This window comes from Manacus vitellinus, unplaced genomic scaffold (assembly GCF_001715985.3).
Source record: "Manacus vitellinus isolate BGI_N305 unplaced genomic scaffold, ASM171598v3 scaffold_21_pilon, whole genome shotgun sequence".
Taxonomy (NCBI): Eukaryota; Metazoa; Chordata; class Aves; order Passeriformes; family Pipridae; genus Manacus; species Manacus vitellinus.
The window spans coordinates 10,883,608-10,936,734 of NW_021939546.1; the positions used below are offsets into that span (position 1 = coordinate 10,883,608).

General features: G+C 39.3%; 1 protein-coding gene across 1 annotated transcript; it reads left to right on the forward strand.

Annotated features, from left to right (window-relative positions):
• Positions 1-9,243: 9,243 nt before the first annotated feature.
• On the forward strand, positions 9,244-47,627 carry SPATA6 (spermatogenesis associated 6). Its single transcript, XM_018072333.2, is given in 12 exon segments — positions 9,244-9,402; positions 10,918-10,966; positions 11,739-11,780; positions 13,121-13,245; positions 17,783-17,863; positions 19,993-20,271; positions 21,887-21,974; positions 23,639-23,679; positions 25,406-25,581; positions 34,585-34,684; positions 37,821-37,909; positions 41,683-47,627. Coding segments are annotated over 12 exon segments (1,410 nt in total). The 3' UTR covers positions 41,864-47,627.
• Positions 47,628-53,127: the final 5,500 nt, after the last annotated feature.

A 53,127-nucleotide genomic window follows, 5' to 3' on the forward strand; every position in this document is an offset into this window, starting at 1 on the left:
AATTCACTTCAGTCCCCTTAGATCCTATTAGAATCTCTCACATTACAAAATTCTTCCAGCTCTGCTCTATAGTGCTCTGGCATTGTTTAGTCTAAACTTCTGCTGGCTGTTTTCCTTGACTACAATTCTTTGCACAGGGAATGACTTTTGTGAGTTGCACATTTAACCTAGCAGCGAGTCAGAAGATCAAAATAAGTAACACATGTGGGTTACTATGTCCGGTGGGGTCCTGAAAGCACTGCAATTCTGCTTTGAACACTGTTGAATGTATCTTGTGGTAACGAGTTCCACTATCTAAAGTACTTTCTTCTATCAGTCTTGATTGTGTTGTCTTTTAATTTCATTGCCTGTGTCCTTTGAAAGGATAAATAGGCATGGGCAAACAGAAGTACCCATTTCTACATGTCATTCAATCCCTTATGTACCTCCTTTGTATTACATCTTATTTTTCTCCTCTCCAAAGTAAAATGTCTTAATGTTTTGTTTGTTTGCCTTTTTAACGTGGAAATCTTACCATATCTCAATTTATTGCTGTTATTTGAGCAGTTGTCTTCCTGGAATTCTTCACAGTTATTAATATCAAGTCAATCATGCTTGGTGATGATATCTAAAGAATGGTCTCGATGTGCACTAAGACAGACATCTCCTCTAACTGCTCGGTCAACATCAGGGGCTTAAAGTAGGCCGAAATGGATCTCTGACAACACTCCTAAGAACTGCAGTAGAAGGTGGAAAAATGTGGAAAGCTCCTTTATTTCCTTCTTTCTGATTGCCAGAATGATTGTGCAATACCACTTTGCACCCAACGTAATGCTTCCTAAGTTTAAGGAAAAAACGTTCCTGGCTTCTTAGCTTAAAGTGAGCCTCTGACAAAACTGGTGATGTTAGACCTGCTCTCTGATCTCCAGCCTTATCTAATCCAATGCTGTCTAATCCCCAGTATTTTTTAGATTTTGAATTGTGGAATACCCACTGTTTGCAAACTTGACTCTTCCTGTTTTTCCCACTTTACTTATTTTGTAACATATTTCAGTGCACTGAAGCCTGACCATCATGAGCCCTGCAACAATATAGTATAAATCTTATGAGAATTATCTTAAACCAGTGTATCATCACTCTTCTGACAGTTACTCCTAGTTTGTAATAGTAGAAATAAGAGCAAAATTGAACATTTTTGTGACATCACAGTTCTTCCATAGCAGCCATGTTGGAGGGCCTAGAGGACAGGAAAAGATGTTGCTTATAATTGGAGGAGATTACAAAAAAAATTAACACAATGCAGAACTGTCATTCGAGCTCTTTAATACACAGGACTAAGTATAAGCAGCGTTACAAGAAGATTTACTACTGTAAAAGCAAAGGAATTCATGTGCTATCACAGCAGGGGAACTTTACCACAGTTAAAACCTCAGGTCTATTACACTAGCATGCACCTTTTTTGCTGCTTTGGCTATCAGTTTTCCTTATTGGGAATGGATTTTAACTGAAAGTCAGGGTTTTCCCTCATTGTCCCCCAGATTCCTGTGTTATTGTTCCTGTAGTGCAAATGTAAGCCTAAAACATGAATTTAACAAAAACAAGAAGATCCAGATGGGTCTCGCAGTGCTGCAGAAAGGGCTGGACAGGAAAACACTGCAGCAGCTGCCTTTCTTCCCAAGGCCCAGAGAGGTGAAGTAGCAGAAACTCTGCAGAACAGAGGGTTTACCAGGGAAAAGCACTGAAATTCATCACTGCCTTATCACTTCAGAGAAGCTTTTTGTCCTGCCTCGTGCTCCTTTTTCAAGGGCTATAAAGTACTTCTGTTCCAGGGCACTGCACATAGATATTAAATTCTCATCACAAATGTGATGCCATTTTTGATTTCAGCATTTATCTATCTTCTGTTCTTATATGGCCACACTTACCATAATATCTCATACTTCACAATCTTTAACACATTATTTATCCCTCCAAAAAGCATGTATATGAAAGGTAGCTGAAAATAAGCAATAAACCATTTTAATACTGCTACCATCTGAGGCTATGGATCTGTGAGAATTTTCTTCTCATTAACTCTGGAATGCTATTCATAACCTTGAGACTGATAATGCCTAGAAAATGATTTTATCCAAGTGTCAACTCCTCCTTAATATATGTACTAGAAGTCTACAGTTCAAAAATGAGGCTTTTCCAGGCCTTAAATACAAAATCCTTTGCTCAGACAAAAAAACTCAAAACCACATAAAACCCAAAACCAATCAAAAAAAACCAAACCCTCACAGCTGTTACAGAAGTCACATTACTGAAACCATGGCCTGCATTTCCAGTAATTTGTTTACTTTAAAAGGCTGATATCAAGTATTAGTAGTGATATTTAGTCTATCTATAGATTTCATTTTTGTCTGCTCTGGCATATTATGTTCTTTGCAGTTTCCTTAAATAAAAAAAAAATAAAAGAAATCAAAACATTTTGAGAATGCTGTTTCTTTCCAGATCACTTAGCATGATTTTTCTTTGAAATTGTAAAATTAAAATAAAGAAAGCTGAAGGACACATTTGAGCCACTGGTCTCTTTTGGAGGCAATTAAAATTTCCTGCTCTACAACTGTACTTGTGAATTTGGAAAGAATATTTAAAGGCTTAAATCCCTTCACAGTCTGAGGCTGAAACGACTTGCAGTTGCCAAGACATAAAGTCAGACTATTTTGGTGTTGTACGTGATTGTAAATACTCTGAAAACAACTTAGCAGCAAAGACACCAGGGAATATCTTTGATATGATCAAAATGGTGATCAAGATCAGTGGCATAAATTTGAGTTTGTGCAGTAATGAAAGCGGAAAGATGAGCATGAACAGACAGTTTCAGATATGAGCGTGCAGACAAGTCTCTGAACATGGGACCAGTCAGAATATACCACGTGCACCGTGTCTCACCCACAGAGGACATTAAAACAGGATACTCGAGTCAAAAGGGCCCAGATTCCTACAACAGGATGCAGGTGAATTGTGTTACAAGAAGAAAAAATAATAAAAAAAAAAGAAATAAAAAAGAAATAAAGAAAACGTGACAATGTGGCAATTTAGTGCTTTTTAGCTATTCAGCCCTAGAGCTGTACAAAACTTGGTTGTGACCCCTTTGTTGATGGGAAGGCTCTCTTGTCTCCTTTCTGCAGGAGGCCCAAGAAGCTGGATGGATCTGACACATCCCGAGCTTCACACTCCTCCTGGATGCCCCACGGCAGTGCCATCCTCGTCTGTGACCTGTCTGGTGCCCTGCCCCACGCTGGATGCTTCAGCTTTCACACAAGCTCTCCATCACCCAACACAGCACCCATCACTGTCACTGCCTGGCCCTTCAGAAGGCAGAGAAACTGGAAATTATATTTTATCTATTATTTATGCTTTCGATACACCCCAGCAGTTCCCCATCAGCACCACAGTCCCAGCATGGGCCCACCTGCAAGGGGAAGGGATGGAGCAGGCAGGAGCACCCGAGGAGATTGTGGGATGAGTAGGGAAGAGGGACAGGATTAGCGACAGGATGGGAGGATATACTCTTAAACTGCACAAGGGGAGGTTTAGATTGAACATTCGGAGAAATTTCTTCCCAGAAAAGGTGATTAAACATCGGAATGGGCTGCCCAGGGAGGTGGGGGAATCACTCTCCCAGGAGGTGTTTAAGGAAAGACTGGACGCGGCACTGAGTGCCACGGTCTGGTTGACATGGTGGTGCCCGGTCATAGGTTGGACTCGGCGAATTCAAAGAGGTCTTTTCCAAACAAACTGATTCCGTGATTCTTGCGAGGGCAGGAGGCCCTGCCTGTGTACCGAGGGGCTACACGGCTGGGAGGGGACGGGGACAGGACGGAGCCCGGCACTGCGGGCAAGGTGTGTGCAGAGGCGCCTGCCCCACCGCGCCCGGCATGGCGGAAGCGACGGCGGCGGCGAGGGGTCGGGTGCGAGAAGGGAGGGCGTGCGGGAAGGAGGGCGGTCGGAAGAGGCGAAGCCGCCCCCGGGGAGGGCGGAGCGGATCCGGGACGCAGGGCGACGCGGTTGCCGCGGGCCGGACGCGGTCCCCGGTTGCCGTGACAACGGCGTCGCCGAGGCCCAGCGGCCCGGGCCGGCGGGCCCCGCACGCCCGCCCGCCCGCCCATGCGCGGAAAGCTCTTGGCTGTGTTCTGCGGCTGGAGCTGCGCTCCGCGTGAGTGCCTGGGCCGCGCCCCCGCCGCCCTCGCGGGCTCGGCGCGGGAGCGACAAGCCGCCGCTCTTTGCTTCTTCCGGCGCCCGCCTTTCCGCCCCGCTTTCTGTTCCCGGCTGCGCGCCCCGCTCTGCGGCCCGAGGGGGCTTTAAGAGCGGCTGTTCGGGCCGTGCTGGCGAGCGGGGGCCGCCCTCCGTGTGTCACTGCAGCCCTTCGGTGTGTGCATCCCCCGACAGCCGGCCCCTGTGCCCCCCCCCGGTGTTGGCAGCGGCCGTGCCCCCTCCACAGTTCTCATTTTCTTGTGGAAAAGTTGGGTTTTTTTAAGAGACGCTCATTCGTGGGAAGCTGGGCGGTGTGGGAAAAGCACGCTTGAAAAAAAAAAAAACGGAGCAAAAGAAATCCCAGGAAGGAGCATTTGTGCTTTGGAAGTGCACCCCTGCGAGGGGCAGCATGTGGCACTGGGCAGCCCTGGGTGTTACACGGAGGGGGTCAGGTCGGTAGGTGTGAGAGTGGAAGGTTTTCACGTTAATCTTATTAGGACTGTGCCTTCTGCACTTCACAAAGTTTTCTGCTTATATCCGGGTTGGGAGTACAAAATAAGAAGCTCTCATTCTGATAACTTTTAAGAAGTGTGGTACACTGTTACCCTGGAGTTGATGGCTTTGTACGCCCTGGTCACTGTAATCCGGAGGTTTGGCTTCCTCACGGGACAAGTGCTACCAGAATATTGCTGCTGAGAGGAAAACCCAAGGTTCCATCCACAAAATTCAAATGCAGGCCCAGGAAGTATATGCTGGGAACTTGGCCAGGGGGTTCCTGGTTGCTTAGCTGCCTTTTGTTCCCAAACTTGAATGGCTGCTCTGGAGCTGAGCTGTGGTTTCTACTCATGGATAGTGAGAGTGTCACTCTCATGGTGTTGTTCTGCTGTCTCAACAGCTGACATTTGTCTCCATAATGCCAAGGTCTGCTTGGCTCCTGGAAAAGACCAGATGTGCTTTCCTTTTCTGTTCCTACTGCTCTGAACTATTTTTGTGCCAGGAGAGAGTACAGGGGAGACATTTCCTCAGGGTCAGGCTTCTTGACTTGTGGGGTGTTTGTTATTCACCCTGCTCTCAAGGCTGAAAATAAGGGTGGAAAGGGACTACTCTTACACAAATGTCAACACTGGCCCTTCACTTAAATAATTTTTAGTCTTCCATGGTTGCTCTCAGTGTATTCTTTGGGCAGCAATTCTTTCATTTCCCAACAGCTAAGTAGACCTGGTTCTTTCGGTAGTATTTTGTGGGATGGACTCACCAGTCTTCTCACCATCTTAGGGATGGGAACTACTCTTCCACTTTGAATTTGCATAGATCAGGATCAGAATGGAAGTCTGCATTCCAAATGGGGTCTTGCTGTTGCCTTAGGTGAAGTAGGGAAAAAAAGTTCAAGATTCATTGTATATGCCTTAATATTAGTCAGGGTCATTAAAAATGTTAAAAGACATGAATCCGAGTACATAGAGAGGAATTTTTAATAGTAACCTCAGCTTGATGCCTCCCAGTTTTTGCACATTATTGATGCTGTCCTTTGGCCAGTTCTGTACCACCTTTGATACTAAGTCCTATCTTTTGCATCATAAGTAATAATTTCTCATGTGGCATTAGATGATATCCTTTATTCAGAAACTAGACTTTTAAGAAAATGTAGGGTTTTGCTTGATTGATCTGTTTTTATGGAAAGTGCGCTGCTGGGCTTTCTTCTAGTTATGTCTTTATTTTTCCTCCATGTCTTTATTTTTTACTTTTGCACATTTAAATATTCTGGTTGATGGGGTCATAATCTTTCAGATCTCTCTGCCTCATATGGGCCTTGAGTTTATTATTTTTCAGCAGATGGTACCACCCCTGTTTTTATTACATAGGTTTCAGTTATGTATAGATCCAGGAAATAAAATAACATTCTTTCACAACCTGGGCTGAATATGATTCTGCATCTCTGTGGCTTCTGGGCCAGGCCTAGTACGTAGTGGGTGACTTCCGTTTTCATCATTTAATTCTTTAAGTTTTCTTTTTGCTCCTGTGTTAAATATCATTAAAACCAAGGCAAAATATTCCATTGTGTTTGGGACATAGATTTGTTAGTTTTCACATTTTGGTTGATTTACACTACATCCATTGATTTCCTCCATTTTCGCTTTATTTGTGACCTAAGTCTTGTCCAGATTTCTCATTCATTTTCCTGTTCTTTTACAGTGCTCTGCATATTCCTCGATGTTCTTTAAAACCTATCCACTTGTGTCAGAAGTTCTGTCCTCCTTGTTTTTCCCTTGCTTTAGGATACAGATGGGTTGTGCTCCTTTTGACTTAATGAAATTCCAAGACCACCTCTGATCTGAGTCCACCAGCTCTTTGGTTTATCTCACTGCTAGTTTTCTTCTTTTCTGAGAGGCTGCTCTTCTGAAATGGAAAGCCTAACTTAAAAACTAAAGGGGGGGTTTTGTTTGGTTTATCGTGCCATTAATTGAAATTGAATAATTTATCATTGCTCAGAATGAGATTTCATTGTTATTTGTGGTTTTGAGACTAACTTTAGTGTCTACCTTTGCTGCTGGCATTTAGATTGTTCATGTAACAACAGAAAGAAATTCACATTATTCTTTGTGTCATGGCTACATGGAGAATTCACAAATGTGGCAGTGAAGGTAGGTAAATCTTTAAACATAAAGATAAATTAATAGAATTGTGAATTATTGCCAGATAAGAAGACTAAAATGGAATTTCTTCACACTGAGAAGATTATTTTTGCAATTCTTGAGTCCAAAATGCTGTTGTGTCTGGAAGCTTACACTCAGCAGAAGCCAATACTGTCCATTGCCCTTCATAGATAACTCTTCTTGTTTTGATGATAATGGGCAATTAAAGGGATTTTTCCAGGCTTACCTTATTCATTGGTCACATCTGCAGCTACAGTTTTAGGACTGCATATAATAAATGACACAGAGGGTTGTGGATCAATAGAATTCTGTTCCTTTCCATGAGATTAATTCAGTGAGTTCTTTATGGCTGTTTGTGATGTCCCAGCAATAGGGCTGGTACACATTTTCCATCATCCTGGGAACTTCCAGCAGAGAAGTCCAGGATAATGCTGTCCTAGACAGTTCTCATAGTCCTCCGGGTTGCTTGTAAGGTCAGTTAATTGCAGCATTGATATCCCTCTTCCTTAGCTGATCCATGGATAATACTATTACAGTCTTTAAAATAGCCTCTCATCCTGCCTGAATAGTTTGCAGTCAGATAAGAGCTTCAGTTTGTCTCCCAAGAGTTACTCTGCTCCATGCACCGCATATGACAGAATAGGTGTCACCAACTGCAGATATACACGTGTCACTCTTTTTGGAGCTGGTTTAAAGTTACGTGGACATGCAGATTTGGTGCTGTTCCAACCCAGGCAATGAACTGTGCAGTTTATCTCCAGGGCATTAGAATCACAGGTTTCCACATGTGCTATATGGGCCCACATGCTCATTTTTAAGAATTTGTTTTCTTTTACAGGGTAGCAAGGAGAAAATGGCACCTGTTGTTTGCAGCTTTGCCCTCTCCAACATCTTCAAATCTCTCACTTTTCACCTCAACAAATTGGCAAATATTGGTTGCCTTCTCTGAGGTGAAAGGCACAAAACTCCACTAAAAGTGTTTATAAGTTCTACAGAAATGTGGAGGAGAAAAGCGAGAACTAAAGCTACTATGACTTGTAGTATGGAGTTTGGGGGCATCTTGCCTTGTATGAATGAAATCTGTCTCTCTCACTCCTATTCACAGTTGCAACTGCTTGAGTGTCATACAAGCTGTTTAATGCTTGACAGGCTGTTTCAATTGGGTTATGTATTATTCTGGCACTTTTCTTGCAGATTTGAAGCCCTCATTTACACAGAGAGGAAACCTCTTTTTTCCTCCTTGGATATTTATTAGTAGAAACCCAATTCTTTTAGTTAATAATTTATCACACATTATTTTCTATTATTTCTTTTACCTGAGGCTGTTTTTCTGCTGTTCATATGGTGTTCTTTTAAATCCAGTTAGAATTTCTCAAGTAAAACGTTCATTTGGGAGTAGGAGACTGTAACCAAACCACTTATTTTAATTCCTGTCACTCTCCTCCTTTGTCTTCCTACCTGACAATTGAAAGTCTGAACACTTTCTCCAGCAACTTTATGTTGGAAGAGACTACCTCATATTTATAGTACTGAGACAAAAATCGAGCAGGAGACCTGAAGTGAAAGGTGTCAGTTCTTTGGGCTGGGTGATAGAATGAAGCCACACTGCTTGGAGAAAATAGGAAATAGTTTTGCAATGAGTTGTGTACATCCTTGCAATTAGAGCATAAGAAAAAATGTGTGGTGTTCATCAGAGCTTTAGAAACATACCAACTTCTTACTTAAAGAATAAGAATTGTGCAGAGAAAGTTGAGAAATTAGTGGCAATATCTGGCAGATAATGAGAAGCCTTCCTGCCTTGAGTACCCTCCAAGATGGCCAAACTTCCCAGAGAAATCGTATGTCTGGTAGTAATGGAACAACAATTGCTTTTTCTTGTTTACATATTAGAACACAAAGTTATTATAACATTTGCACATAAACTTACTCTTTCTGGTGGCTAGACAGAGTATGGATATCTAAGCATGTACATTTACCAGCTTCATTCTGTAGTTAGGCTAAAGTTTGGATGGGGTTTTGTGTGTTGGCATGACATAGACTTCATTCTACATGACTCTTCATATAGAAGATGATTCTCTCTCACATAGTCAGTGCATGCCTTTAACTGTATTAACCTGGCTATTAGGTTTCAGTTTTGGTTGAAGACAATGGAGTGTGTTTACTTAAGCAAGATGAATTTGGTCGTGGTTATTTTAAAATGGTGACTGTTTTTCCTGATCATTCTGTACAAATCGAATTGCTTTAGAGAAGAAATTTTTTCACTCTAGTCTGTTATAATCTGACTCTTAGATATCAACCATTTCAGTCCTGACTGTTTCATTTTTATCTTGAAAACAGCCATTACTTCTTTATCTGAAGTTCAGTTTGTTTAATGAGTGTGTTACTCTTATAGATAACTTGTCCTGGAGTGCTGCTGAAAGACAAAGAGGAACTTTATCTCAGTGTCTTTGTACTTGGGCAGTGTAAAAAAACTCAGTGTGTCCCTGCGGTGTTTCCACTCTTCTTTCAAGAAAAACTAGTATTTGAAAAGGTAAGATATGTCAAGAGCTAGTACAACTCAAATAAACCCCATCCCAAATTCCACAAAAACCATCTGCAAAACCCATGAACTCAAGCAATCATACTGAGGATGGCACAGTATTTTAACTGCTGCTTCCCTTCAGCACAAAGGAGATGTGTGCCTGTATTATCCACATGCATACTAAAGATTATAATGTATGATGAGACTTCTTAGGTGTTTGTTCCTTCTTTTGTGAACTGTCCTTTCTCAGCATCTATTTTGCTAGTTTGGAAGGAACTGCATGTTGCTGTTCTAAAAATTATGGCAAAGTGAAGAACAAAGACCATATAATATAGGAGACTCAATTTAGTAGAAGGATAGAATAGCAACTCAAGCCTTTTTGGTGACATCTTACTCCCTTTGAGATACTTTTTTCAGGGTTTGTCACCAGAATTCCCAGATTGATACTCTGGCCCTATAATTTATAGTTGTTTATCACATATTTGAGTCCCTACTAGCTTCATTATTAGTACCACAGGAATAATGAAACACAGTATCTCACAGATATGATCTGACTTCTTGACTACCTATGAATAATAATACTTTACCCTCTCTAGTTCTTTTCCTTTAAGCATCCCCCAGCACTTTGAAAACCAGGCTGAGTAAACATCAGTGATGCTCTGGTGAAGTGGGTAAGAAGCAAACAGTGATAATTCCACTGGCTACTGAAGAGTAAGAAAAACCATCATTCTTTAAAGGCAGACATACCACAAACTACTTAAGGGAAATGTACTGAATACTGTTTTCAGTGTAATTTAGGGAACCTCCAAGACACCATCTACTTACGAAAGAAGATGGACAAGAAAGCTGACAGTAATATCTGTCTTCTCACAAATAGCTATTGATTAGGTCTAGATACTTGTGGAGCACCAGTACTTTTTGTTTTTTAATGTTTAGTACCTTGAATAGCAGTGTGATTTACACCACTCTGCTGAGACTTTTATACAGAATTAGGGGGAAATCTATTACCTGCTGAATATCCAGTGCAACATCTTTCCCTATTCCTTGCCATCTATTCATGTGAGATTCAGGTTGAAAAAAAAAACCTGACCGGGAGCTTGTACATGAAGAGTCACTTCCATGAAAATTAAGCTTAAAGCATTACCAATAAATTAAAGAATATATTATTCATCTATCAGAATTGTAGTACTTTAAGCAATTCATCTTTTTCTCTTGAAATTTTCTTAGACAATACTTACCACTACGTCTTCAACTCTTTACAATACCTCATAATTTAAATATGGAGAGGTAACTCCTAATGGTTGGAAAGCATATAACGACAATTGCTGGCTTTCAATGAATTTGATCATGTTCCAAATGATAATTGCAGTATCCTTTATTTTTCCAGTAGGGATAGGGCTCTTGAGAACCATCTTGACAAGGAAGAATATTGATTTTGGGGTTTTTTTTTCCTTCTCTTTCCCCAGAAGTCCATCTAATTATTTTGACTGTGCCATTGTTATTATTTATTAATTTCTTTTTCAGGAATTTGCTAATACAGTTGATCCTGGAGACCTTGTGAAGTTACTGGAATGTAGGTTCTGCTTTTTATGTATACTATGTTATATCCATTAATGTCATGCATGTGTGGGCTCTAAAGGCTTTTGGGAGGTTTAAAGTATGTGGTAGTTTTTCTGTCAGGAGCCTGCTCTCTGAATAGCTAGTGGGTAAGCATTTTGTTGTCTAACAAAATGCCTCTAGAAATGTGTGCTACATGCTTTAGAACAGGGAGAGGGTAAAAAGTCATAATTGATTGGAAATTCAGCTGGTTATCCAAATAGGTAATTCGTTCCTTTTTATAGTTATTTGTTTGATTAGTTTTCAAATTATATAAGCATAAACCTCCAATTTTTGAAAAATTATTCATTTCATTATTCATTCATCAGAAAATTATGTCTTGCCACATGTGGAGTATAATGAATTGTAGTGAGAAAACACTGACCCTGAATTCAAACTCCAGGAATATGCACCTTCATACTGAGAGTTATCTGAAAAGTGGGCAAAGCTTACATAATCTTTAAAAGAGGACAAACCTGGCAGCAGATAGAACTTACCAAGTTCTAAGTCAAGTTAGAGTTGTCATTTGTATGCTGCTAATGCCATTGTGTTCATCTCTGATTTTATCCAAGCTGCTTTTAATTTTCTGTTATTGTTGGTGTGATGGAAGTAGTACAGCAATGTATACAGTGCTGTGAAGCTTAAATCAGGGATCTGGGTTTTTTGGGCTTTGACTATGAGAATTACTTTTCCTTTTAGGTTTGGGTTGGGTTTTTTTTAACTCATGAAAAAACTTTTTTCCCTTCTAGTTGACACAGCAGTACTTGAACTAATACAGCTCGTTCCTCCAGGTATTGTATCAGTCTCTTCATAAATTATGCAGTTTAATAGGTGAATTTCCATGAGGACATTGCCCATTACAGCACAATCACTTTTTCCAACACACAAACAACATAGAAAACTCTTCAACAAGTAGTCCTCTGAATATAAAATGTTAATAGATCAAGAGGATCTCATTCTTGAAAGAGAATAATAACTGCATATTGAAATGTACCATAGTCAGACTTAGGAAAGTGATAATATTTTTAAAACGGAAAATAAACGGAAATCATCCAGTGCATACTTATTAACTACATCACAATTCACTTGCAAAGATGCTTTCTGTGAAATTTCAGAGTGCATAATCTTGTTCTCAGAATGACATTTTTTTTCTTCCATTTTAATGGTGACCATTGGGAAAACTCTTATCCTCACTATAAGTATTACAGGTCTCTTGGGATATCTGAAGATAATAAATAGCGATTTGTCATACTTCTGTTATTGGTTTGTGTGATTATAAAAATCTATTTTAATGAAATTCAAGTGTTCCCATGAATAATGTAAATCTGCATTTTATTGGAAATAAAGTCAAGTTTTAAAGAGGACTCATTTGGAAACTGTGGTATTAAAAGCACTCTCAGTCACTTGTCCTTAGTACTTTCAAGGAAACAATCGCTTCTCTCAGGTGACTCGCCAGACTGTTTACTTGAAGAAATGCACTGAATGGGGATTATTTTTTTTTTATATATGGGAGAGTAAAAGATCTTGCATAAGGAATTTATTTTCAGGGGTCAGAGATAGGTGTGATACACTTCAACAAGATGGCTGCAATAGCACAAGTTAAATTTTTTTATAATATAAATTCAAGGCTTTCCCTCTAAGCAAAATATATTTATTTTTTTAAAGTAGCAAACCAGGATATTGACAAAATCTTGGGGTAGTTATTTTGATGTTGCTTGTGTTACTTTCTTGCCACTACTGTGATGTGGAATGATACAGTATTTCATAAGGGATTGGTTGCCATTAAAAAATACTGGTTTCTTCTGTGGCATGGAAAGGAAAGAAAGAAGAAACTACTGAAGAGTTGCCTAGAGAAAACTTCTCATATATCTCTTATAAAACAGTTAACACAATCTTCTTTAGTTTTTTTTTACAATAACATCAAAACATAGTTTCCTAGTAGATTCTGCATGTTTCTGCTGCTGATTTAACTTGATGAGGTTATTTCCTGGTGTGATAGGAGTTTTGGAACCATGCTGAAAGTTTGTAAAGAGCAAAATTTATCCTGGTTTCAGCGTGACTCTGTGTGTGGTGTCTATGCTATACGGCTTTGTCTATTTTCCAATTAAAGTATATATTATTTTCTTTTCAGTAGGAAGAATTCTAGCTACGTATGAAGAAAATACAAGAGATTTCCTGTTCCCTGACCCTAAGCTTACCCGTGGGCACCGTGGTTTAGAGCGTGAGATTTTAATGAAGAGGTCCTCTTCTTTTACAGTGAGTGAATGTCTGTGGATTGTATTTATGACACAGTCTGTTTCTCTGAAGAAACCCCTTGAACTGCTTCAAATGAAAAGCGATTACTTCTGACAGGTTTTGCCATTTTAGGTGTTGAATGTACAAATCCACGGCTGAACTTTGGTGAAAGTATAATCTTTTCTCAAAATGCTTCAAGGAATTATTTAATGTGAAAAAGTAAGTTTCCACTTGGTTTGCAGTGTGGCACCATGACATGTCTCCATTCAGTTTAATCTGTGGTGCAGCTGGAGTGGTGAAGGGATGCAGGAGAAGAGGGAGATGTCATGTAGACTGCATGATTCTCAACAGATAAACCACATAACCCTCCTCCTCAGTCTCTGTAGCATTTTTCAGACCATTTTGGAACTGTTTTGGACTATGACAGTCACTACAAATTTACAGTGCTATCCCATCTGACCCATGGACCTCCCTGAAGTGCAAGGTTACCAATAAAATAGTAAGTTACTGAAATTTAGCTCAATGCTGCATAATTGCTTTTATGTTCCCAAACCTGTTTGTTGAGGTCTGTTCAGGTCATTCACACTCATTTAGTAACTTGCTTTTTCTACAGTTTCAAAAAAGCTATGATAAACAACAGATAATTGGCAGAATGAGTGCAATGAATTAATGTTAATTTTCTGGAGATAAGGACTCAAGTACCTATTAAATGAAAATGAATTCATCTCACACTGCCCTTTCATAAAGTTTGGCTGTTGAATCTTAAGTGTCAGCAGAATAACTCAGGAAGGCTCATTAATGATGGTGGTGATGGTGTGTTTGGGGATTTGTTTTTGTGTGGTCTCTTTTGGTTAAGTTTTACTAATGGATTGGCAGGACATTTGGATTGGGAAGATAGGGACTCAGTTGTCCTGTCTGTTATGATTAGACTAAAAGCACATGGCAGGAGGGAAATGCTGATTAAAGGTCACTGGTATCTTTTAGCTGGTGTAATCTTTCCCTTGCAAGGGCAGCCTGGAAACTGCCCAGTCACTTGCAATTAAAAGTGCTAATTTGGTGTCTAATGCTGTGTTACATTTGAATGCATTAAAACTGTGATTTTTGTGCTACAAAACGTATGATTCTGCAGCCCCTGCAAAAACAGCCATTATTTTTTGGCCACAGCACCTCCTTGAGATGGCTCATCCTACACATGGTAGTGGTGGCTCGGGAGATGCAGTGGAGCTGTTTTGCTTTGATGCTGCTTATAGAATAGGTACTTTCCCGGTGTTGAGAAATAAGAGGGAGGTAGTGATAAATGAGGTGGTATTAGCTAAATGCTTTTAGATTTTTTGTGAACATGATACAATTAGTCTCTGTAGAAGCAGAGCCACTAGAGAAGTTTGAGGGGTTTTTTGAGAGACTAAGTTCTTTAGCACAAAGGTTATGTATTTTCCAATAAAGAGAAGGTACCATGGTTTGTGAGCTTTGAGAAGATGTGGTCAGAGTGATTTGGATATGTAGCTGAATGATGGCACTGTAGTAGCTTTAAAAGGTTGATGTAAGACACGAATGTACTTCCATGTCCTTGGGAGCAGCATAAATTAAATCCATCTCTGCACTGGAACAGGGACTGCAGAAGCACCTGTTGCTCCATTCCATCTCCATTCCATCTCCATTGCAGTAAGTACAGTTTGAGGAAGGATTTTGGCATAATGACTCCCTTTTTGGGAATAATGCAGAAGGTGTGTTTGATGGCGTTGGAGGGAGGCTCCCAAGAGGAATTTGTTCCTCTCCTTACTTGCTATATGGGATAACTGTGAGAGGAGTTTTACCTCCAGTAGAAATGTAGTCTCCAATGCCTCCATCTTCCAGTGTTCCCTGAGCTTTACTGGCAAGTATCCCCTGCTAACTTTGTCGGCACGAAGCACTGAATGTGAATGATAAGCAAAAGGGAAATGTTAAACAAGGTCGTGAGAACCTTCACATTATTCTTATGCTAGTGAGGCCATGTTCTTCCCACATGAAAAGTTATTTATAGCTAGCTGAGATGCTGAATATTTTTGACTGGCAGCTGTGCTTCAGTGGCACTTTGATTCCCCATAAATTTGTCTTTTATTAGAAAAATAAAGGTAGCAACAGCGAGGTTACGGTTGTGGAGTTCAGATAGGCAGCGACAAGCAGTGTCTGCTTAACACTGCTAATCTGCCAGTTGGAAGGAATCCCAAGTTGAGAGGATCAGAACTCCTCCAGAAATCTGGCACTTGGCTGATAATGTCTCTGGCTAAATGTCTTATGAGGCTTACAAACTCAATACGCACACAAGACGTGCCTCGAGTTATCTCTCCTGGTCCAGTGTTGCCCAGCTGAGGCTCTTGCTGGCTCTTCTGTATTTCTCTGCAACCCTTGCCTTTCAGAATATGTTTATGCCTTGACTGTGGTAGTGACTTCTTACAGATGTTCTTATCTCCATTCCCCACCCTCATGCAGTATTTGCCATGTTACTTAAAGCAGTTTCTTTTTAGTTATGCTATCTCTCATTAGCATGCTAGTATAAGACCTGTTACATTCATACATATTTTTTTAAGCTACAGAGTTGTACTTACACTCCTTACAGTCAAATGCACATATTAAACGTGGGTTTGAACTTTTCTTCTTCTAAATATCTTCAGTTTTTCCATGATCAGATTAGTGTTATGCCCATATCACTTCTGATAAATGACTGGTACAGCAGTACTGGCAAGCCTGCTCAGGCCTGCAGACATCACTAAGCCAGAGGCAGAAGAATAGATCCCAAAAACTTTCTGGCTGGATTTTCATTTCCAGGTGTCTTTGGGGCTATACAAGAGTCTTTACATAATACTTTCAATACATATATTGAATATCCTTCAGCAATCCTGAGTTTGGGAACTGTGGAAATCAGAAGAACTCCTCTGATAGCTTCTGACTTGTAAGTTACTTTCAGCATATCCATGCCTGTGTATGCAAGGGCTGCCATCCTTTATTCCCTCTCCACAAACTATTTCTTCAAAGAAACCATGGATTTGTGCTTTTTTTTTCTTTTTAGCTATGAGCATTTAACAATTTTGTAATCATTTTCAGTCTCTGTAAAAGCAGTAGGTGCTCTATTGTTGCATTTTATAGTAGACTTTCTGATTCTGATGTGTCCTTTCTTACATTGTTGATAGCACTTGACAATTCATTAGTGATAAAAATGAGTTGATTAAAGATGATCAGTTTAAAACCTCTTTTATATGCCATAACTTGACTTGATTGAATCCTGGACTCTGTTAATTGCTATGACTGAGCTTTCTTGGCATTTTTGTCATTTCATTTCCATAATGTAACCTGTGGCTGGACCATATTCCCTGGTGGGAAATCAGTGTGTGCTTAGGCGGGTGGTGGAGGATAGTTTGGTTCAGCAATAGACTTCACTCATGGAGTTCCTGCTAATTCTTAGGAATGTGGGACAGTGTCACAAACAGACCGGCTCCTTTTCACATCTCAGTGATTTCGTGTGTTCATGTGCACAAATGCCATGCACACAGATGCCTCAGGCAGCAAACTCTGTCCATGTTGAAAGAAGACAGAGTGGAAATTTCTAGGGGCACTTGATTCTCTCTTTGCTTCTGCAGAGCAGCATGCACATGTATGATTCCCACTTGTTTATAGCATATGTGTCATTTAGTTCTTTTATGCCTTTTTTAATGCCTCTGTTTTGGGAAATAATGCCCGTGTGTCGTAATCCCTGCCATTCACACCCAGTAAATTTTGTATATGTTGCCCAATTCTATCTAAATTTAACAAGAAATAGAGCCCCTGAGGTATTATGTTCCTAGCCATGGCTGCAGTGAAACAAGGTGAGTGGAACAGAAACTGTTGGCCACATAAAAAGGGAACTGGCCACGTAAATGCTGGCCATGAGTATGTGTGTGCTGTGATTGACCAGGAGGCCCAGTTGGACCCCACTGATTCCAAGCTGGTCAAAGTCGGGCTGCCACATGGGCAAGAGGGGATTGAGAAGAGATGGAACGTGGTTACAGACCAAGGGAGACAATCCACAGAAATCAGACTGCTCTAATGATTACAGAATGAAGGGTATTCTTAGTCCTGCTGTTGCAAATGAATAGTTATTTGCAGCGTGATTGACTAATTAAACAAAATGTTTTTACAGAAAAAAGTGGCACAACTGAGACTATTCATAAATAAGTTTACAAAGTTAGCATTGTTGAAACTCCTAGAGCATGACTGAAATTTTTATTGATGCTATGTAGCATGGCATGAAAAATCTTTAAAAATGCTTTTGATAAAAAAAATGTATTGAAATAAAAGTCAGACCTTAATTGTTGTACGAAAGAAGTATAATCATCTGTAATTGAATTGTCAGAAATGCAAATGTTAGCATCTTGACATTTGCCATTGCTGTTCTGTCTTTTCTAATTATCTTTATTAAAGGCTGAAATTAACAAAGGAAATGTCTGAAAATTAGGAATAGTTTGTTACATTAGGTGACATTTACCTCTTTGATACCATTTATCTTCAGTTGGAGCTTGATGTTCAATTATTGTCTCTCTTCTAGGGAATTGCACCAAAACTGAGATTTTCTACAATCTCCCTTATTGCAGAAAGTCTGTTAAGCTCAGGAAGGAGTCACATACAGGTTAGCATAATTTAATTGTTTGCAATTTAATTTCCAGATTTAATATTGATAGCCTTGCTTCCAATTTTTGCATGTGCTGCTCACTTCAAACTTTTCTCATTCTTCTGTTGTGGTTAAAGCAGTTATCATGGGTGCTTGACAACTTGATTAAATTTTTAATCAAGTATGAGTAAAGAGTGAGTTTGGTGCATGACAGTAAATGCTGAGAGTTCCTTGAATCTGAAACAATTATCAGCTGCTGAGTTCTGTGATCAGCTGAAGTGTCAGTCCCTGGTGTATTTGTAGGTGGGAAGATGGCTTCTCACCATTTGTTACAGACACTTAAAATTAAGGACAATGAAAACGAGGTGAAGTCAGACAAGGTACATTATTAAAACCAAACCAATTAATTTAATTGTTTTCCATAACTATATCATTAATGGTCATGGAAATGAAGATTATTTTTTTTTTGAAAAGGCTATCACGTATTTTAATCTGGAAATGCTGCTTCTGCAACAAGTGAAGTTAAAGGTGAAAAAGCACTCTTCTCTGGTCTCACAGATTGGAATTTTGGTTTGGTTTCCTGGCACAAGCTGTCATGTACAGTTACTCTTACATCCTTCTTTTTTTGCCACATTATTGAAAAATGGTGCAGCATCATTAAAATGGAATGGTTGTCAGGAAGTGTTGCATGCAAAGACACTTAGGTGAGTTTGACCTGTTTGTGGCATTTGTTAATGAGTCCAAATTTAGCAAATGAAATATATTGAGACAGAAAAAGAATTAAAAAAATCAGTGAATATTGTCATTGTCAGAAAACCAGATTCTGTGAAGGTGACTTGAATAAGGGAGTTTGATTTAAAATTTAGAATGTCCCTAAAAGTGTCTAATATGTTATGAATAGCATATCAGATTTGCTTGTGTTGTAGTGAAGATTTAGTTTCACAGCTGTTGTAAGCCAGAAGCAGCACAACCTACTTCTAATGAAACTGAAATTAATCTCAAAGAATTAGGTCCGGTTTGTGTGGACCAGTTCCATCCTCTGTCTCACTGTCAGCTGCACAAATGGTAATTCAGGCTGTGTGATGTCAAATTCAAACGGTGTTGATGCAAAACAAAGACACAACCTCAGCCTCACTCATGGTTGGGTGTAGAGAACTTGAAGGCAAGCTGGACATTTTATTTTTTGGGTTCCTGAAGTAGTACAGGCAACATGCAGATTTAAGACTAATGCCTACTAGCTTGAGCTTGAAAAAGAAGTTCTAACAGGAACAAAAGTCTTGCTATACCATTATTTTTTATCTTTTACAACCTGTGAAATTGGGCCAGATTTCACCAAAAAGCCTGATTATCCATATTGCAGTATTCAAAGTTAAAACGTGCTGCTGATTAAGTAGCCTGGTAAGGGCTGTAAAATCTAGAGGGTTAATGGCCAACAATGGTGGTATTTGTTCTAAGGTTGGACTTGATGATCTTGGATGTCTTTTCCATCTTTAATGATTCTGTTATTTGGGAAGATCTTTGGAGGATGATCTTAAAAGTTTTTGGTGGGGGGAAAGTATTTTTCTTGACTAAACTTTACTTCTTGATTATAATTCTTTAAAGAAACTAGTAAAATTCACCATGGTCCAAGAAAATATGAATTTCAGAGAATGTAATTACACTTTTTTTAGACAACTCTAAATGGATATAATTTAAACTGTTAAATAGGCTTCTATTTTAATTTGTATATGTTATTTTAGATGGTAAGAATTTTAAAAGGTTAAAATAAAAGTTTAAACTGATGGAAATATGCTTCAAATCTGTGTATGTCCAATCCAGGTAAAGTTTGTGTAAAATACACTTGTGACAAAATTCATTTTCATTTTTTACAGTCTTTGTACACTAACTGTGTAAGAAAGCTAATTGAGTAAGTATCACTTAACCTTAACATCTAACGTGTAGTAATGTGTGCTTTAACCTTCTGGTTTCAGAGAAAATGGTAAACACATTGTTTTTTAAATTGCTGTTTGATTATAGTTCTGTGAGGGGAACTTCAGATGACATGGCATCTAGTTCTGTTAAATTATTAGTTCCTTGTTTGCATTATGTTCAGTGATCTTTGTTCTACAACGCTGTCAAATCAGATAATTTCCTCTTCTTCGCTTTAGGCTGGTCTGAATGGGGTACATCGTTCAACCCCAAATGGAAAATTGCACACAAAGGTGCTGAAGAAAAACACTCTCTCACCCGAGAAAAGCAGGCACCGCTTGGCATCAAAGAACTACGAGCAGCCCACGATAGCTTCGAAATCACGCTCTCCGTCCCCGTACACCAAGAGACGGATGTGTGAACTCTCAGAAGAAGCCAGGCAGCGCCTGGCCCATTTAAACCTGGGTCCTCACGAGTTCAGAAGAGAAACCGATAAACCTCCGTTCGTAGTTAGACGGGTTTGTATTCACTCCAAAGTGCTCCCAGCTTAAGCTCAGATCAAATATTGTTCTTTCGCTAAATACCGCTCCAAAAATTCATTCAGCTCTTAGTTTAGATGAATAATTTTTCTCTCCTTAGCAGTCTGTCACATAGTGATTTAAATGTAAAATTAACTAAAATAAAATTTCTTTTATCCGCTTTAGTAACAGACAAAGATCAAATTCTTTCATGAATATCTTGGTTAAATTCTCTGAGGCGCCATTTCTTTTCTTCCAGCGCACTAGACAGGATAATAGGTGTATAAATTCAGCTTGGAAGTAATTGATATTAGTATTAAAAATTCCTGAATAAGACTTTAAAGAAAGAGTGTCTAGTCACATTATGAACAGTTACACTTCCTCTCTTTCAACTTTTTTTTTTAATGTTGGCATCCTGTGATCTTTGAAGCACTTCCCTTGCTCAGAGCTACATCTCGAACACTCTGACTTATAGTTCGTAACATAAGGACTTTTTGCCATACATGAAAAATTGTTCTGATATTAGGTACTTATTTAAAGAAATTGTGTGTAAGAGGTTTACAATGAAGGGGCTACATTTCCCAGCCACTTGGAGGATTATATACTTCTATTTATTCTTTTCCCCTCTTAATTTTTCTTCTGATTGCAACAATCCTTTGGTTTTAGTAAACCACTTTGAACGTGTAGGGGCAGAAATGGGGTTGTTCTTATCCTGTGCTATGACATTATGATTTGTCTACAGTTTTGGACATTGTCCCAGGCAGTGAGATAATCTAGTGTTTAATTTGTTTGCTTCTCACTTAATTTTTTTTTCAGTATCTGTACAAATTAATTAATAATATCTTGTCAAATTTCAGAATTCTTTTCCGAGTTTTATTCTACTTATAGGTACCTTTTAGAAATTCAGAATAGCCTTAATAAGTCATTAGTCATTTATTAATCAACTGTTTCTTTCTCTCAGATATTTTTCTTTCGACTCCTTTTATTCAATTCTTCTGGTTTTTGGTCTGTAGCTGAAGTTCACAGTTTAATTATAGCATCGTTAACACTGATTATTGATTTTCAATGCTTGGCTATGTTTGTATAAAAAATGAAAAAGCTTCTCTGTTAATTTAGCATATCCCGATTGCCATGGCCTTTCTAGACTGAGAATGCTCTTTTTAGGGCATCTTTACTGTTGAAGACTCTTTTGGCCTGGAGACTTTGTGTTACATGAAGATTAAAATTGGATTATGTCAAATGTAACTTTTTTAATTAGGAAGAGATTCAGATCTGTCTTGGTGAGATCTGAGCTGTTTAGAATAAATATGAGACACCAAGAATTGTTTAAAAAGACTGCAGACATTACAGATGAAGGATAAACTATCTGCATTTTCTTTTTTTTTTGGATAATAGGATATTCAGAGTTTTCTAGACCATTCTAGAACTGTTTTGTTTTATGAACAGTAATGCTAATAATACACACTAGCAAAGTGTTATGAAAATAGTTTTAAATAGTACTTAAAGAAGAGTAAAATATTTTAGAAAGTACTAGATGTGATCTTATGAACAAAACCAGAAAAAATAGGAATTGATACATTTGATACTGAGTATTTTAACAGTGTTTTTGCTTCAGGTTGAACAAAGAAGTCCTGGTGTTAAACTTCATACCTGGTGTTCCATGCGAGAAAGCGCAGCGGGATCCTGGGCCAAGGCAGACCATGGTCAGTATTTCCTACTATAGATCTCACTAGTGCTTTTGATTTCTGCAGTAGGTTATTTTGTTTGGGTGGGGTTTGTCATAATGTGGGGATTTTATTTATTATAAAAAAGTCAGTCTGTAATGGACAAAAAGCTGTTAGTTCTTCCTGGGAATAGGAAAAATAGTGAATAAACTACTGCTTCCAAGGGTGCCCTTGAATAATCCTTTACCTCCTGAAACTTGGAACATAGTTCTACATGATGTGAAAACAGGAGTAGAGAATACCAAAGCCAAACAGGCGAGTGCTCTGTTTCACTCCACTTGTTTTGTTGAGTGGATAGTGCAGCAAATCAGCACCACGGTTTATGGGTGTGTTGACCAGGCTTGGAGTGCTGATTATTTTGAAGTTCAAGGGCTCTGTTTCTTCAAAAATGAATACTGGTTATTTCAGCAGTATTTGTGAGTAGTGAGATCAGACTTACCATTATTAATGAGCGTCCAGGATGTGCTCCAATATCTGTTTCAGCATTCTTTGGTAACAGTAAGTGAGGGTTTAATAAAAAGTGTGGGACCAGAAATTTAAGGAAGTGCCTTAAAACTTGATTTTATTGCATGTGTCTGACAATTTGAGAATTTTAATGAGTCTCATCAGTATTTGTTTATGTTTGCTCTGCCTCATTTTTATTGCATTTCCTGACTAATTATAAATTGTTTACATCAAATCATTCTGAACAGGTTATTTTACATTTGTTGTGTGTCATAGCACTGGGTGCTGGATTGTAAAGGTTTCACATTCCCTTTGGGAACAGGCTCACCAGTCTGTGATCTCTGGGTAATGTAACAGACCTATTATCATCTGATACCACTGCATACTTACAAACTGAGTTGGTGGTTTCTGGCCAGTAGTTAGGAGACTAAAATCTACCTCAATATCCAGAGGATTTACTGGTCACCTGCCTGTGTCTTGAGGCTTATCTGTAACTTCTGAAAAAAACCAGATTCCTGGGATTAGAAATCTTAACAGACAGTAGAGTTTGGTCCTTTTTTGTTTTTCCTGGGTCACGGTGTGAGGGTTGTTCAGTACAAACTGATATAGCAGATCAAGAAGGCAGACATAATTTAATGTCAGTCCCCCAGGGTTGAGGTGCACATTGACACTGGTGAAAAATCCTAACCCAGTATGGACCTAAGAGTTTCCCAGTGTAAGTTTCCATGGGCTTCATACTCGTGTCTGTGGGTCAGTGGCGAGGGAAGGAATGCAGAGGTGATAGGAGGAGGGAGAGTTGGTCACAAGGAAACTTGTTCAGAGAGGATTAGTAAGGTAGAGTAATGTACATGAGAATTTTGGGGAATGGTAGAGCTTGATTTGATATTGATTTAGGCAATGAGTAGCATAACAAAATGTGCCACTTCTGTCTAGGCAAAAAATGGTGCATACCCTGATTCATTATTATAAACATTGTATTCCATTAAATGTGAAGTCATGGTTTTCAGCTAAAGAAGGTGATTTCCTGAAAGATACTGAGGAGACTGTTTAGAATTTCACAGGGTATAATAATAATAATAAATTGCTTTAGTTCTGTTTGGGAGGAAAAGTAAGATGCCTTGTAAAAGCTTTTCATAAAATTTAGGACATTCAAATTTCTTTTTGATTTCTTCTGACTGCACCTTTTTTTCTTTCTCCAGATCCTTCTCTTCTCAGCAGCTACAGACCCAAGAAAACTGAAGTGAGTACTGTGAAGTGCTTTTGGTAACACATTGGTTTTTTGTGAAGCTCTGAGCTTCCTAATCCTTCTTGGATTGTCGCGCATATATATTTTTGAAACTTTATCTATTTCAGTATCAAAAGCAAGAAAAAGGACACTTTAAACTGGTCTAACCCAGTTAAGGCCTGCTGATAGGTTATTTACAAACAGTAAAGGGAAACTTAGGACTCTGTAAAGATGCTTATGCCTGCTGGTACAGAACTTGGTTTTCCTTGGCATTAAGGCTTGCAACAAGACCATAGAAGAGTCTTTAAATGCACTTTGCATTTGCCTTCCCAGTCATTCTGAGAGTATTCTTCCTTCTGGAATTGTATGGAAAGGTAGCACTGGTAGAACTGGCAAGCCAGTTGTGTTATTTTTCATCCTTTCTTTTTCAGATTTTAGCTTCTTTGTGTATTAAAAGGATCTGAAGATTAATGCCAAGGTTCTTTTGGGTTTTGGTGGGCTTTATTCCTTACATCCTCATTTAGTTGTTTTTTGCCTGTGTTCCTGTAGAAATTGTGGGTTTAGGCATTTAATTATGTATGCCCTAATAGATTTCCTAATGACTGGGAAAACTGGTGATAACAGGGAGGAGGAAAGAAGGGGAATTATAAGGATAAACCTTGATATATGTTAAATGCACTTTCAGACTCTAAACTTTTATTACCAAGGATTATCAAGTTTTGTGTACCATGTGAGTCTAATATATTGTGCCACTTCTGGATTGTTCCATGGCTGTAAATGAGAAACAGTAAAGAAAATAGAGAATTTCTACTAAATATGCTAAATATCTCTTCCTTTTTTTATTTTAAGGTCACATTATCACCCCCATCCCTCTGCCCCTCCCCACCTCCTTTGCCATCCAGTGGGAAAGTAGATTGTAGGAGCAGTCATTGGAGAATGCAGAAGATAGCTGAGCTACAGGTTAATTCATCATGTTCTTGATGCCACCAATCACTTGTGATTCTCACAAAACCAGGTTTGAAGAGAATGTATCTTTCTCTTGACAGAAATATAATATAGCTTTGTTTTAGAGGAGCTGTTTCCCAAAATTGAGGAAAAAAAGCCCTGCAGCCTGGAAAGAGCTAATGAATAACCTTATTATTTTTGATCTGGTTTTGGTTTTTTCCCTCAGCTTTGGGAAAGTGCTTCTGTAAAAGTCCCCGTGCCAGGGAAAAGGGGGATAATCCATGGCAACATTTTAGTGATGTGTTTCAGGTTAAGAGGAATTATGAAAGGTTTAACTAGTATAGTGAAGAGTGAGTATAAGATGAGTAGATGGGCCTGAGTCTTCCCTCGAGGAACAGCAAATTCTGAGAAAAAAAAAGTCTTAAGAGTGAGAGATCTCAGAGTGAGGAGGAGTCTAAGATTTGAGTTGTTCAGACTCTCAAGCATTATTCTGAATCTGTGATTCTTGGGAAGGGTAAACCTTTAAACTCTGCAGTCAGAAAAGGTGATAAAAGGGCTGTTACAGTAGACTTTGCTGTAAGATGGTATGTTAGTTACCAACAGATTCCTCTGACACTTGTTGATTACTTTAGTCTAGGGCTCTTTGTATGAAATGAGGGTCCTTGTTCTTTCACCAGCAGACAGATATTCCTGAGTGTATGTACAACCTTTAACCTTTTGAGTTGAGAAATAAAACCACAAAAACTGTACATCTTGGTACTCATAATAAATTTTAGCTTGGTGGGGTATTTTTCAGGCAAAATCTGCTCGTAGAAAAGACTTGGACGGTTGTGTTGTTTGCAATGAGGATGAGCTCTCAGGTCCACCCAACAGACAGTCCCATTCTGCTGGTTCATTAGAGCGTTCAGCACCTCCTGCATTTCAGGAGCATTCCCCCAGTTCTGTGCTGCATCGGTCTTCTCTAAGGGAAAGGTAATGACCTGGTTTTATTTATAAAATTCTGGAATTATTAATGTGAACAGATGATAACAGTACTTGCATGTCTATAGTTTGCATGTGTGGAGGTGTGTGGGCTGAAGGGACTGAAAAATCACCTGCAATAATGATGTTGTTTGACTTTTCCTCAGATGCTGTGTTTGCCATCACCTCTCTGCCTAATGATTACAATCCTAATAATGTGGCAGTGAAAATCTCTGTAACAGTGACACCCCAGATTTCATGCTACCAATGTCCATCTGAAACAGAGAATACTCAAATCATCAGTGTTTCAGAGGCAATTAGAATCTCAGGGATGTAAATACAGATACATGTCAAGTAGGTTTTACAGGAGGTACTTGGAAACCTTTTTCCTTTCTGACTTAGGACTAGTGTTTGTAAGCACGTACTCGTTGGCTGTAAAATACTCAGAGTGTGACTAGTGTGCATAACATGCTTGGGCAGCTTTAATCTACTCAGTGTATTATATTCCAATCTTTTTGCTTTATTGACATCCTAAGATTTTGTTTTGTTTGAATTGAAGCGTGGGCCTCTGCAGCAATTGTTTGTACATTAATTGCTATATTTAAATTAGTTTCTTAGTAGTCTCCGCTGACCCCAATGGAGTTGGGTTGGAGACAGTTTCTAATAGCCCTTAGTTCTGTGGATTTCCATCCCTGGATTAATATTTTGGGCACACTTCACAGCTTCAGTGTCTTATGAGGGTGGAATGGAAGAATTATCAAAAAGCAACAGATGGTTTAATGCTTAAGCCCTCCAGTCCTTCAAGGAGAGTATTCCCTACCTCCTGCTGAGTAGAAGGTGTACTTGGTGCTTCTCTTGTAAATTCACTGAGTAAGTTATGGGTTTTGCTTTGTGGGAGCAGAAAAACTGTGTTCAAAGCTGGGCCTGAGTAAGCAAATACATAAAATAATTGGGAGAAACTAAGGATTAAACTGATGTCTTGTCCTAAATGCTGAAGATGTACTTTGGTGGCTGGTTCATTCTCTGTTTGATCCCTGTTACCATTGGTACCCCAGGTAGTCAGTGCTTGCAGGGTGCATTTTACAGCCTACACACAGCCTAATGCTTGTTTTCAAAATAGAAAAACTGTCTCAGTTTTTTCTTTAAAAAGAAAAATGACAGATGGCAGGTGGGGACTGAATTTTTAATACTCACAAAGATCAAGATGGTGTTTTAACATCTTCCTCTGCTTGAAAACTTGTTTGTTAGTTGTTCTGTGTAATAGTGTGTCTTGAGAAGTGTTTTGCGGAGATTAGGATGTATCTGGGGTTTGGAGGAGGTTCCTTTGTCATCTTGTCTGCCTCCCCACTCTCCTCTGACAATGTTTGTGCATTAGTTACCCATATCTGGGGAAGAGATACTGTCATGGTGACTTTTTTATCCTTTTCTTCAGCTGGATTCCTTATGGAGGGGTTGGGGCTAAATTATATACACATTTTATTTAAAGCTGATGGGGCGCCTTCTGTTGATAGCAGGAAAGCCTTGTGTGTTATGAGCTGCTGTTACATGCATAGTAATTTAGTCATCTGCAAGTTAATCTTGAACTTGTCTGAATGTTCTTGCTTTTTCTCTTTATGAGCCCCTTTCCGGAAGAGATTTCTGATCTTGTGAAATTATGTTTTTTCTTCTTATTAGAGCAAATGTTCTCAGCTCTTCTGAGCTGTAACATCTCTTTATGTAAAAGATGTAACTATTTACTTCTGTCATCAGAAAAAAAATCAAAATGAGAAATAAAGGGCATAGTCTAAAAATTTTGATCTCTGTTTCATGCTGCTGAGATAACAGTGGTTTTAGCTGATTGTGTATTGAGAGTTATACTTGGAATGACAAACATGGTTGAGAGGTCAATGTTTGGAAATGCATGCAAACACTGCTGTTCAGATCATAGAAATACAGGAAAAATCAGCAGTACTGAAAGTATATCAGTGTTAGTGTAATTGAAAGAATATGGAGCCTTATCTCACAGCATTTGGTGTTTATTTCCTCAGTTTTATTTTGAATTACAAAGACAAATTGCTTAGCATATCCAGGCTATTTTTTTTTAATGCTAGTCAATCCACAGTCAATATGAAACTTGACTCCCCACCTTGACCTTTAGTTCCCTCTTTTCCCTTTCTTATTCTAAAAAGTAGTGTGAAGTGATGTCTGCCTTAGGAGTACTTCCCAGAGCCCTGCTCTGTAGTTCTTAAGCCACTGCAATACTTTTAGTAGTACAGAAATTGTGGTCTTCCATATGCTCCCCTGAGCCCCTTTGCATCCTTTCTGGCAGTTTCCAGTCCCTTTTCTGTGAGCCTACCGGAGACACCACAAATCAATCCTCTTCCCTTTTCCCCACTGGGTTTGAGACAAAAGCAGAACTGATTTACTACTGAACAAGACAGAAAAGTTTTGCATATTTATTTTTCATGCTTTATTTTTACATTTTTCATTATTTACATCACTTAAGGAAACCATTTGCTGATGCTGAAAGCTGACACTCAACAGAATGATGTGGCCATACAACCAGAGGTCCTTTCCAACCCCAAATATTCTGTGATTCTGTGATTTTTGGGTTGTAGCTCCCGTGCAGACCAGTGGCACATACACACCCTGGAGTTCCTGCCCTCGATGTGTGACCAGCAGTGTGTCAAGGCAGGTGACTTGCCCCCCCAGTCTGGTTGGTTGTGCAGAGATCAGTGGCCTCTTGTGCAGGAGTGAGCATCCTGAATGCCTTGGGAAAGAGCATTAGTACTCTGTTGTCTCAGTGCTGCTTCAGGAAAGCAGCATTCGAGTCCAGTCCTTGCTTTCAATCGTGCACATCCCTCCTCATGCATTCCTAGAAGATAGTGTTTTTCTTGGGGACTTACAAGCTAAGCCTTCCCTGCAGCACTGAAACCTGCAGCAAAGTACCTTTCATAAAGGAAAGGAGAAATAGTGAGATGGATTCTGTAAGGTCAAGAAGTCCTTTGAGCAGAGCTGTGTGCTGGCACAAGAGAAATCCTTTTCTCAAGAGACCACAACAATCATAGGAGTATTTGACTATTTCTGTTATGTGAGAGGCAAAGCTACTTCTCATGCATTTGGGATCAAAGGATTCTTTTTCCTACTCTGGAAAGAGCACGCTTTTGCTTTTGTTTCCAGACTGAAGTACAGCTTGATATCTTTTTTCATGTTCTCCTGGTTATGCTGCTGCTATGTGATCTTACCTACTATAAAATCTAACAAAAACCTAAGTTCTCTTTGAAGTGAGAGAGAGGTTAACTGTCTGGATCAGATGCCCTTCTGTAATATTCCTCTATTGTTTAACTACCATATTTTTATATTATCTTTTTCAAAGTAGTAGGGAAAGAGCAGCATGAAGTTAGATATTGCTAATGATAGATACAATGATAGATAACAGATATTAATGAAATATTAGATCCTACATGAAGTCCTTGAAAATTCCAGTTATCAGAATCAGTGATCTTGAAATGTGTCATGCCAGGATCTTGGGGGTTAGTTTTGTTGCACAGCAAAATCCAAACACAGGTAGTTCACCTTTAGAGGCTGGCATGCATCCTAAGACAGGGTTTGCTTCTGTGAGAGTGTATGTTTTCAGTGCTGAGAACTTTCTACTACAAAGTAGAACACTGAAAAACATTGCAGACTTTTTAGGAAAAAAGCTTGCTCTGGGGAGAGGCTGCAAACTAGGTTTATCAATCTCACCTCTTGGGGAAGTTTACTTATTTTGTATTCTTTAAGTTAGCTTCTGGAATCAGCACTTGAAAATCAGTTATTTCATACTATATTCTGCAAAACTGAGCAGTACCTGAGCCTTGTTTCATATTTTTGACTAACATCTGTACTATTTGTCATCTTCATTGGTTGGTTTTGCTGCAGCAGTAAGTAAATTTAAAATTGATTGCTGTCAAAGCCATTTTGTGTATAAATTAATAAATTCAGAAAAGATAGAAGGTAATGGAAAAGCTTCCAAAGAGCATAAGGAGGTGCAGCCAATTTGTGACATGCTAATGATTTAATACCTGAATGGCTTCAACCTTTTGGGGGCAACTGCTCAGCTGGAGTATTGACTTTCATTGAAATCTTGGAAGCTGTCTGCCATTTAAGTTTCACTTTTTCCGTGAGGATGATGTATAAGGGCTGGATATGAAAAGGAGAGAAAAGAAAGCATTTACTAATTTAAGAACTCAGCACTGAATTTGTCACTAGGCTTCAAGGCCCAGTTGTAAACAGGGCTTTGGAAAGTAAGAAAAACTACATAGAAAACATGGGAAATTTTTACCTTTTTTTTTTCATTTCTTACTGAAGAGGGAGAGCAAATTGGTACACAGCTAAGCTGTCAGCTTCTGCTTCCAAATATTTAGGCTTCTGTGCTTTGATTTAAGGCCTTAGCTGTGTGTAGTTGCTTCTGCTCCATAGTAATATTGTGCCCTTGTGAAGCAGCCTCCCTCCTCCACTGCAAATATTGTGAGAATGTCGGGGGGTTTGTGTTGGTATAACTTCATTACAGTTCAGGCTGGTATATACCAAGATAGTCTCTAAAACACTTCAGAGCTGCATCTGCACTAAGTTGCATAGCCATTGGTCATTTTAAGAAAAAGCAAAACAAAACTGTGTCCTTGACTAAACTGCCCAGAAAAACTCTTTAAATGTAGCCCAGCTTTTCTATTGTGCCTCCATACAGACTAGTATACACTGCAAACTAAGTCCATCGTACTGAATTACCACTTCATGTCCTCTTAAATGAGAATAAAGCAACTTCTTTCCTTACTGTGAATGCTGAATAAATGCCTGCATAGACACAAAATCTGGGAGAGGGTTGTTTTTATTTCAGAGTCAAATATATTTGGCTTTGTTGAGACTCTCTCCTGTTCCATATATAAGTTGTTGCAGATACTTTCAGGAGCTTTAAGAGCTCTTTGTCCCTCTTCCCCCCGATTACAGTAGCGTTGTCTCCATTTGTGAATCTGGTACTACAGGACTTCATTGATTTCTGTCCTCTGATAGTTTGTCCTTGTGTGTGGTTTTGCTCAGCATGAAGTCTGTGTCTTTGAAGCTGATGAATTCTTCGTGGAGGCCACATGCACTGAGTTGTTCACGAGGCGAGGACGTGCCATGGTGGGGGAAGGGGTCACGATAGGCATTGCAAATACTCTGCAGCAGGATTTTGCATTAATTCTGCTGATATGAAATGTATTAGTATCTCCTGCTGAAATGTGATATTAATGTTTTTGCTGTGTGCAAGTGGATGATTGGATTGTCTGACATTTAAAAGTTCCTATTTATTACAGCTCTCGAGTTTGCGAGCTGCTGTTTGAGTAGAGTGCATGGGTGGATGTATCCTGTTTGTATTTCTAATGGAGTATTTCATCCTAATGGATAAAATTATACATGAAAATAATCTTTAGCACAAAATCTACACTGTCTGCCTGGTTTCTTTTCTTTTTTTCATCATGGTAGATGTTGTCTGTATGACCTTAAAAAAAATCCTTATCTCATAAAAGAAAATAAATGCCTTTAGTCACATTACAAGGGAAAATGGTTCTGTTTCCTTGATCAGATTCAACACAACATCTTTGAAATTAATCTTGAAAAGTTCTCTGATTGATCTGGCTTTTTCTAGGTCACTGAGCTATATTTCCAAAGTGTTTATACAATCTATTGGAATCAATAAACAATTTAAACTGATGTAACTGCAGAATGTTTGCAAGTCCCAGGGAAAATTGAAAGTATGACAAAGAATACAGCTGTAGAAGTTTATTTCGTTTATCAGGACAAACAGTCATTGAAATGAAATGACTTTCCTTTCAGCACTGCAATATGGTAGTGACACCTTAATCACATAAATAAGTAGCTAGTCATTTTAAAGAGTCGTTACTGGTGATTTTGGGCAAATGGAATCCCTTTATTTATACTCCAAGAAGCTGTGCTATAAAGCCTGTTTTATAAAGTATTTCCAGTAGGAGAGTTAGAATATCATAAAAAGGTTTCACTTCAGATTATAGTTGTTACATTTTAGGCATGATTTTATTTTAGTTTGCGTTTCGGTTGGTGTAAATATTAACATTATACTTTAAACGTGGATTAGACTCTATAGTTGTTACTAAAATTAGACAATAAAATACTAGAACGGCTAATTAAAAAGAAGCTGATACCGTTTTTAATCACACTTAAGCTTTTGATTTTTTAATTTTTTTTTTTTTTGGTAAATGAAGTTTGGGGTCTGAGTGAGTGGCCAACGTTTGTTATACCACAGCGCACACTAGTGGATTGATCAGTAAAATCACCTGGAGAAAGAAATTTAATAGTTCATGAATTAAGTACTTAAATCTTCTTCTTCTTGCAGACATGGCCGTGTATTTTCTAAGTGAATACAATAGCTAGCTGGGTTTTCTTTTACATTACAGGTAAATACATTTACCTCCAAGGATATTTGTAAATTTAAGGTTAATAACAATGATCTGAAATCTTACATAAGAATTTCATAAAATTTATTTCCCAAAGGCAATATATTCCAGCTTCTCAGAGCCAGCAACCTGAATGTTGGAAGAAGAGCAGCTGCTGTATAAATAAGAGAAAATGCCATGACTTCATGGGTCTATCTTTTATTTGTCAAATGGGAAATGTCTCACTCTTACTGCATATAGGATGCAGATTTTTAAACATGGATTTCAGAAGTCCTTTAATATCAGTAAATGTTGTAAATCCTAATGGGAAGTCATAAGATGATAATACCACTCCTGCCCCTTTCCTTTACCTCTGTTCTTTGAAAAAAAAAAAAAAAAAGAAAGTGGTTTTTTTTACCAAAGCACAGGTGGTGATAGAGCACATGCATTGTAATGCAGTACATCAGACTGGGTTTGACTGCATTGGGGAAATGAATGTTCCTGCCTGCTTAAGGGACTCACACTTCTGTTTCTTTAAAGGCCATGCTTTTCTCCTATTAACAAAATCCACAAACCATTTTACTTTCATTTAGAAAATGTTATGTGAGGTCTTTCAGTGCAACAAATCACTGGATTCTAGTGTGCAAGACAGTTGTGCAGTGTGGATTCTCCATACATGCTCCTGGGCTTGAAATTAATTGTAAATGCTCAGGATGCCAATACGAGTGTTATGACCAGTCTTGTGAAGATTCTTGCCTGTAAGGATCCCTAGATAACTGTTAAAATCATTAGAAATATGGAAATACATCCCCCAATGGATTATATGTTTTGTCCTTTCAATATTGTGTCATTTCTTGGCACCCATTCTTGAAGAAAAATAGAAACATTCACGAATAGGTGATTTGATTTAAAGAAATTCATAGATAAGCTGAAAATACTGGGGCTGTTTAGAAACGAGAGAGATATTTTGGAAAGATAAGCAACAAAAAGTGCATCTAAATAAGTTGATTAGATAGAAGAAGATAGAAGAAAATAGAAGAAAATTACTCAAAAGCAGAGAACTGGTCACTTTCTACTAATATTTCAGTCTATCTCTCTTGTAATAGAAGGGCTGATCCAAAGGATAGCAAAGAGTTCTGTGCCCTTCCTGTAACCTTCAAGGCAGCCTGGCACATCCCATTTTCAGGATCCTGCTTCCATTAATTTTAACACTGCCAGGCTACTGTTTTGTACCGAAGCTTTCTATGTGTATACTTGGCTTGTTCTTTTTGGAAGGAACTGTACAGTTCTTTAGCTGTGTCGAAATTTCTGGAGGTTTGGTGAAGGTGAACTAAGCCAGGCATGATCAGACTGGGGATTTGAGAGTGATAGACTGGATAACACAGGGAATGTGATAAACTGGAGAGAAGAGGGCAGGAGGACTTGCAGTCCCAGCCCCACAAAGCTGCTCAGAGCCCACTGTGGAATCTCAGGGTTCAGGGTCATGATGTTTCTCCACTGCATTAAATTTGTGAAGGCAGCTGTCAAAGTATTGTTGCTGTTCCTGGTGCTGCTGGTCCACTCAGGGTATGGCAACTCTGCCGTGCTGTTGGCTGCTGTTCCATGAGTTGGGATTGCAGTGGCATGGCTTTGCCAGCTCACAGCTTGCCCAGTGACCCCTGTTCATATGATGATACCATATCATGAGTTTTTATTTTCTTGGTGCAAATTGAAGTTCTCAGAGGTTAGGAAACACTGAAATGAAGGTGCACAATCTTCATTTGGCACCCAGTTTCTATTCATTGTGATGAGATTGAGTAAGTAAACATTTAATAACTTTTCCCCAATAATTCTTTCCTTATATTGATGTCCCTTTTTTTTTAAATACATTTTTTTAATGTACTAACACGTGGTTGGTGTGTAGATGATTCTGTTCTTAAAATCTTATTTGCCTCCCTTAACAGACTGAGATTAACTATTGATATGAAATTTCTGACACGTTCTGAACTTCTTGAGAAGGATGAGGGGTTTTTTTTAGTAAATGGCAAAAAAATGTGATCCAAAACATAAAAGGGTAAAATCTAAAAGTAACTGTTAGTTTCAAGTTATCCATACCAAGCAAGCAACCTGCTTTTTAATGTAAAAAAGCAACTTAAAATGTAGTCCCTCTTATGAAATAAAGACGTTGAATTTGCAGTTCTCTAACTCCATGTGTTTTCCAATTTGCACACACCAGGGTTATCTTCCTGTTGATTTTTTCCAGTGAAAATAATTCCATGCGTGCAATACTTCCTTTAAAGAGAGGAAAATGAAACCTGATCACTGGGAATAGTGTGGCTTTTCTGTTCTGTAGGGACAATACCCAAGTTACAAAACGATCAACATTTTCCATGTTTTGCATCTTCTGTTGGTGCTGTGGCTGCATACTGTTTATGCAATGCTTTGAAATGTTTCTTTACTTGTACCCCAGAGGAGAAAAAGAATCAAATCTAAACACTGTGCATGTTCCAAATAGGAGGAAGTAATACATGCTTCATAATTACAAAAAAAAAAAAAAAGGAAATCCGAGTCGAAAGCATGTTTGAGCTTTTCAACAAGAAAATATTTCTTCTCTTTGTTTTTCTTCTTGCAGGTTTAGCTCTGGTTGGCCTTCACCAGCAAATGGAAATGAGATCCATAAAAGAGTGAAAAATATTTTAAGGACACACAGTGCTAGGCAGCGCCTAATATTTGTAAGTAAGACTGCAAACTCAATTCTTTCTTTTCTCCAAAGTGACTGAGGAAGAAAACTGTGCCTACAGTCTTGGATTTGTTATAATGTTGTCCTTTGAGACAGCCTTGATTGTCTTGAAATGAGGATTCAGTGTGTGAGCTGAACTGTTTCACACTGATTTCAGTAGCCTCTTTACGTGTAGCCTTTATGGGCAACTGGTACCTCTTATGGGTTATTGCAGACAGTTACATTTGGGTTTATTTTTTTATATCTGGTTCTCCACTTCCAATTTAAGCAAAAAATATGTTACAGTTGTGTAGAACATCAAGGTTAAACATGTTGTGCAGCTGCACATCAGCAGCTGCTTGTATCCAGCTGTTTATAGAGCTAATATTATTCTTCAGATGTGTGGGGTTTTTCCCTAATTACCTGGCTTTCAATGAACAGAGCTCTTTATCTAATGAGATTACGCCCGGGATCAGAATATTTTGCCCTTGATGGAATTTTGAAGTGTGGTTTAAGACAGACAAAAACTTTTCCTGTTGTGATTTTGAGAAGCGCGGTTGTGGCACAGCGCAAGCCAACGCATTGTACCAACTGAATAACAACATTGTTCATCTGCAGGGAACTTAGGGTCTTCAGTGTGAGGTGAGGTGAAAGACAGGTAAGACAAAAAGGATGTAAGGATGAGAGGTAGGTAAGATTATGATTAGGAGCTCTGGTGAAATTATCATGTCCCCAGATTTAGCCATGTTGGGCAGCTCCTTGTCTCACCTCGTTCTCGCCTTATCTGATTATTTTCTCCTTTCTGTCCAATCTTCATTTTTAGCTTAGTTGTGGGTTTTGTTTTAAACTCAGAAAAACCTTTTCTCGTGCATAGTAAGACTGTTTGATCTAGTTCTTGCTGTGCCTCCCTGAGTTTGTATATGAATGTTATGATTTTGTGAGCTGCTGCCTCTCAAACAGAAGATGCCCATCACATTTCAGAATAGGTACAAGTCATGTAAAATGCTTCTCTGATGTTTCAATGAACTTAAGATAACAAATTGGATTTCATGACAGTCCAACACCTACCTTTAATGAAAGTTTGCACAGCCTGAACTATCTCCAGTGGTCCTTGACTACTTTCCTTGAACAGCAGACCATGACTTTATGATAAAAGATTTACTAGTTTGTTACGAGAGTTGGATGGTTGGTTACATGGTCTCTCCATACAGTTAAAAAGACTGTGAAATATAATAATGGGTAAAGGAGAATTTTTCCTATTTACTTTTTTTGCTTATATCCTTTAAAAGTTCTACTCTAGAGTGACTTACACATAACGCAGCAATCCACTCGTTACTGCAGTACTGCACAAATGCACACGACTTTGCAGACAATGTGCTGGTTTCTGCCCTAAAAAATCCAGCTGTTAGGGTGTTGGGTCTTTAATTACCAATCTGGTCAGAGCAATGCTGGTAAAGGACGTTTATCTCACTCCATTTTCTTCCACTGAGCAAAAGGATGCTACAGAGAAGTCTTGTGGTGTTTGATACTTGTGTACAGCTGACTTGTGAGCGCTGTGCTAACAGCGGCTGACACGATTAAAAAAAATAGACAAAAATATCAGTTCTCCTTGCAGTGAGTACTGTACAATACACCAGGATTGGTTATGCTTCCCAGATGGCCCAAAATCAAGGCTGTGTTGGTGCACAGTGGGTGGATGAGGTAAATGGGTCATTTTTAAAGTGAGCGAATAGTAAAGCAAGTGTGCTCACTAAGTGGTGAGCAGAGTTTGGCTCCAATCCAGACCCTTTTCCAAACTCTGGAAGGTTAAAAAGTATCTCTTATTCTGTTTCATTCCAAAGATCCTAATGCTAAATAGCCATTCCCCAAAGTACCCAGCTGTGTCTTCTGAAATTTCATTTTCATAGTGTTCTGTAGAAATAGTGTGACTGGAGCTCTGCTGCAGATTCCTTAGGGTGTCCACTGTAGCTTTCTGCTGTGACATTCTGACAGTATCGTAATGTTTCCATCTTTTTTTGCTTTCCTGAACATAATTTGCCTCTGGCAAATGCTGCAGAGTTTTATTTACCACTGTACCCCATTTCCTCTTCAGTGCTTTGTAGTCTGTGACTGCTGAAGGAAGAGAGCTTTCCTGTTTACAAACACACTTATTACCTTGTATTTCACCACAATAAATTCTCTTAGGTTTTTCCTCATCCATACACCTGCTGTTCAGCTTGCTCTGCATCTTATTGCCATCTACCGCTATATTTATTGCCTTTTCTCCCAGTTCTGTGTTACCAGCAAGTGTGATTATTTTTACTGCACAGTCTTTTTTCCAATTATTTCTCCTATAGCATGAAAGATGACTGTGTTTACTAATCCTTACAGCAATTGGCTTCTGCTGAAAGCATCACTTAGTATCACCTCTTAAGTAGGGTCTTTGCTCTTCAGAGTAGAGTGAACATGGTTGTGTGTGGTGGAATTTCTACCATCCCATCTCGGGTGAGCAACTGGCTCCCTCCATGTGAGGTGTTTTGTTTCTCCCTTACTTAAGAGGGCAAATCTGGGTTAATTAATGTCTAGATATCATTTGGAAGGTAAGACTGCATTCTAACAACTCCTAAGAATACCACTGAAGGGTCATTAAGGGTATCAGATATTTTTTGAATAGGCGTGTACTCAGTCCTGTGTATGGAATCGAAGTATTCAATCGAAAATGCTTCTGTCTGGTAAAATGCATGAAATGGATAATGAGAGCTCATTATGAATCATAATAAGTTTTAGGTTCTTTTTCCCCTTTTCTGCAAGAAGCAAAAGTAAAGCAGTAGGCAGTAGGTTTCATAACATTTTATCAACATGTTTGTTGGGGGTTATTGAAGCTTGTGCTGTCTGCATAGTACTCTAGATCTACACTGTCTAGAAATTCTTTCCAGTTTATTACCTTAAAATTATTAGCTGAATTGTACTGAACTTAATTAAAAGTGTTCACAAATGGCATTTGGCTCATTACACTTTGTCCCTTTCTCCCCCAAGAAATGTAAGTTACTTTAATAGTCTTCTAAATGGAAAGAAAGTATTTTTGAAATGAGATCATTGTAATCAGAAACCAAGGTAATGAGAATTTGATTTCTGGGTTTTTTTTGTTTTTGGTTTGTTTGTTTTTTTAGGATGAGAGTAACTCATCAAAAGGAGACGTGACTAAGACAAGAGAATCTTCACATAATGCACCCTTATCCATGAGTGAACTGCAGAGCAGGTATGGAGTTTTTCTCTGACCAAGACAGAACAGTCATACTCAATATTGCCCTTTAAATGTAGCTAAAAATTTCTCTTCCCATTTTAGTCTGTCATATATTGCACAAGGAAAAGACTTCTGTAAGAGTTAGTCATACCAAGCTTTTTCACCTAAAAGCAAAATGCAGTTAAATATAATTATGCCTCTGATGTTGTTTTGGCACTGTAAGTGCCTAAGCCAATATAATCTTCATAAAACACTGATTTTGGAACTGGACTTGGTAATAAAAGTGATTCTTGGGCAGTAGTTTTGGGTTTTATCAACCAGAGAGCAAATGTCACTTTTAAAATAATCAATTGGTTATTTGGTTATTTTTTTAAACTATAGGAGTGCAAAAAGAAATTGGAGCTTATTTATTAATATGGTTTGAGGCTGTTGCTTTGGTTTGTTCCTTTTTTTTTTCTCTTTTTTTAAACTCATATGTGGAAAAAAACGTTTTCAAAAAACGCATTAAATTTATATACCATAGTTTAGCGATTCAGCACGTTATTTCAGAAGCTGTCTTGGAAACCTGAGGTCTTAAAAACCTGGTTTATTTGGGTTAATTACTATATGTACTACTCACGTACATGGCTAGGGTTTCATTTCAATATTATGAAACGCTGAATTGATTTTGACAACTTCTGTAGCAGAAGTTATCAATATTGATGTTCTCTGTGTGTGCACACAGTGTTTTGTACAATGTTTTCAGTACTTGTTGGAGGAAAGATACTAAGTAATGTAAATCTTTTCTGGGCTCCTATGGCTTTTCTGGTTTTTTTTATATTAAGGGAGAAATCCTAGAACTGTGGTGCTGTATTTGAGAGGTGTTGCCATTAGGAAAGAAAAGGTTTTATTTTGGTAATTAAATGTGACACAGTGTTTTGTAATGAAGGCGTCCCAAACCACCACTGTAATACCACTGAAAGGAGGGTATTTCAATATGGGCACCATAGTGAACTTCTACTTGCAGTTTGTAAGCTCCAAAAAGTTCATTTATGACTTGCTGCCTGTTTTTGCAGTTCCTGTGGTTTGTAATCACCTCTGTGCAAGGGATCTAGTTACTGAGATTTTCATATACATGTGAAGCTGCTGCTGCAGTTGTGTATCCCTGTACCTGTGCTCACTCCTGTATTCTACGTGTAGCCTTTCTGCTCCCTTTTCCTTTGTCCTGACAGCTGGTGCAATTAAATTGTGTAGGATGTGTTTGTGAGAGAGAAAGTGCAAGTTTTTGTTTTGAGGCAGCTTTGGGACTTTGAGATTGATGCTGAAACTGCAGACCATGAAAAAATGAAAAACAAACCCTAATACTACAGAATCCTGAAGTGATGGGATATGAAATGTGGCACTCAAGTTGGGAAAGGATTGCTCCTTGGGTTTAGAGGCCGGCAGCACTGGGGATGAGACATAAAAGGCCTCGAGGACAGTCTGATTGCTGAGTCTTTGCCACAGTGCTCATAAACAGGATACAAGGACAGAGACAGAGTTCATGGAAGGACATGGTACTGTCGACCAAATTTTGGCAGTAAAGTAGATGGATGATTGAAAACCACTGGGAGTAAGGAAAAGGTCTGTGTTTTGTGAAATATTTAGTATATGATTCACTCAGAAAAGAACTTCTGGGACTCTTAAAGGAGATGTATGAGGGAACAAAAGCATATGACAGGTATTTCAGAGCAGGGAGTTGCGTGCAGAAATCCTGCTGTTAATATGATTTGTGAGTGTAATTCCCAGATTGCTTAGCTCAGGTTGTCAGCTGGTTTCCAGCTGAGACAGGAGGACTCTTCCCTAGCTTGGCTGTATCTTTGTCCACACCAGTGCCAGGTATCTCATGCACAGGGACTGGCTAATGGAAACACATACAAACACATCCCTCCCAAAAGAGAAGGGAAAATGAAGTTTATGTTTTCTTGTAAGTCTTTTTCAGTATCAGAATAAGGAACTTGTGGAAGTTACTGTTGGGTTTTGAGTCTTTCCTTTACTGCAGTGGTTGGAGTTTGAGTGTCTCTAGGTACATTCAGCTTTTAGGAGAAGAAAAGGCAAGCACAAGGCTGCCTGCAGGAAATGGATTCCAAGGAAAAGAGTGTCAGAGCTGTTTGTTGTCCAGTTACAAGTGCCACTCCTAGTGCTGTGCTTACTTGCTGGCCTCAGAATTCTCCATCAGAAGTGAGGTACCATGAACTGCAGAAAGGAGGAGGTGAAACTTCAGTTGTTGATGAGTCCCCAGGGTATTGACTTGTCTGCATTTCACATAGGCCTGTATAACTTCTGTATTGATTTTACTGTTTGGTGTGTTGGTTTCTTTGTGTCCAAACTGTGAAGCACAGTTCACTTGGGATGATAAACAGTTTTAATTTGCTTCATGATATTGACTGACTTTAAATGTTGGAGCTTTTTTGAATAAGTGTGAAAGTGGCCTTTCTCCCTTTTTAATATTGGAACCACTCACAGGTCTTGTTGTTTTCATTGGTATAGGTTGGCATCACCCTACTATTTAAATGTAAGAAATATAAAAGCAAAAGCTATTCCTTCTTTTGTTTTTCATGGGACAGTGGAAGGTCAGGGATATGAATTTAGAGAACTAATCTTATATTTTCCTCTTCTTCCCTCACTGTTTTCTATTCTTGAAGTGAAAACCTTGTGTTTTTATGCAGTGAGGTACAAATGTATTCATGGGTCCTTTGGCATAAGGTTTCTTTCAATTTTGTCACATATGTGGGCTGATAATAACTTGAGGACAAAGTTTTAAGTACTGCTTTGAGCATAAAAGACACTATCATTAATAAATTATATGTATATAAGAAACTGTAAAGCTTCCCTGTAAAATGTAATCCATTTCCTGAGTGAAGATGGTCACTGTAAGCTTCACACTTCCAATTTCATTTCCCAAACTGAGAACGTTCGCAAAAGCCTGAAGATAACTCAGTCCTAATTTTTAAGTGTCTTCAGTGCCTAAATCTCTGAGCAGACATGAAAAACGTCACCTCAGTAGTCATTTTTTGCTGATGATTTTTGAGCTACTTGTTTCATGCTTTATTACAAGGAAATTGCTCATTTAATTATATGACACAATCCTTTGTTTTGAAAGTATCAAGAGGAGGCAAATAGTCATGATGTTTAGATACGAACGCTTCGGAGTTGTCAGTGTTTTGTAATGATTTTCAGAGTATAAATTTCACTTCATGGGTCTAGGAAATAATTTCTCAGAGCAACTGAAAGATGAGCCTGTATTTGTGTTTAGTATTAAAACAGTGACACAGAAGATGGGGTGTGGAAGGAACACTTGATTGCCACTATATCATAATGTATTTGGTAGAACACTTATTCCAAGACGCTTCCGATAGAGCACTTTACAGCTGCAACCACGGTAATTTAATATACCCCTGATAGATTGTCTTCATATTGAAATAGCTCCTTGTGGTTACAATTTAACCTTCAAAGGACACAAAAATCCTACTGTGTTGCTCTTGCCTAGTCACACAGCCTGCAAAAATACAGCAAAATTACTGCATGTTCTCAGAAAATTAATTCTCTTTCTGTTTGGGAGGCTTTATAAAGCATAGTCAGGTAAGTGGGGGAAAATTTGTGAATGAATAATTTGTGGTTTGCATTTCTTAGAAGTAGCTGCAGTGCAGTTTTTGTTTCAGTTTGTACAAGGTAATATGTCCTTAGCTGCTCTGCATTTGTATTTCTGCCGGTTTTGTGCCTCTGATTCCTCTTCCATGTCTTGTTTCTTATCTTCTTTCCTTTGACAGTTCACCAGTGCAGCAGAACGCTCCTGTTCACTTGGATAATGGTGAATACTGGTCCAGTCGTGCAGCTGTGCACAAAGAGAAGCCTCACAGAGCGATCTTTGAAGAGAGCCTCGGAAAAATATACAAAAACATGTACCAAAAAGTTGCTGGCACTGTTTCAGACCAAAAAACACATTCCTGATAGCAACTCACCTGAAAATGCACAGTACACAGTGTTCACATTTGTAACTAAACCTATTTTTATATAAGAATATTTTTACTCTATTTTTAAGGTGCCATTATGGTTGGGCATACGGTTGGAAAAATGGGGTTTTGGCCTGTGTTGACATTAACATCCACCCCCCAAAACAAAGGAACAAAAAATCAAGCCCCTCCATGGTTAAGCAAGATGGTATTGTTCCTTTGAGACTATGAAAATAGAGTCATTTGAAGATTAATAGGTCTGCTGGACATTCCTGTCTGACATCAACTCAGGTTTCAGCTGCAACCAGTTCTTATTAAATAACTAAAACTACTTAGTAACATAAACAGAATTGATTGAAGAAACAACCAATGCTAGTGGTCAGAGAGGGGGTCTAAAGGGGAGGGTGAATGTGAGTGGTGTTTTAAAAGCGACCCATGTGGGACAAAGGGAATTGTTTTCTAGAAGATTGCCTTTGAATTGTTTATTTTGGAGAAGGGCAGAAACGCTGGTACTGTAGGACCTAAAGGTTTTTGAAGTGGTTTCAAGCACCTTTAGCAACAAATATTCTAATACTGTGAAATTTTAAAAGAAACCCACCCAGCCCAGCAGTCTTTGTATCAGATGAAAGGTCATCTTCACACACCCTTTGCATTTGAAAGTTTCCAGGTTCTCCTGAATGCAGCCGTGACATTTGCCAATTTACCTGTAATTTTAAAAATTATGAATAACAAAGGAGTGTGCAGGGGGAAAGACCAGAGCTAGTGAGCAAGCTACTTGTGTTCTGTACAGGCCTTCTGAAATTCCTGCATCACAATCCCACCTAATTTGGAGCCTGTCCTTCCCAGTCTGCTGGGATCCTGTTGGCAGAAATCGCTTCGTTTTTGCTAAAGGCCACCAAATGTTCATCAGCAGTTCGATGCTTTCCCCGGGGATGGAACCTTTTCAGCCTTGCATTGAGCAGATCCCACATTAGCAGACCAGGGCAAATTGCCCATCTCTTGAAAAGCAGAATGTTTTAAAAGGGCAAGAGTGTCCATCTCCCGCTTCCTTTCAGAATGGGGGAAAAAACAAATGCCTGTTCTGGCTCCTTCCCTGCCTGAGCGAACAGATTCAGTTTCTCCGATGCCATTTTACCTGTTTGATTGGATAAAGGATAAAGCTGGGAGTACAGATGGCAGAACATATGACTGTAACCTGCCAGCATGCCTAGATAAACAAAAAGTTGGTCTACTCTGCCTTCTATCCTTTAATGCTGAGACAACATAATTGATTTGAGAAAGCAGTTGGTGAGCAATTATGCTGGTGGGAAGGCACGTTGAAAGGCTGTGTGCTTCTGTTTCAGGAAAGGGGACTCTCAGAGGAAGTGTCTCACATATAGACATTTCTATTCCTTGTAACTGTTAAAGCAGTTGAAGTGGATTAACACTGATAACTTCCTGTCCCTGATGCCATCTAGCACATTAGTGCCTTCAAAGGGCATTAGTTGCACAGTCTTATGCTGTGGAGAAGTGTGGAGTCATTCTATGAAGTGAAAAGTAAAACTTCCCCAAGCTGTGCCCCTGGTGGCCATGGAGTGTTGTTCTACCAGTACCTGGTGTTCATGGGCCTATTCCTGTGATCCCCTATTGGTCCATAAAGGACTAGTTTTCTTGCTGTTCAGGAAAGGTATATTGAAATGGATCCTAAACAGGTAGGGTAGATTCTGAGAGATACTTTCCAAGCTTTCGGTTTAAAAGTAATCTATTAAAATCTAAAGGTTGTTGCAGTTTCCTGTTTGTGTTTGAGCTGCAATATTCAGTGTTATTCTTATGGTATCCTGCAGTTTGATTCAATATTCTCTGTGTATTCCCTTCCCAGTCTCACAGTCAAGTAGAAGTTACAGTCTTCTGAAGATTGGCTGCTCCCCTTTGGCCTAATCTAGTTCTGTGACATAGAAAACCTGTTAGATTTTTCCTTCCCCAGTAATCCATCAGATTTTAGTCTCTGTTTGTTTGATGTGCAAGAAAACCTGAATGCTGAAGCTTTGTTTTGGGGTTTTTTTTTGTATGGATGGGGTTTTTTTTGGAAGGACAGAGGTTGCCATGAATTCGAGACATAAGGAGGAGATGAGGAAGGTTGGAGGCCACTGTGAAAAAGCAGAGTTGTGTTCTCAGGGGGTCCATAGGAGTATCTGGGGTGTATCTGTTTAATTCCCCTAACTAAAGAAAGGGAGCATATAGTAATATGTCAACTTTCAGTTTTCATCAAAGATGAAAACATTTTCAGCAAAGGTAAAAAATAGATGGGAGAAAATAGTGTCATCTATTGAATTTTGACCAGTAGGAATATTCTCAGGGTAGCCTTCTTATGCAACATAACAACAAATGAAGCAGACAGACTCTGTGTTTGGCCCTGGTCCAGCTGTGAGGGGAGATGGTGTGTATAATGTCTCTCTGAATCAGCTGCTGCAGGATATGTTTCTCTCTTGGGTCAGTCATTCCACAGCTTATACGCCGTGATACAGCAAAGAGTGTTCTCTTCCAAGTGCTGTGCTGGAAATCCAGTTTGGTTGATGGAAAACTTTTCCCTGAAATGTGACTTAAGACCCAAATTACTCCAGTCTGTCCATAAAATCTGCAAGCCACTTTGTTTTCAGAAGCACTTGGCCCCTTCCCTGTTTGCTGAGCTAACCCTGCCATTAATACACACACGAGCACGGCTGTTCCTGTGCTACTGCAGCATGTGATAAGTGAAGGTTCAGGCAGTGAACCAACACAGTAATAAACTGTAATTGTTTAGTGCACCTTGCCTTCTAATACAATTTAAATCCCTCCTATCAAATGCAAATTTCTAGGTTCCTAAGTGGAGCTTTAAATAGCATTTTCTATGCTCATTCCTTATCTTTTGCCATCCACAAAGTTGTTAGTGACAGTGGGATGGCAGAATTCCACCCCTGTCATTTTGCGTCCTAAAGGAAAGCTGCCTACTCAAATCTAGAAATAATGGGCTAGATTAAGAGCGAATTAGTGTTTTTCTGTAGAGTCTGTGTCTTTCTCTTGCCCTCCCCAAGTTATAATAACCCATGAGCATTCTCACCAAATGCTGTTCAGCATACAGTGATGCTTGCAGGATGCAACCAGTGCAAAATTTTATCACTGTCATTTTAGTAAGTCAGACCCTGCTTTCTACTTGTTCCCTTCCATCCCTCCTGTGACTGACTTGGTAGAGTTTAGGATCTTGGGGTGGCTTTAGGCAAACGACTTGCCTGCGTTCAGTAGAAATGCAAATCCTTTGCTGAGTAACAGTTGCTTTGGAAATCACTCGGTCATTGACCTGTTGTGGATTAAAGACAGAAATGTCAAACACTTCAATAATTTGCCTTATCTAAGTTTTCAACTTAAGAGAAGCTTAAATTGGTCCACTGGGGACAAGAGGCATAGGGATGGCTGGAGTAGTGGGAACAGCTTTGTAAGATAGATGGGAAACAGTGTGTATACTCCAATGCTGAGCAGCTTGGGAAGTGACAAGGGCTGTTCTTTAGATTGTGCATCACGTTTGAATTTTACTGTTACTTCAGATGCTGACAAAATTGTGGGAGGAGAAAGAAATCTACCTGTAGGTGTTGGGAATCTATTTTTGGGGTAAAATAACAGAACATTTAGCTCTGCTCAGTATTAAATAGTCTTTTCCAAACTCCCTCTCATTGTTACCTCAGCTGTAAAATAGGGAGTTTGTGCTCTGTTGAAGCTTAATTAAATGACTGTGAAGTGCTTTGGGATCCTGAGGTGAATGTTAAAGAAATTATTTTATGGAAACCTGGCTGAGAAGTCCCATCTCATCTCCAGGTTACTAAAAAGGCTTTATTTTAATTTTCCCAGGTTTATTATGTTTTAATCAGACAATTATTAAACAAGTCTTAATCAGATTTAATAGATTTCTGTCCTGATCAGAGGGCCGAAAAAGATAATGAACTGCTTTACTACATGTGCTTTTAGGAGCTAATCTTTACAGTTGGTATCTTGCTCAACTTCTGTCTCCTGCATGATCTGGCTTCATATACTGATTGCTCTTATGATATGGAGGGGGGGTTAACTATAAATTATTTATTTCATCCTGATATCTTAGTGCTGTTTGCTACGTGTACTAACCAGCACTATTAACATCTCTCTGTTAACATGAGGGTTTGTTCTCATCCTCTACCCAGAAACAAGGGATGCAACGGTGTGAGCAACGTGTCAGTGAAAAATTTTGTGTGTTGTGCTACAGGTTTGTCAGAGAAAGTATGTTGGAAGGAATCTCTGCTTTTTCAGTCTGTATGCAACGAATAAATTAGTATATAATTCTTCTCTTCCTAATTTTTAAGCTTGAAATCTTTTCTGAAACAACTGAACTATGCAACGAAATTCTCAGCCATTTAGCAACGGTCACTTACTGTATAAATCTGGTAATGCAGAATCTCTGGGTCATAGGAAAGGTCATGGTGTTATTACTTCAGTAGTTGTGGGGTGTTCATTATCAGGATGCTGAAAATATCTCAAGAGATTTGTTTAGTAATCAAGGAATTTGAGGAAACTTTTGAATCAATGAAATTTAGCCTCTTGGTTCCAGTGAAAGCACTTGAAGCTAAGAGAGAACAGCACTTCTGTGGCTGATCTTGATGAGCTACCTCACTGACAGGAGGGATGTCTGGCTTAAATGATGGTCTCTGGTAGCAGCAGAGAACTGGTCTTTGCCCAGTTCCTTTCAGTTTCAACAAATAAACCAGCATTGTGAGAAGTGATTGAGAACACCTGATAGTCCTGTTTCTATTACACAGTGAACTATTAGGCACAAGCCTCCTTGATTGCATTGGTTTCTGCTGCTTTCCCCATGGAATTCAAAATAACATCAACCAAAGCCCGTAAAAGATGTGGCTGTAGCTCCTTTTATCAGTGTTGGCTTGCCAAAGACATGCAGTTTGTTCCCAGTTTGTCTTCAGTGAGAAATTCTCTGAAGTGTGGTGATAATTTGTCTGGATGGCAACATAAAGGAACTGTAATCTTTCTCTTTGCTTGATCTATGTGGAGATTGTGCTTTTTCTTCATGTGTATTTCCCTTCAGTTCTGGGTGATTGCTTCTGACCTAGCAGAGAGAACTCTCTGCAGCCTGAGAAGTGGTGATCTGAGCCACCTTCTCACCTCTTCAAGGAAAGAAGTTTGCTGTTGCAAAACATCCCCCCTCTTGGTTCATAAGAAGGTGTTTGGGTAACCCTGTAGAGCTGATGCCATGGAGTGAACAGAGCTTCACATAGAGTGGGGTGGGAGGCTGAGAGCAGGGGAGATGCTGAGAGTGTTTGATGCTTGGTATGCCATGAATTATGCATTTCTATACCATGAATTATCAGTGTAGAAAATAACCTGTGAAACTCATGAGTAACAAAAGCACCATTTACGTCACTGAACGGTGGTGAATTCTACTGCTTGTATTTGTGTTGTTACACTGACTTGAATTTTTGAATGTTTAGCTAATTGTGTTGTACTAAGACTATAGTTGTAGGAACTGTTTCATTCAGTACTCCAGTAGTAAACACTTGCTAATAGGTTGCTTTCCCTGCCTGCCTTGTTTTCACCACAGTCATCTAGTGTTTACATACATTTTAGCCTCTGTGCCATTTATGAAGGCTTTATTTGTCTCATTTATGTTTTTGGTTTGGATAATACTTAAATATGAAATCCATCTGGGAAACATATTGTATATTCACGTTGAGGGGTAAAACCAGTTTTTAATTAAAATTTTATACAGCACTTGTATTTCACTTTGTCCTGTTTTATTATGAAACACTTCAATCTTCTTCCTAAAACACATATGTCTTGTGCACTTCAAGATGTTCCTTGTTGCTCATGCAGAACCAGTTTCGGAGCTCTGTCAGCAGAGTGCCATATGTTCTGGGGTTCATTTAGCTTCTCTGGCATTTGTGTAGGCAGCATATTGGATGTAATGCAGCTCAGCTCAGCTCCATTCTTCTCTTTGTAAACTTGTCAAGAGATAAAAAAAAAAGCAGGGAGAAGGAAAACACTGAATAATACTCGAGTGATTTGAATTATCAATAAGTTACAGGAACGTGGCCAATCAAAATTGAGGTTTCTCGTGTGCTTGAGGATTTTCCTTAATTGCGGCTTATGCAGAGCCTATAAAGTGATGCATCCCTCGGTGCTACCCAGTATTACACCCAAAACAAGTGCTCAAGATTAAGATATAACCCAAATCACTTGGAAATGACAAGCATTAAGTGCTCAATTTTGCATTGATCTGCTAGTTTAAATTTAAAAAAGAAAAAAGAGTACTAGAAGATGGGCGTGTGAAGGGATCATACTCCTCTTTGGTGTCCTCTGGCTTTGGGGAAAATAACTCTGCACTCTTTAAATGCCTGGTACTGAAAAGAGAAATCTCCAGGCTGATGGTGCCCTCCTGTAAAAAAAAACCCAAAACAACAAAAACTCATTTTTCTACCAATCCATTCCTGTTTCTTCCCTGCCCCCATAATCTTGACAATGAACCAATAGGTGCCATCAGTCTTTAATAAATGCCTGATGTGTAGGCACTTGGTGGTATCCAAGTATCTGCTCTGCTCTGCCAAGAGATCTCAGAACCATCTCGGTGTCTGTGACAGAGGCCCAAAGTATTCACAGGGCCAAAGTATTTCTGGGATTCTGTAACTAGAGTTTAAAAACAAAAACCAAAAAAAACCACAAACAAACTCAAAAGAATAAGGAACTAGCAAAAAAAGAATCCATATTAATCTGTTTCCCCTTTGCTGAGGTGTGGGACTGGAAGGAAAGGGCACGACTGGCTGCTGGAGATGACTGTGTGGAGGAGTGTGAGGGAAACTTCTGCAGTCGTGACCTAAGGGCAGTCAGAAATAACCAGCTGGAGTGACATGAGTGTAAACCTGGTTGAAGTGACAGGCAGCTCAGCTTCTGGGACTCTATTTACATATGTTTAAAACAAACCAAAAAAAAAAAAAAAAGGTGCCTTTGTTCCCAAGGAAAATCTATTTACTTGGCATTCAGCTCATGTATAAGCTGGAACTTCTTTCACAGGAGATGTAGAAACAAAGTGACTGACACTTCTGCTTTGATGTGAGGCTGAAGCTAAGATTTGATTTTGAAATATGAAAGTAAACTGAAACTGCCTTCAATTTAAAGGTGGATTTTTTTTTAATGACCTTAAAAGTTTTGAGAAGTTTTTTGTCCCCCCCCCTTAGGGACCAGAAGAATTTATAACAGTAATCTTACTTATAGCTGTAAGTCTACAGAGACAGTGGCTGTAGGTTAATGAAAAATTGACACTGCTACTTGCCTGTGCTTCCAGCAGAATTTTTTTTTCTTCAAACTGAAGTGAACTATTGCACTGTGTGAGCTGGTTATGAGTCTCACATATTAAACTGAACGCTGCATTTGTGGAACTACAGGAGCGAGTCACAGCTGAACGTTCTGAACATGTTCCTGTTTTGAACAAATGCAGCAATAATTACAGGTTTCTTAAAATGGTTATGCTGGTCCTTCCCACACACACTCAGAAATAAAGCCTGTGGGTTCGTCTAAACCAGAGAGTGGCAGGGGAATCGTCCCTGGTGATCCCCATCCCAGTACAAAATCCCAAGTGCTGTCAGCCCATCTCCTGTGGCACTGGGGCTCCTCGGGGGACACCCTGTGGCCCACAGAGAGTTGTTCAAGTGTCCTCTCCAGGAGCCTTTCTGCAGTGTCTTTTGGGACAGCTTATTCCTGGGAACTGTGCACAGAAATGGCATGAACTCGGCAGCTCAGGCTGACTTTGGTTCAGAGTCTGACAACTTAATAACTGTTTGTTGTCCTTGACATGGTGGTGCCATCTGGTCCTGCTTGGACAGCTGATCTGTAATACTGCACTGCATGGTATTCCAGCTTTTGCTGATGGAATCTTGGGCTGTGCTGGAATGGCACACGGATACCTCGATGCCTGCCTGTGGCCAGGTGGCATGTGCTTAAATCACATCCCCCCGTGCTGTGATGGAGAGGGACACACAGGGCTGTTGGGAATTGCTTTTGAGACAAAGGGAGGGAAGGCATGAAGGTGGTTTCAGGTATGATATGGGATCCCAGATCAGGAATCAAAGAGCCATTGGAAGTCCACAGTCTTCCCTTCTCCCCTTGAAGGACTTTAGATCTGACCAGACTCTGAAGAGTGCCCAGTGCCACCATAGCAACACGGTGTCAGGGCAGGAGCTTAGCAAATGGCTTCTTCACTCATGTTCAGCTGCTTCAGAGGAGGTTGTACAAAAATCTCAAATTGCTGTGACACCAACATTATACCTGTGCTGAAAAAAAATCACTTTCATCTCTTGCTCCTTGTGTTGCCCTCACAGCACACTGTATATCGCTCTTACTCTTCAAGGAAAATAAAAGAAGGAATGTTCATCCCTGACTTTGGGGAATCCTGGAGGTTGGATGGGACCTCCCACATTATGCTGGCATTAGTCTGAAATGAGGAAAATAAATGTACCTCATTAAATGTATGTAGAGGACTGTGAGAGGAGAGGCTTGAATTTGGTTTTTGCATTCACTCCATTTTGTCCTTTGCCACTTCCTTTTGGCTTTATCCCCTTTTTTGCCTTTCCATGATTATAAAGCCCTATTTCTCTGCATGCACTGTCTGTGATTTTTATTTATGTGGTGTTAAGTTCATAACAGACAAGTGCTTCATGAACAGAAGGGGCTTGATGAAATCCAGCAGCTGAAAGCTGGAGCAGAATGCAGTCACACCAGAGGTAAGGTGCAGATCCTTTTTTCTTTCATGTAATGAGTATTTAGCTTTTAGGACACCTTAGCCAGAAACTCATTTCTTCTTAGCTTGCAGTCTTTGTGCCAGGATTTACAGTGATTCTAAAAAGAAGGTGGCTGAACTGGTAACATAATAAAGAAATAAACAGAGATGTTCTGCCACGTGCACTGTGGTTATTGCTCAGTCAAACATCACAAATTCTACCAGTAAATGCCAGGTAAAAGTAGCAGATTAGACCCTTTAGAAGTTCAGAGTCTGGTCCTGCTTTGGTATGTATGGCCTCGACATGTGCAGCCTGAGCTCTCAAATCAAACTACAGAGTGTCCCCAAAGTCACTGGAGATACAGCTCCAGTTTTAACAGAGGGGCATCCTTCTTCTCTTATTAACTCATTTCCTTTTAATCTGCGGAGGAGCCAAACCCTGCTTTGGGGTATATTCAGGTTTGTCTTATTTGTCATAAATTTTTCAAGACCTGTGCTACACTGATGACTTTTTAATTACAAAAGAAATCCAGAATACTTTGTTATGCAGCAATGAGATATGTGGTTAAACCAGCCAGTTTAGTACATGTGCTTTTGCTGCTCTGCAGAAATACACAAATGCACACTTGGAAATCCTCTTGCTGATATGTCAGCATTTTGAAACTTCTCCAGTGTGAGGTTAGCAGGGTTATTTTCCTTTGTCTGGGGTTTAAAAACACTGCTCCCAACCTGGTATCTGGGTAAGATAAAATTAGTCCAATGAAGGTAGGAAGTTGACTTTTTTACCTCTAGCAGAAACACTTCTTGACTGCGTAATTCAAAATTGTTTTAAGCAATCTTCTCCTTCTCCCACGGCAGGGAAGAGTAGTAATTTCCCACTGCCAGAGGTGACACAGCCCAGAGCCAGGCATATGGGAAAAGGCCTGTGGAGAGACAATGGTGAGTATCTGCACAAAAACAGGGCTCAGAATATAGGTTCATGGGTATAAATAAAGTAATGCAAAAGCAAAGCTGATATGAAGTTTTTGCATTATTATTTGCAGTAAAAGTAGGAAAGGGATTCTGATAGGTACTTTGGTATTATTATTATTATTATTATTATTATTATTATTATTATTATTATTACTGAAATTATTATTTTGCTGAAATGAAGGGAAGGGACAGTAAGAAGAGGGTGCAGAAGAAAGGTAACTAAAACATGTAAATTTAATGAGTTTGTTTCTTTTCCTCCTAAGGGACCAAAGATGCAGAAGGGTGCTGGTACTCTGTCAGCCCACGTGCCCTCCTCTCCCCACCAGCTTCACCCTGGTGAAGTTCCCCTTTTTAGGAACGCAGGGAGGGCAGTGCTCCCTGCAGGGATGAGAGCTTGTGATCCTGGGTAGGAGCCACTTTAACCAAGAAACAGTGACTTCAAGCTGCAATTCACCTGGGCAGGTGCCCATCTGTGCATGGCAGGAAGCCTGTGGGTGCTGCTCCTTCCTTGGCCCAGAACTCGAGTGTGAGGAACCAGAGAAAACATAGTGCCCTGTTTGTTTACTCTCCACCCTGCTAAAATGCATGTGGTTTCACTTCTTTCCTTTGTAATAAATTGTGCCCACCACAGCGTACACTGTTTTAAATAACATTTTAAAATATTTTCCGGTAAATTAAAGTGATGACATGTTTGTAGGGTTCATTGTTAATTTCATTTCCTTTGGCTCAGCCAGCCAGATAAAATGCAATGTTATTAATCTTTGTTTAAAAGAAGATCCTTTGCCGAACAGTAATAAATGATCTTGATAGATTTGTCAGGAAAATGAATGATAATCATTTGCAGATAGACACGAGCCTAGTATGGAAGATTAATAAGAAAATATGTATTGGCGTCATTAATAACATCTGCTGCCAATGGACTCGTATATTGGTTGCAGCCCTGAGAGCGATGTGTTCTTGTTAGGCTGCTGCAATCCATCCCATGCTGTGAGGAGCTGCTCGGTGCTCCCGGGGCGATGACAGCCTGCTCCCCAGGAAAGCCTCCCAGGATCCCGACGCCGACACCGCATCCGCCGTCGGATGAGCCCGTCATCGCCAAAGCCCCAGCTCTGAAAGAGCAGAGGGGCTGAAATGAGGAATAACACGAGAAGGAAACTCACCCCACCCTCAGTATTCAACCAGGAGGAAAAATGGGTTTTTTTTCTTTTATAGATCTTTTTTATTTAGTTTTAAAATTTTTTTTTTCTTCTAATTACGTTGCCTTCCTTGAAAATACAAGGAAAGGTCAGGACGTTTTTGAGACAGCTTTGGTTTATTTCAATGAAACATTTCAGACTCCCCCTCCCCAGTAATTCTTTTTCCTTTTGTTTCACTTCAGTGGTTCAAAGCAGAGCAGTAAGTCAAATAAATTTACCAATGAAATGTGTTCCTCCTGTGGGGTGCACAGCTGGCTGCATCTGGCAGTGCGGATGTCTCCATTCCTTCTCAGGGCCAAGCTCAGAGATGCAGTCACAGCTCTCAGGCAACAT